Genomic DNA, 72,089 nt, shown 5'->3' with positions numbered 1-72,089 from the left:
CATTGTGTATTAAAAACAGGACCTACATTTTGGGGTAATTCAGTTTTGAAGGGAAAAAATTATCCTGTTTTTGGCATCACCAGTTTTCCATCAGAAATTAGAAAGGCGGGGCGGCTAGGTGGCGCAGTGGATAGAGTACCAGCCTTGGAGTCAGGAGTACCTGGGTTCAAATCTGACCTCAGACACTTAATAATTACCTAGCTGTGTGGCCTTGGGCAAGCCACTTAACCCCATTGCCTTGCAAAAACCTAAAAAAAAAAATTAAAAAAAAAAGAAAAAAGAAATTAGAAAGGCAGTTAAGAATTTAAGTAAACCAAGTATGAGAAGATAAGGGTCTGAATTAGAGTAGTGACTTTGGAAATGTAAAAACTATTCAAGATGGATTCTTCAAAATAACAATAAAACTTAGGTGTATATAAGTTTCAAAAAAATTTTAAAGTATTTATTAACCAAATCAGATGCCATTTATTGACACAGATGAACATTAATTTATCTAATGTAGGAATTTTAAAAGAAAAAAGGAAAACATGCATTTAAGTTCCGACTAAGTGCCAGTCATTTTCTAAGCACTTGGAGCCAATAGGTGTTTCAGTAGATAGAGCACCAACCAGGCTTGGAATCAGAAGACTCATCCTTGTGACTGTAAATCTGGCCTCAGGCATTTAGTAGCTATGTGACCCTTAACTCTGCCTCAGTTTTTCTCATTTCTCAGATGATTTGAAGAAGGAAATGGCAAACCACTCTAGTACCTTTTGCCAAGAAAATCCCAAATGAGGTCACAAAGAATTAGACACGACTAAAAAACGATGGTCTTATGAATATTATCTCATTGAATTTTACCAACAAACATAAGAAATAGGTACTATTATTATTATTATTTCTATTTTCCAGTTGAGAAAACTGAAACAGATAGAGGCTAAATAGCTTATATGAGGTCTGAATTCAGGTCTTCCTGACTCCTCCTACCTTAGCATTCTTAGACACCTACCTGCCTGAAATAATAGATCTTTGTCATTTCTCCAAAAAATCTTTAAATAACAAATGAGGACATTCCTTTAAATTCACTATTGCAATATGAATAGATAAGAGAAGCCAATATCACATCAGGAAATTTTGTTAGCAACATTTAAAAGAAGTTGGTATGAAAACTGGATGACCAGAAATAATTTTAACAGAAACAATTATTGGGTTCACCATGATTGTCAGTTCTAATTTCTTCTTTGATTAAGACTTGAATTAGAGTCACAGAATTACCATCATCAAATTTTATGATAGGATGGGAACTTAAGAGAATTTTGAAGTTAAGTAAACTAAGGTTAAGTTACTTTGTTACACTTTAAGTTACCAACTAAGGTTGGTCAAAGTTACATAGTGAGTATGGCCAAGTTGGAATTTTAGAAAGCAAGGTTTCTGACTCCTTATTCTAATGCTAAAATCTACCTCTACCATGATTAGTATAATAATCCTGTGTATTTAAAGCTAGACATGAGACTTAAAAGTTATCTAGCCCAACATCCTCATTTTCCATATAAGAAAACTGAGACCCAACATGGTTAAGTGACTTGCTCCAGGTCCTCTTACCAGGTGGGTGTCCTTTCCTTTGCAACACACAATAAATAATTCACCATTCTGACACACTTTCAATTTTACCAAATATTCTCTTCCCAACATTTTGAGGTAGAAAGAGTATTATTAGTTCCATTTTTCAGATGTAGAAACTGGGGCAGCTAGGTGATGCAGGGGATAGAGCACCTGCCCTGGAGTCAGGAGTACCTGGGTTCAAATCCAGTCTCAGACACTTAATAATTACCTAGCTGTGTGGCCTTGGGCAAGCCACTTAACCCCATTTGCCTTGCAAAACCTTAAAAAAAAAACAGTGAGATGTAGAAACTAAGTTCACCTGCCCATTGTCATTTTGCTAAAAATTACAGGACCAGGGCTCAATTCCAGATCTCCTGACTCTGAATCCATTGTTCTTTTCAGGTCTAAATTACCTCTTGTTACCTGCTCCTCATGTGTTATCATAGAAAAGTAGGACTGGAAGGAACCCTCAACAATTCATTTGTACATCAAGTCAAATTACCTCACCTAGAGGAAAGCCTAGCCTACTTTTCATGACCCTAAAAAGAATCCATAAACGAACTAGTGTTCAACAAAGACCCTTCTGTCCGAGAGACTTCTTGTTATCGGTCTCTTCCGGAGAGGAAATCTTACCTACTCCTAAACAAAGGATAGGATTGGCCTCATTATAAAATTAGGGACACCTCAGGTTAATTCTCCAGTTCTTTAAACAACCAATTCCAAATTAGAGATGATGACAAAGCAGAAAAGCAGCACTCTGTACAAATCTACACACACACACACACACACACACACACACACACACACAGAGTTTCTTCACACAAAAGAACACTCGCATATTCTTTGCTAGGCATTTGCAACCCATGATTATATAATACAACCTGTAACTGGTATTTGGAACAATAGTCATACCGTTCTTAAATTAACATTTTTGTGGGGTTTTTTAAATATATCGGGAAACATGTTTTTACTATAATTCATCCTTTATTAGCTGTGTGATTCTGGGCAGGTCTCTTAATCTCAGTCTACCTCAGTTTCCTCATCTGTAGAATGAGGATAATAATATCCCCCTTTCAGGGTTTTTGTGAAGATAAAGAGAGACATTTATAAAATGCTTAACACAATACTGGCATACTGTAGACATTTAATAAATACCTGTTTCCCTCCTTTCTAACACAGCAATTAAACAATTGGCAAGCATTTACTAAATGTGTACCAATCATTGTTCTAGGCAACATAGATATAAAGACTACAATGACATATGAGGAGTTGTAGCTATTTATTAAATTCAGACTTCTAGGCTTCTAAATATAGCAACTAATATTGACTTTGCTAATGTTTGTTCTAAATATACATATTTCTTTGTAGAATTGTCTGTCTTCTAAACATTCAGCAAAACAGAAGGGAAGCCTAGTTATAGTTCACACCTGCAATTCCTTGTAACTGGAGAGGCTGACATTGGTGTGTCACTGGAGCTTGGGGTTCTGAGTTGCCATAGGGCTAAAGCTGATTTGGAGTCTGATCTGAGTCCAGAACCAATATAATGGAGGCGATGGGCACCAAGATGCCTAAGGAGGGACATCTGGTCCAGGTCAGAAATGGACATGGAAAGGGTCCAAGGTTCTGTGATGATTGACTAGTCTGAGGCTGCCATGTTTCCAAATCTGATGAGTTAGAGAGACAGCCTCAAAAACAAACAAAACCAAAAGGAAGGCAACAGTCATCAAAAGTATGTTACTCATACATGAAACCCTTATCTATATTTTCCACAATCCAGCTCCCACCATGATATTCTTTAAAAATCTATACTACTGGGCGGCTAGGTGGCACAGTGGATAGAGCACTGGCCCTGGTGTCAGGAGTACCTGAGTTCAAATCCAGCCTCAGACACTTAATAATTGCCTAGCTGTGTGGCCTTGGGCAAGCCACTTAACCCCATTGCCTTGCAAAAACTACAAAAAAAAAAAATCTATACTACTGACATATCAGTTTCTTGCAAATGGCATTCTGCTTCTCAGAAGAATTTTGGAAAAACTAAAATCTCACCTTCTTCTGGAAACCTTCCACAACGCCTTGTAATTCTAGTGCCTTCCCTCTGTTAATTATCTTTTTTTTTAAATCCTGTACAGAGTACAGTAGTGGTTATACATTCATTTCCTTACTCCCTATCACTTGAACACTTAGTAGAGGCTAAGTAAATACTTATTGATCAACTAATTATTTTCTGCCTGCTTTATCCATGTACAATTGCCATAACAGCAATTTTAGAGGTTCCAGAATGAGGTGGTATAGGAATTATGATAATTGAATATATCTAGTGGGCTATGCCCTACAGAAGGAAAATGAAATAACTTGAGAAAACTTTCTTGCTTCCCTTAGATGAAGAAAAATCATACTGCTAATTTTATCTAGTGCTGGATTTATCAACATCATTAATGATAAAATATAACAAATATTATCTCACTTATTTCCTCAAATTTAGATTTTTCTGCAACTTATGTTTTCTTTTAGTTTTCATTATTTTTGAAAAGGTAGAAGAGGACAACTTCCTGTATGTTTATATAAAATTCTGGGCCTCTGTAGATGAAATGGGGAGTCACAGTCAATTTGGACTTGAGACTATAGTAAATCTTGGACTGTTCTGGGGGGCAGAGGAGAAGGAAGAGCAGGAGAGTGATGCCTCAGAAACATCACTGGAGAGAAGGCCAGTTTAAGAGGGGAGGCAGAGGAGGGTATATATCAGTCAGGTTAGGGTCTAGGGCATGTCTAAATTATGTCTCCAAAAAAGTGATTAATTTAGTAATAACTTAGAAGGCACAAAATTCATTTAACCAGATTGGATAGAAATATATAGAAAGCCCATATTCCTTCATAGAAAGTCTCCGCACCAACTCAGGTACCATATTATCTTTGTGGTTCCTTTTCACCTTTAACTACTATTTGAGAAAATAGTTGACATATTAGTATGGGGGTCAGTGGGATCCAGAACAGTGAACTTTTTGTCATCTTTATCAGCTGTGCTCTATTGAAATATAAGCTAGAGGGCAGCTAGGTTGCACAGTGGTTGGAGCACCATCCCTAAAGTCAGGAGGATCTGAGTTCAAATGCAGTCTCAGACACATAATAATTACCTAGCTGTGTGAGCTCGGGCAAGTCACTTAACCCCACTGTCTTTCAAAAACTAAAAAAAAAAGAAAAATTAAAACAAAAGAAATATAAACTAGAGGTTTCTAGTTTACTTCAATCATATGATACTACCTTTTACTTGAAAAAATGTGGATCAGTTTGTTAGAAAAGCAAAAGGAAAATGGAACTATGAACCAGCCTTACCTTCCTCACTGGAAGAAATAAAAAACTCACTCTTTTTCTCTTCTCCCATTCTTTCTTCACTGGAGTTTTTGATGAAGAGCAAGCATTCTATATGCAAGCAATCCCATCTCCTTCTGAAGATTGTTCCCACTATTATTCTTTTTCTTATCTTTCTTATTTATTGGTTCCTCGCTGCAAACATGTCCTTGTCTCATCTATCCTTAACCTCCATCCTACATCTTATCACCACCAATAATTTTCATCTTATCTTTCATCTTTTATCTCTATGCTAAACTCATAAAAAAAAGTTATCTATTCCTTAGTGCCTCTACTTCTTTTACTCACTTCTAAATTCTCTGCAATCTGACTTCCAATTTTATTATTCATTTAAAATATTTTCTGCAAAGTTACTATTGGTCTCTTGTGAAATCCAATGACCTTTTCTCAAACTTCATCCTTCTTGAACTTTATGCTGAATTTGACGTTGCTGGAGATCTCCTTTGGGAGATTCTCTTCTCTCTAGGTTTTATGATATAGCTCTTTTAGTTCTCTTCCTCTCTGATTATTTCTCAGTTACCCCCTCATCCAGGGGTAACAATGTTTTCTTCTCTCTCTCTCTCTCTCTATGCACCAGCATTTGGGGATTTTATCAGCTCCCTTGAATTCAATTGCCTTCTATTCTCAAATCTCTACATCTAGCCCTAATTTTTTTTCCTAAGCTCTAACCCTGCATCAAAATTAGACTGGGTACTCCAAGGGCATTTCAAATTTAATATATCCAAAAAAGATTACCCTGGGGAAAAAAAAGGAACGACCTTTACCTTATCACTTATCCATGTCCCTATTGTATATATGGATTTTTTTTTTTAGATTTTTCAAGGCAATGGGGTTAAGTGGCTTGCCCAAGGCCACACAGCTAGGTAATTATTAAGTATCTGAGGCTGGATTTGAACTCAGGTACTCCTGACTCCAAGGCCAGTGCTCTATCCACTGCGCCACCTAGCCACCCCTATATGGATTTTTTTTAAAGTGGCACTGTGTGATAGAAAGGCTGGACCTGGAGTCGGGAAGGCTCATCTTTGTGAGTTCAAATCTGACCTCAGACATTTACTAGCTGTATAATCTTGGGTTAAATTCCTTAACCCTGTTTGCCTCAGTTCTGTCGCCTAGAAAATGAGCTGCAGAAGGAAATGATAAACCAAGAATGAAAATGACTCAAAAAACAAAAAATCTATTTTTATTCATTATTAAATTTTAAAATTAATTTTAATTACATTTTTATTTGCTTAGGAGTACTAGGGCATGTGCTAGGGTATATTGCAGAATACTCCATTTTATAAATGGCTCATAATTATAAAAACAAGTCTGGAGTGATTAAAATGGCTTTTATTACTTTTCTGCAGAAAAGGCTATCTGCCCTAGGGGGGAAAAGCCCCAAATTGTGACAACATCCAGGTTTATATACAGTTTGAAAGGCTTTCTCCTCCTTTCTGAGTCACCCATTGGACTTTATTGTCAGGGTTACAATCTAATCGATATGATGAGCCTCACTCATCACAGATGGAAGTGTATTGTAATATGTAGGGAACTCATTGAGTCAGGAACCCTTAGCCAACCTAGGACTAATTGGAGCAGGCCTGGTCTAATCTCAGATCTGATCAGGTTGGGAGATCTCTTCCAGGTCTGTGATTGGATGGGGTGAATTCCTTTGTCTCACACTCATATACCTGCACATAGGCACAATGTGTGTGTGTGTGTGTGTGTGTTTGTGTGTGTTTGTGTGTGTGTGTGTGTGTGTGTGTGTGTGTGTATACTAAGTCTCTTCTTACATTCTGTGCAAGTCAAATGTCCTACATTCCTCACACCCCATGTACTTGGCCGCTTCTCATCTAAAGCTCTTTATCATCCTAGATTGAGCATATTTCCTGCAAAATAGGGTATTAACACACTTTTCAATCCAACATGAAGTCCTAGTAATTGAATGCAATCCATCAAAGGACATAGCATTTTGCTTTTACTGCCATGTCTTGCCTCTACTGATGCAGCAACATTTTTTGATAAATTCAAAAGCTATCTATTGATAACTGGAAATAAGAGGGGGGAAAATGTTGCTATAACTGAAATATAATGGAACAACTGATTGATTCATGTTCTGATTCACTTCACTGATTCACAGTCTCAGACACATAATAATTACCTAGCTGTGTGAGCTTGGGCAAGTCACTTAACCCTACTGCCTTGCAGAAACTAAAAAAAAGAAAAATTAAAACAAAAGAAATATAAATTAGAGGTTTCTAGTTTACTTCAATCATATGATACTACCTTTTCAGACCATTTCAGAATCACACATTTTGAGAGAGGCTTATTTCAAAATTATTGATATTTTCTAAATATATGAACTCATATTAGAAAACGTACAAGTTTCCTTCGAACATTGAATAATCATATCCAAACTGATTTAATTTTCATCTTAAACGATGTTGCTTAGCAAAAATAAGTCTTCCTTTAATGGAAATATGGTCTCTATAATTACTGAAGATATAGCCATGGATATTATGAACAAATTCCACTCCAATACAGTGTTTTGATAAAACACAGTACAGTTGAATATTTTCTCTCAGAGACTACTAATTTATTATTATTATTTTTATTTTTCCAAGTCAATGGGGTTAAGTGACTTGCTTAAGGTCACACAGCTAATTATTATGTGAGGCTGAATTTGAACTCAGGTCCTCTTGACTCCAGGGCTGGTGCTCTATTCTCTGCACTACCTAACTGGCCCTATTATTATTAATTTTGACCAGTTAGCTGGTATTTTTAAAATTGGTCATTAATGACATTTTGATGGTGCATCTACTAGGTCTGAAGGTACTATTTTATATATATATATATATATATATATATATATATATATATGAATTAAGTGAAATTGAAAAAGTAAATACTCTGTAATACAAACTGTTTGAATTTCATTGTAGCCCACACTTCATTTTGTAAAAGTGTTTATGTGTGTGTATGTCTTTGTGTGTGTGTGTGTGTGTGTGTGTGTGTGTGTGTGTGATAGACACCTTCATGGAGGGGAGTAAAGTGTTATAAAACTCAGAATATTTCACCGAAAAAAAATATATTCCAATTGAAAATGAGGTGATTATCAAACCAAGATTATCATGCAAAACTAGAGTGGTAGATGCCATAAAACCACATTACATTATTTTGTGAACTTTTTAAGAGATTGCCATAAGAACTAGCTTTGTGGATAAAATCCAGGCATGCAATAAGTAAATGTATTCATGCTCATCTCTGCTTCTTTATATCACCAGCTAATTTTGAATTGGTGATAAAAATTAGGTAGGACTTTTTAAACTTCAGATCTCAACCTGCAATAACCCCCTACAATAACAGGGGTGAAAAGCTCATATGATTCTTTGGTTGGGATGAGAAGTGGCCTATAATATTTTCAATTATAGTGTGAAAATATGTGTAGAGAAGTCTTTATTGATTCTGTCAGTTAAGAGGAAAAGAATCACTTGTAGTAGTGATGCATTTGAGTATCTGTACTGCTTTGAAAACAGAGAGAGAAGAGAGACTAACTTCATTTTACCTACTCCTAGGCTCAGGGATTACAAGAATAAAGCCACTGTGATTATTTAAGAGATTTGTAAAATTGGAAAGACAATGGAAAAACTGCTGATTTTACACATTGGTAGGCATGATGGAAGAATCAATGCTAATAAATTTAAAGTATCTTTAGATGAGTTGAAAAGCTGGGGGGAAATTGCTTCCAGATTATAACTGTTCTTAATGAAAGTCGACAAAAATTAGCAGAATTCCATAATTGGCTGAAGTCATCAGATAAAAGGCCTTTTAACAAATATACTCAGTCTTACCTGTTGGAAGTTATTCATGTGAGAGAACTTTTTGGAAACTAGCAATATGTAAAAAAGTGACAAAAATGTTCTAGAAGCATTGATTTTATACATTGAACATGAGCATTTTGTCAGATGTGACTGAGTTACTTCACATCTGCTGACATCTCATTCTCTAGGACAGAAAGATGAATAAACCTACTGCTTTGATCAGTTTAATTTATTTGATTAAAAAATATCAACTATCATATGGTTAGTGTAAAATGATAAAAATTTGTCATGTATCTCCTTTTTTAGTTTGTGTTTTTTTGGTAAAGTTTAGTTTAAAAAGTTTTTTTTAAATTCAAGTATATTTTGACTTTAGTTTAATAAATAAGTGTCCTTTATGATTGAGTAATCATTATTCATATTTCTTAAAAAATGCAATTCTTAATTTCACAAAAGATGTCTTGGGGTTAGGTTCTCTAAAAAAAAAAAACCTATGGATTAAAGTTCTTTAAATAAGCCTTAAATTTTTTTCCCAAGGAATCATTGAGAGGGAATTTCATGGCCCCTTCTCCTTTCACACCATTCAGGCTATCTTGCCTTATTGCAATTCTTTTTCTCTTCAAGAATGCCCTTGATTTCATGTTAAGCAGGACAAATTTGAATGAGAAAGTGCAAGACTATGTAATTTATTCAAGCCCATTGCCATCTAGGGACATTTCCAAGGTACTGTATTTAAGTTGTTTTTTTTTTTATCAGAGAGAATAGCTCTGTATATAAGAACAGAATAACTAACCATATTAGGCAGCTAGGGGGCACAGTGGATAGAGTATGGGCCCTGGAGTCAGGAGTACCTGAGTTCAATTCTCACCCCAGACACTTAATGATTGTCCAGCTGTGTGACCTTGAGCAAGTCACTTAACCCCATTGCCTTGCCCCCCCCAAAAAGAATTACTAACCATATCAATGAATAATTTAAGAATTCTGAAATACCTACCTTCAGGTTTTTGAGTACCATAAATATTTTTATTCTCAAGTAATTAGTCCTATCCTCTCAATACCATGGAGAAAGGCCATGGGCTCCAACTGCAGCTAAGTTGCACAGTAGATAGAGCACTGGCCTTGGAGTCAAAAGGACGGTAGTTCAAATCCAGTCTCACTTGATATTTGATACTCATTTGAAATTCATTAACTATGTGACTTTGGGCAAATCACTTAACCCTGACTGCCTTGCATTCAGGGCCATCTCCAGTTGTCCTGATTCATATCTGACCACTGGTCCCAGGTGGCTCAGGAGAAAGTGAGGCTATGACTTAGTATAGCCCCACTCACTCAAATCCAATTCACGTGTTTTTCATGGTGTCACTTCCTTGATGTCATGGTCTTTCTTGAGAACAAAGAACAAACATCATTAAATTCAAGTGATTCAAAGTCACTGTTCCTTTCCCCCTAGTAATGCCAAAGTCTTTAGATATAGTGCCAAATTCTATTTTTTAATGTAAATAATTTATGCAATAGAATTAAATTGAAAATTTATTAAGCACATTCTAGGTATAAGGTATTTTGACTATATAAAGGTGAGAAAAAAATGACATGGACCCTATGAGTATCTTCTTGGTCACTGTAAGAAGGCAAGTACTCACACACATAAACCAGATATAAGGTAAAATGTGATGGAGAAAAGGAAAGAACTAGACAAAAGTGCTGTGAGGAAATTTTAGAAGGGGGAGGACATTGTCAGCAAGGCACATTCTAGAGGAGATGGCACTTGAGTCGTGAATGAAGCTTTTACAAGGCTGCAATGAGAATGAAGTGAATTCTAAGCCTCCTGAGGCTACAGTGAGATGAGCCGAATCAGATAAAGACTTGACTGAAATATAGAGTACCTGAAGAACGGTTGGAAAAGTAGGCTAGAGTCATACTGATGAGAACCATCAAATTCCAGGGCAAGGAATTTGAATTTTGTTGTAGAGCAATTAGACACCGCAAGAAATGACATAGTGAGTCCTGTACCTTAAAAGATGATTTTGGTAGATAAGGAACTGAAGCCACAGTTTATATATATGTGTGTGTGTGTGTGTGTGTGTGTGTGTGTGGAGTCCCTTTCCAGACTCACTTAACCTTTCCCCAGGCGAATGTTGAAGGGGCAGGAGACAAGAGAGACAAGTTCTAGATCTCCATTTATTTACCAAAATACAAGTGCTTAAATATCCTTTCCAGTCACTGGTCCACTCTCACTTAGTAAAACCATGCTCTGGTGCTCAAGGACACCAGGTGATGAAGGTTCACAACACACACAGACACACACACACACACATGAATTGAGAAAAGAACACAAGTATGAAATATGAAAGGAGAAACAAGAGGACATTTTGCCAAACTGAATGGGAGTACCATGCATTTAGAGCTGGAAGGGACCTTAGGCACCATCTAGTCCAATTCCTTCCCTTTTTTTACAGATAATGAAACTGAGGCACAGGGAAGCTAAGTGACTTATCCAGGTTCACAGGTACATCAGAGAAAAATTCTCTTGACTCGAGTCAGTGTTCTTTCCATAGTCCCCAGTACTGTTCTCAAGTTTTAGTCTGGTAGACACACACGACTTGAGAGGAAAATATTACTAACAACGTAGAGTTAGGAGAGGCATGTTCTTTCAGGATAAAGATAATGAATTAAAAAATGTATTATTTACATCTATTTGGGAGGGGAGGGGGAAGACTGTGGAAGAGAAGATATGTGCACACTAACAAAAATAATATTGTCATATGCTAAGATTCATTGACTATGCCATTACTGCTTGAACTTCAACATTTCTCTATTTCATAGGTACCTGGGTACATAAATCTTTGAATTATTTTTCCAAAAGCAATCCATGAGAATTAACATTGGAATCTCAAAATCTCCTTAAAGCATGGCTGAGGGGCAGCTAGGTGATGCAGTAGATAGAGCACCAGCCTTGAAGTCAAGAGGGCCTGAGTTCAATTCTGGTCTCAAATACTTAATAATTGCCTAGCTGTATGAACTTGAACAAATCACTCTCTTAACTCACTGCCTTAAATAAAAAAAAAATTTAAAAAGCATGGCTGATAAATTTTCCAGCTTTGCCTTAAACAATATGGAGATGAAGAACCTAGTAAATTCACAGAGCTTTCTGGAAATGAAATCAGCTAATAAGAAGAAGTTCCTGGTTGTACTGAAGTGAAATCTCCAACTCCATAACATATACATTTGTATCATGGATAAAAAGTGAAAGCGATGTGGACCCTGGCCAAAGGAAGTAGGCACCATCAATATTAGGTGTTGTTCACTCTGAAAGTGTAAAGGACCTGCTTTATTTCAGGTTATTCTTATGGTATTCTGAAATTGGTCCTTCCATCTAAACACCTGAAACTCAGGTAGAAGCCTGGGGGGGAATGAGTGGATTAAGTGATCCTTCCTTGTTTTTCCTGGGGCATGCTTTCCAAACTGATGTAAAGTTTCCATGCAAATTTTGAGAGAGAAAAACAAGATGTTTTTGATCAGCAAATAAATATGTAAGTCAGCTGTAGCATTGGTTCCTCCTAAAATCCCAAAATCTGGACCCGAGTCAAATGCTATATCTCTGACATACACTAACTGTCATTCACAATGTTTCTGAGGTTCGATTTCTTTATCTTCTAAAATGTGAGGATCATACTACAAACAAGCTATCTCCAAGGGCTATTTTGAGATGTTTTGGAGATAACGCATGTAAACTTTGTACATCTTAAAAGTGCTAAAACAATCTAAGGTGTTACTCATTTAAAAACTGATGTGAATTCTGTCTCTCTTTGAATCAATTCGACTCCTATAAAACATGTGACATTGCTAACATTGAAAAAACAACATTAGCCTTTCTGGAACAGAGTACTTCAGGAATTTATTAGTTTGAAAGGAATATCTTCTTCAACGAATGCAAAGGATTAATTCTCAAACAATGAAGGACAACGTTAGAGCTGATCTAGAAAAGATACCATACAGTATTTTGAAATATCAGAACAGTAATGATACATGAGTGATATATTTCGAAGCAAACTCTGATGGTCTAAGTAAATTTTAGGAGATAAAATTAAGTATTTAAAGTTATTTTATTTTTTGTGAAAGGACTAACAGAAGCAAATATTTGTTTTTATACACCCATTAAGAGATTATTAAACTAATATGTAAAAATGTACTAGAATAGATTCTTTGGAAAAATTTTGATTTTCCATTAAAAAACAACCAAACGCAACACAATGTTCAAATAAATTCAACATGATTATGATACCTAAAAGCAAAATTAGAGTTCTAGTAACTTCCAGTGTCATTTGGCACAAATATAATACATCTCAAAACTTCACAAAAACAAAAATACTGTGTTTACTAAAACCAAGGAGTTAAGTCCCTAAAGTTCCTATAATTATTAACATCATAAAAACCTAATTCCAATATAAATTCTGTACCAAACACCCTGAACTGTTCATGCTGGTCTGGGAAGCTTTTTTTTCCAGCATATTCTATAACTAATAATTATCTTAAAGTTAATTTGTATGCCTATATGCACCAATTTGTCACAGAACTGGGGTAGCTCTTTTAGAATTGATTTCATATTTCTTAGGATGGTGCATGCAAATTTTTTTTTCACAATTTAGATATAAATGGAAGACCTTCATACATATCTGATTTTAATTTTAGCCAATCATTAATTTTCTGCAGAGTTGTTTTTTCTTGGGTTAATATTTTTGCAAGCTTTTTCATTTTTTCTTCATTTCGCTCCAAATATTGAATCCCTTCCAACTGTAAGATGTCAAGCTTCTCATTTCGATTTTCATCCAGAGGAATGTTTTCACGCATTACAGGGTTGATTCTAAAATAAGTGTCAGGAGGTAAAAACCCATCCAGCATTATATGGACTTCTGTTTAAAAACAAAAAGAAATACAAGTTAAAAATGAAACTTTCTATATGATTATCTACTAACTTTACCTTTACTTTTTAATCTACAATGTTCAGTTACTTTATCACTCATATTTTAATCAGTAATGCAGGAAAAAATCCAATTACAATAAATATCATGAGAAAGGACTCTTCATATTTTCTTTTTCTAAAGGGTAACTATTTTGAATTATGTAGAAGATGAATTTAGGAGGACAAAGAGAAGGATGACAAAATGAGTGGAGCTACAAATTGGAAATATGACATTTTAATGGCAGTTTTGCTCCGTCATTAAATGACCAGGTGTCATTTGTCCAATCCAACCCTCCTACCCAGAATGTCCCTCCCTCACAGCACCCACCGTTGCTTCAGCTCCCAGCTCTGCTGTCAGTCCTCACAGCCCCTGTGCTCTCCCTTCCCCGCCATGCTAGAGGACCAGAGACCCGGTTACAAGACATGAACCAAGTTCTTCATCTCCAGGAGCTTATACTGATCAGCCCTCTATGGGCACACCTTTTATTTCCTTGTGGCCTTCTCTCTGCTTTTCCTGTCCTCTAGAATACTTTTACTGAGGGTTTACTGAATATATTTTTATTTTTTTTAGGTTTTTTTTTTTGCAAGGCAAATGGGGTTAAGTGGCTTGCCCAAGGCCACACAGCTAGGTAATTTGAATATATTTTTATTAAAGAGAGTGAATCAACCCTCTGGCTCAGAGTGGTATATCATACCAGATGTAGGACTGAAGTATACACAGAATACAAAATAGGCAAATGATATTTCAATAAAAGTGGTGAAGGATGGCATCAGCAGCAAGGGACATCTGGAAAGACTGGATGAATTCTATGAGGTCGCAAGGATCTTCCAGACAAGGGCCAGGACTAAGCAGAGCTGGGCCATCAACAGTGCAAAGATCAGATGGGCTGGATGAAGCATGCCAGAGGGAGCTGATGTGTAGTGAAAGGCTGTCAAGGGCTTTAAAAGTGGAATAGAGATGGTTACATTTGATCCCAGAGATAAAAAGAGTCACCAGAATTTCCTGGGAATTGGAGGGATGAGGTCTAAGCTTAGGTGGCAGTTGTGTAAACAGAGAATGTAAAACTATGCAGATATGAGAAGTTGGGGTAATGCTTATGAACCTGGGGACAGAAGAATGCAGGTGAATTTGACAGAAATAGAAAAGTCTGGAAGGGGGAATTTGGTAGGGAGGGGTATAATGAATTGTTTTGTGTATAAAGAGTTTGAAATGCCTTTAAGACTCAGTTTGTGATGTCCATTAGGCAGCTGGTAATGTGGGACTGAAGTACAGGAGAAAGATTGGTGCTAGACATAGAGATGAATGGGCAAACCCACAGGAGGGTATTAGGTCATGGGGGAAAAAAAAAGTAGAAGGATCCAGGAAAGAGTGACTTCTCTTATGTCCCCTCTTTCCTTTCCATTCTGCATTTTACTCAGGGTTTTTTTTGGGTGAGGCTTCTGCTATATCATTCAGCATGGGAAATTCTCCATACAGAAATTCCTTCCACTGGATGCAGATGAACAACTTGTTTGTAAATTATAGTCTAGAGAATGATCTGAGAGACTGACTTACTTATGATCATACAGCTAGTGCAAGTTAGAGTCAGGACAGGAACAAAATAAGCACAGAAAACCATGAGCACTAACCTTCTGTATCAGTAGCACTGTTGATCACAGTTGACAGTTTACTTCTTAGGCTTGTTGATGTTAAATTATTCCTTACATCATCTTCATAACGCCCAGTGCCCAAGGATACTATACATTGCAATGGGGTATCTGGCCAAAGACACTTACACTCATGCATTGCTAAAGCTGTAGGATTATTCAGAAGCAAGCCTCCATCCTGAAAGTTAATAATTTAAAACAAAATGTTAGGAAAATAAAATTTATTTACAAGTGAAGTAATTAAAATACATGACAACAAAAATACCTTCTAAATGAAATAAAATTAAAAGTAGCCTACTAAACCACAAATGGAATCTAAAAAATATAGTGTTTTTAAGGAAAAATTATTTAATATAATTATATCTAAAGAGAATTTCTCTGTTGGCCCCTCTTCACTACATCTGTGAAAAGATAAGTGATGTGAAAATTTCCGGGTCTGATGAGTATTTTATTTAGCTTTCATTTCTATTTACAAAAGGCTTTTGACCTCATCCTGGAATACTCCCAAAATTTTGTTCAAACTAATGAAATGAAAAGAATTAATTTTTAGTTTCTACACAAGATGAACAGAAAAGTTCAGTTATCCTAACAAGTAACGTAAACTTTCCCTTATAAAACTGCCTTGAAATGGGTGTAAATTTTATTAATTGCATATTTTCATTTTATCATATTGCATGTTGCTTAGCAGGGAAAATTTTAAATTGAAATTTGAGGAGTAAAAATGCACAAAGTTAAATACATGTTTATGCTGGGTTTTTTTGATTGGATCTGTGATTTCACTGGTCTAGAGAGGTTCCTGGTGAATAAACTACCAACAAAGACTTTTTCAATCTCTTGAATGAGCACCTTCCCTGTATTTCAATATAAAGTGTTCATCTCAGTGTTGTGGTGAAAAAAATTCATAATCTGAATCCCACTAAGTTGGTCTGTGAACATCATTTGTTAAGCACCTATCATGTGTCAAGTCCTGTGGGAATAAATATAAGGGAAAAAGCAACACAAAACAAAACCCCACAGAAGTCTTTGCTCTCAGGGTTCTCAGCCTAATTGGGGGGGGGGGGGGGACGGACGGACAGGTAAACAGCTGTACAAACAACCTGTCAACAGAGGGAAGGTACTACAACTAAGGGAGAACAGAAAGTGGGAATTAGAAAGTCAAGGAGGGGAAGAGATGGAGAATACTTCAGGTATGGAGGATAGCAAATAAAATGTCTAAACAAGGAAACTGGGAAGATCTCATTCTAGGTTCAGTTGATGGATCAAGAATATGGAAGGACACTGGTAAGGGCCAGGTTAGGAAGGGTTTTAGAAACCAAACTGAGAATTTCATCTCTACTCATGGGGGATAGCGACTCACTGGAGTGGATACAGTTCTGCAACTTATAGTTGTAGACGACTGCCTGGGTGGTCTCAATTTTGAAGCCAGATCTTGGTCCATTATACCATGCTGACATGATGGAAGGGATATCGTGCAAAGAAAGAATGCTGTAGTACTACTTAATTTTATTTTTGTGGTCTTATGTCTAATATGTGAACATTTACAGACTGACTAATTCATAAGATTTTTAGAGCAAATCAATCATCTAGCCAAATCTTGCTCCTTTTACCAATGAGGAAGCTGAAGACAAAAAGCAAAGGGAAATATGATTGATGTCACACAGCTAGCGGATGGCATAGCCAGGATCCAAACCAAGTTCTCTTAATTATAGACAGGATACAGCAATGAGCCAAATCTAATAAAATCAATTAAATGTCAAATCCTACTCTTAGGTCAAAAAAAAATTAACTTTAGGTGACAGAAGAGGGGTGCTAGAAAATGATTCCTCTGAAAAAGAGTTCAAGGGTTGAATGGACCACAAGTTAAATAAGAATCACCACTAGGCTGACAGACAGCTAATAAACTACTGTGATTTTAAGTTATCAAAAGAGAGGCAAGGTACTAGGAACTGTGTTGAGATTAGATTATTGAATCTTTATGTATTTATTTTAAAAACAGCTAATCCTAATATAATGTTTTAAAGTTTGCAAAGTACTATACATGTTATCTCATATTATCCTTAAAAAAAATCACCCCATGAGACAATGTCATTATTCCCCTTTTACAGACTGAGGCACAGAAATCCCCTTGCAGTCACACCTTTCAAGGAGTTGTCTAGCTTGTGCTCATAAATAGATACTTCTATTTCTCTCAAGGAAATCTGTTCCCCTTTAGAAAGTTTTATATGGTTTCCTTCCATCTAGATGAACTTCTAACCTTTACCTCTCATTATATCCCATGGGGCCAGAAATACCAAGTCTAGTCTAAGATTCCCAGTTTCTTCATCTTTATACACTATGCATCCAAGATCCTTTACCATCTGAGACATTTTTTTCTTAGGCACTTCCTGTCAATGTCTTTCTTTAAAATGCTATCTCCAGAACTCAACAGTTATCCAGATGTGTTCTTACCAGAGCAGTATATAGTAAAATAATCATCTCTCACATTCTGGTCACTTCCTTTATCATTCAAATAAATCTAGTGTGTTGTCTTTCACATGTATCCATCTCCTTGTAAACTTGATCCATCTTTCTATAAGATTTCTGCTGTTTGAGGAATGAGAACTCATACTTTTAAGAATATCTGCTAAACTGTCTGATATCTGTATTGCTGCCTCTTTTTACCACATTATTTTACATCTTTCCTTGTGAAATTGTAACCATTCTTCTGTTTTCCTTTCAGATATTTCCTTATGCTTTTTTATCTTCCTTCAAATTGCCTCATTTTATTAAGATTTTTTTTCTTTGTCCTACTTCCCCTGGGTAAGTTCTCTTCCATTACTTTCTACATTGGAGTGATTTGTTTTGTGTGTGTGTGTATAATATTTGTCTACTTTCTGCTCCACATTACATTGTTTAATGGGTCATTTTGCTGGAAATGCTAATTTTTTGAGTTTTTAATTTTAAAAAACAGAATTCCATGAACTTCAGTAAACTCTACTTTCTTGAAATCAACAAAGTGACACATTATGGAAAACACTCAGGTAAAAGTCAAGCTCCTGAAGAAGGATTTTCTCAATAAGCAAGTTTCTTCAAAAGTGTTCCTTTTCTTTTCTTATTTCTAATCTCAAAGCTGACAATGTTAGAAAAATTTTAAATGAAAATATTCCGTTATTTATTAACTGCTATTAGAGAAAACATGATTATTGAAATCATGCTACTCTGGTTGTCTATAATGTCTCCCCCCCCCCAAAAAAAACATAAATGCTTTTTCATTTAGCTCATGTATCCTCACATTATCTAAACATCATTTCACTAGTTAAAAAAGACCAAAAGAGTTTGAATGTGATATATCTAAGATAAAGACAAATAATTTTAGTGGTTAAAAAATGCATCTAAAACAGGTAATTAAAAGATAATGTGCCTCAGGGGGACAGGCCCATGACCTAAGCTTTAGTTCCAGTTCTGTCCCTAACTAGCTATATATGACAATCAGGAAGTCGCTTAAAACCACCTAGACTCATCTCTAAAAAGGTCCTTGGAGGTCTACTTTGGAAGCAGCATAGAGGGATGAAGATAGTACTAGAAATCACGAGCACTAGTTTTAACTTGGAAAGTAACTCATTATATAGACTTGAGGAAGTCACTTTATCTCTTGAGGTCTTAAATCTTCTTATCTATAAAATGTTGGGATTGTAAGAGATAAGCTCAAATATACCTCCAAGATTCTGTAGTTTCATGTTCCTTCTATCAGATTATGCTTCTTTCTCAAAGTTATTCTTTTCTGCCATCCTTCTTTTACCCTCTAAATCAATTCTGTACTTTAACATTGAAGTGCAGAACAACTTGAGCATGAAGTCAGAAGACAAAAACTGTCTAAATAGGGGCAATATAAAAATCAATGAAATATAACTATCCTAGGTTAGCTGCTGACAGTTAAAATTCTAGCAGTTTGTGTCAGGGTTTCTCAGTATACGCCTTATAGTTCTACCCAAAGGTTGAAGCAGTGGTTCAAAACCCTCACATTTGAATGGATAGCAAAAAGCCTAGATAGCTTTCTATTTATTCTTTTGATACAAAAAAGAAAAGGCCTGCATACTGGTAACTGACGGGGGAAATCCTTCAGGGAAACCCAAGGGAGATAACAGTTTTGTTGAGGGAAAACCTTTAGTTTATACCCCTTTTGGATTTTCTATTTCCTTTGATTTGTCTTTTCTACATCTCATGATTTTGTGATCAATTCAGAACAATTTTTTTTTTTTGTATTGGTGGCTAGGCTTATCTTTTTATGCTCAAAATAAGGAGAACAGGAAATAATTCCTAGTTGAAAAGTAAGCCAAGTGAATATGCATCTCCTGAAATAACAGTATTATTTTACAAAAAAAAGGGAAAAAATCAAAGGATACATATCTACTTAAGAACACCAGAACAAAAATAACATTTATCTATAAAGGAATTCAATGTTTTCTTTTAGTCTGGGGTTCTGATTTCATTGGTGTGGTGATTTTCCCAAGAGGAAAACACCCTCAATACTAATTAACAGGTTTTAAAAATTTCAAGTAAAAATAATTTCAAGTAAAAACTTGCTTTCAGAACCCAACTTTAATGCATAACAAAAAGGGCAATGAATACACCTCACAGATTAAGAATCACTGCTAATTAAAACTAGATAAAATGTTTATTTTTTTAAAGGTTATCTTGTTTCTATTAGGTTTTCTAGCTCCTAACACAGTAAAATGTTAGTAATTCAGATAAATCAAAGTATATAATTAAGTGTAATAAATAATTTTATTAGTTACCCTGGACTATCTAAAAGTGATCCAGGTTTAAAAAGTGTTTCCTAGGCCAGAGGAGACCTTTTGAGAAAAATAAGACTGAGTTGCTTATTTTTAAAGTGCTTGAGGGAATTTATTTTATTTGGCAAAAATACTTTATTACTACCTCCATTTTGTTTATTTGTTCAATATGCTTATAATACAAACTAAGGCTCTTTCCAAATTATAAGAAATTCTAAATTACTGGAATAGGTATCAATGAGATTTTCTTACACTTTAGTATTTTTTCTAATTAATATAATCAAATTATAATATTAAACAACATGTCCTTATAACTAAGGAAGCTGAACCATAGAATCAGTTTCTTATCCAAGATGTTTTTGAAATAACATTAAAAATGGATAAATTTTAAAAAATGAATAAATTTTAAATTTAAAAGATTGCTTCAGGTGAAACAAAATAGAAATCATTTCCTAACATTCATGTGATAACCTATTTTAGCAAGCTATGTTTTTTTTTTTTTAGTTTTTTTGAAAGGCAAATGGTCTGCCTAAGGCCACACAGCTAGGCAATTATTATGTGTCTGAAGCCGGATTTGAACTCAGGTACTCTTGACTCCAGGGCTGGTGCTCTATCCACTGCACCACCCAGCCACTCCATAAGCTATTCTTTTAAAAATATAACTAACACAAACATGTATTAAATATTAGCAAGTCTCAGAAAAAAACAAATTCAATTAAAATAATCTTTTAAAAATAGACTAGTTTATTATAAAAGAATGAAAATATGAAATTAACTTGAAAAATTGACCAAAGATTCACCATTTTTTCTTAAAATAGTAGCATGTCATATAATGCTACAATAGATAACTGATGTACATCATTAACCTCAGGCACATAATTTTTGCTACAAATTCACAGGAAAGATTTCCTTGAAATATAAGCTATTGTTATTAATAATTACTCTTAATATGTAATTGGATGATTAGAGTAATAATTATCAGAGCACTTTGTAAAGATTAGTAGTCACACAGGGTTAATAGATCTTGACTTTCTTAGACTATCACCTCTTTCCAGATGGTCATTAATCTAAAAAAATAAAGCTTGGATTCATTCATTCATCTTCAGTTAGAGATTGGGATGACACTGAAAGCTAAATTTTCCAGAAGCATTATACTAAAACATTAAAGTCATATACTTCCCAGACCATACTACTATTTTAAAAAAGCAAATTACTGTTAAAAGTTTTATTGTAAAGTATTAAATGTGTCAAATGTAAACATTTTAAAAGACAGTTCATTCCCTTATAAGAATGAAAAAAAAAACTTAACAAAGGTCACCTCTGCATAGTCGAAATGAATCAGAAGGAGGGAGGGTAGAAAATCAATGATTTGCTGACCAAATACAACATAAAACACTGAAAGGTATAATTTGTATTCCCAAGTCATAGACCTTTGTCTTATGGCAGAAAAGGATTATTTGGTCCAATTCTTATTTTACATTTGATAAAACTGAGACCTGAAAGAATTCAATGAAAAAGTCTCATAGTTAGCAGGAGACTCAGGTCTCCTAAGTTCTAGAAAAGGGCTCTTTCCATTACATCATAGCTGTCTCTCCTAGTCATCAATACTGTTTGGTATGATCATATACATAGATATTTATTAGAAGCTTTTTAGGCCTCAAAAAATATAACTGCAAAATAATTTAAATACAATCGCTACTAAAAACAACAAAAAAAAACCATTTCAAAAAAAAGCACCCCCCAAAACCTGCCTTTAAAATGAAATACTATCAAAAGCAATATCTTTATGATACATGTGAAGTGCTACTCTTCTGAAAAGATCAATCATTGAGGATATCTAAATTATATAATCAATTAGAGTATTATTCTATTTTTCTAGAACTCTCTCAATTTTAATTAGTTTAATCATTATGCTGCACTGATCATAGAACTAGAGATAAGATATGAACAACCTGAAAGCTGCAGAAATATTAAAAAAGAGGAGAAAGTACTTCAGGGCATGGGGGTACAACTTCTATGGAGAATTTATTTTAAAGAAAGGAGAATTTATGGGAGGAAATGTACAAAAATCAAGCAGGAAAAAAAAGCATTGTATGGACTTTAACTACTAGCAATGAAGGCAGCTTATCTATGCATCAAAAGGGGTTCACTTTCTGAAGCCACAAATTCTGAGTATCCCAATTTAGCATTCATAGTTATCTATATTTCATTTAGTCACCTTGGCCCAATTATCAATGTCGTTCCTAAAGTGTAGCAGCCAGAACTAAACACAGAATCCAGATGTGGTCTGACTGGCAGGACAAAATACATCATGAACTATCAAGGTGGACACTATGCCTCACCAATACAGCTTAAGATATCACTGTTTTTGAATTATATTTCATTGCAGAAATAGATCTTGATTTTCTTAGTCTATCACCTCTTTCCACATGGTCATTAATGTTGTGCTTTGTTGTCCCTTAAAACATCACAATTTTTTTCAAAAGATTCTTTTCTAGCTACACTTCTGTTTTTTTAAATGTTGATTTTTTTTAACCCAAGTGTAAACTTTGCATTTATACTTATTAAGTTTTATTTTTATTAAATTTGGTTTCTAGACCATTGAGCCTATTTTTGATTCTTGCTTCTGTCATTTGTTAGCCCCTCCTACCTGTGTATCATCTAAGAATATAAAAAATATCATTTGAATTTAAATCAATCCCTGAGGAAATATACTCCATTAGAGATCACAATAAAAGCTGACATTAATCAACTACTACTCTCGGGATTTAATCATTAAACTTGTTCCAAATTGACCTAACTTTATTACTGTCTATTCCATATCTCTTTACTTTTCCATAGGAATAATAAGAGAGATTTTGTCAAATGTTTTGCTAAAATCAAGCTAAGCCATAGCTATGGATATCTAAAGTCTATTGGGACTAGTAACCTATGAAAAAGGAAATTAATTTAATCTGCCACAGCCTACATTTAATAAAGCTATATTGGTTCTTCGGAATTACTTCTTTAGTTTTTAGACAGACATTGAGCTCCCTTTTGATATGTGATCTTAGAATTTTCCAAGGTAAATGTGGACATTCTATTCTCTTCCTTTTTCCTAGGATTTTTTTCTAAGTATGTGGATGTTTCTCCTATTCTGGTACTATGGCATATGCTTAATAGTCATTGAAAGATCAACAATTACATTCATTAATTTATTTAGTACTGTAGGACCAGTTTGAGTGACCTGGCTTTCTGAATATAAGGAGGACACCCAAGCATTCTCTTACTGTCTCCATAGCTATCTTGGGTTTCAGCTGTCTAGTAATCATTTTTAACCTTTTTTTTAGCCAAAAGCTAGCTTTCCTAGGTCGAGTAAAAAAGAAAAAAAAAAAGAACAAAGAAGCTCTTATCTCCTCTCTTTTGTCTATTGTCCCATCTACCCTCTACAATGGTCCCAATCTTATTCTCTGATACCTCAACCCTTTTTCTTGATTCATCTATTCTTCCCCATTTTAAAGAATAAAATAATAACTGCTCTTATTACTTTGTCTTAATTCCACATTTTGCAACAGAGATATTCTAGTGGCTCTCTAGTTAACTGAAATTTACCAGCATTGCTATGTAATATACTTCAGTCCTAGGTTTGTTATCTATTTTAATATTCAAATCTATTTCTTTCTCCTGTCCAGATAATCCGTATTTTCTGATGATTATATTCCTTCTGTTTATCTATCAATCTTTATCCAGAATATTCTCTACTTAAAAGCACTGTCTTCATAATATACAATATTGCATACCCACTCCTTTAAAATCTATTTTTTTCCTTCTGAATAAGATATGATCTGTTACAGTTCTACTCTAATCATAGATCTCATACCATAAAACTCTGAAGTACCAAGATCAAATTTGCTTTCTTATATTAGGATTTCTCATTCGTGTTATTTCTTGTCTTTATTTCATGCATTTGTATATCAACATTTACAGACATCAGTTTTATTATTAACAATGAATTTTATTTCTGGTGAATTTCTGTAGCTTTTACTGTTAGTCTTCGCTTACATTACAGTTATTCTCTAACTTGGGAGTCAGAAAAAGAGAGAGTTTTCACTTCCCTTCATTTTTAGTTTAAAGCCCTTTTGATTAGCTTTTTTGCAAAACTGATATCTATACTGTTTTTTTTTAAACAAGGCAATAGGGTTAAGTGACTTGCCCAAGGCCATACAGCTAGGTAATTATTAAGTGTCTGAGGTGGGAATTGAATTCCACTCCTCCTGACTCCAGGGCCAGTGCTCTATCCACTGTGCAACCTAGAGGCCCCTATCTATCCTCTTAATATTTGTTTTACTAACATGCCCTAGAGCAGATATTTGTAAAAAGCCTCACTGCTTGGGGGGAACTAGGGGACAGGTAGCAATGCCAAAAGTAGCAGATGTTGCCCAGCACAATTCCATATAAAATATCTATTTGTATCAAATAAGAACAAAGTTCAAATCAAAGTCAACAAAAACAACACTAGCACTGAGAATTTACTCTGACAGTGCATGTAACATGGGCAAATGAGATCAAATTTGAGTTGATTTATGTCATATGTCAACTGCAGTATGAAGTGCCACCATTACTGTCAGTTACATGACATAAAAATTTTGCCATCTAACTGCTTGTAGCCTTTGAATGGCAAGTATATAAACTTAAAGTTAAATGATCTTTCTTTGGAAGTTAAAAGTACCCTTAATAATTGTTAAAATTCTTAGCACTATTAATTTTAGTAGTAAGTCCAATATAAAAAGTTAGTTTCCGAAAAAAAGTCCATGGCTACTAAAATTTTGAAATAACTAGAAAATTATTGTAGTTTCAAATTTATTAAAAATTAATGGCTTGGTGGGGCAGCACAGTGGATAGAACACCAGCCCTAGAGTCAGGAGGACCAGAGTTCAAATTTGACCTCAGACATTTACTAATTACCTAGCTGTGTGACCTTGGGCAAGTTACTAAACCCTACTATCTTGCCATAAAAACAAAATAATGGCTTGAAATTTTATTGTTTAATTTTTGATAGTGATATCATGACAAACACATGAATTGGATCTGAGGGAGGGGGTTGCTGTGCTAAGTCACCAGTCTAACTTTCTCCTCCAGAGCCATCTGAATCAGGTGGCCAGATATGACTGGAGATGGCCCTGAATGCAAGGCAACCAGGATTAAGTGATTTGCCCAAGGTCTTACAGTTATAAGTGTCAAGTGTGAGGTTGAATTTGAACTCTTGTCCTCCTGACTCTTAAGGCCAGGGCTCTATTTACTGCACCACCTAAGCTGTCCCTGTGTTCATGGTATTACAAGAAGTAAAAAGGGGTCCTCGGGTTTTACAACTCTTGAAAGGTTCTTTGTTATGTCCTGAATATATGCAAAAAGAATCAAAATAAAGGAAATTAAACTATTTTCCATAAAGAAAAATGTTTCATGTAATAATTATTTTTATGTATAAAATTTTACATTTAATCACCAACAAAGAATCTTTTCCCCAGAATCCAAAGCATTTTCCCGCTAATATTTGAAAAGTGAGCTGACAATCATATTACTTGTATAATTTATTCCATTTCGGTAGCTAAATTTTGGGCTTCAGGTAGAATTTTATGCAAGAAAATTACTTCTATTTGAAGTTCCTACCTAGGAGAACCAAGAAAACTACTCAAGATTCAGCTTTTGACAATAGCCATAAGCACAATATTTATTCTGGTGGAGCTTCTTGTTAAGAATAGCAATAGAAATATGCAAATCTTAAATACTTTTCTTTTTAGTTTTAGAAATCAAGATGCTCTAGATTTCAAAATGTACTGAAGTATAATTACCAAGGTTTCACATTGAATTTGGAGACAAATTACATCAAACAACAAAATTCTTAGATAATGTCTCCTCAAACTATAGGAGGGGAAAAGTATATACAAAGAGGGAAAACATCCAAATAACAATTGTAAGATTTCTCATATATTTTACCAATCTTTCCCTATCATAATATATAAATTCCACATACTAATAAAGAATACATTCCAACCAAGTACTTAAATTTTTAAGTCACTTATCCCAAACTATATGTGATATGAACATATAAAGGTCATACTTTATTTTCACTTATCAACCTCCGAATATACTTTCGAATTCCAGGATGACTAAATTCACAAAAACAGTTAACTGTGAAATGAAACCCTAAAAAAAATACTTTGTGTATTAAAGAAACTAGTGATAATGAGATAGGCTTAATTGAAAATCACTAGATATTTTCTAAGGGGATAGATAAACTAGAATGTGAAACTGGACTGATAGGTAGATTTGAGTTCCAGTCCCTATTCTCCCACTAATTTATTATGCATTTTTAAAGAATGATAAAATTGGACAAAATGATTTGTAAGGTTTGTTTCAGCTCTACAAATGCAATGATTCTATGATACAGTGAAATTAAAGATAAATTCGTAACAAAGTAATTAAACTCAGACATAGATTATCAAAAGAGACTTCCAAGATGTACACTGCAATGTATCCCAATCATCTCTTAGTGCACTGACTAGGTCAGGTCAGTGATGAGATAATAGAGTGGAATAAATTTAGTTCTTAGATACAAATTCTCTCACTTCTATTTTCATTCATTTATTTTGATATTAAGTAAACTGTATTTCATTTTAAGGTTAATAGCTGCATTATCCCATCTCATAAAATACAAAACTATTAAAAATTTTAAAAGTTATTCCAAATAAAATTCTTCTTCTGGTATTTGAGAATATTTGAGAAATGCAGTCCACAAAGAATGCCAAAATAAATGATTTAATTTTGAAGACCATAACAAGACTCTTCCCAATTCCATCACCCACCAAGTTGAGGCAGTCTAAAAAAATGAAAATAAAGATTTGGTGGCATATATTTTTATAATCAAAACAATCTAATATATTAAATCCTAATCAATCTTATACATTTATATTCTTTTTAAACTCATGTTGATAAAAGATATTAATTATAAAGGATTGTCCCAAAGAAATTTGCAACTTTTAAAAAAAGTGTTATTAACCCTTTGCATGTTTTAGTTAGCATACTTTCAAGATTATATGAGCATTATATGTAATAAATGTTACAGGACCTTGTCTCTTAAGTCAAAGACTTTACATTAAAATTATTAAGCATGTAACAGACTGATAAATTTTTGTTTTAGGTTTTTGCAAGGCAAATGGGGTTAAGTGGCTTGCCCAAGGCCACACGGCTAGGTAATTATTAAGTGTCTGAGACCGGATTTGAACTCAGGTACTCCTGACTCCAGGGCCAGTGCTCTTTCCACTGTGCCACCTAGCTGCCCCACTGCACCACCTAGCCACCCCTAGACTGATAAATTTTAAGGAATATTTCTTAACGATATGCTTCTATCCAAAAAATGAGATATGCAACATTTTCTGACATTCCACAAATACTATGCTTCTATCCAAAAAATGAGTTATACAACTCTTTCTGACATTCCACAAACAACTATGAACTACTAATTCCTATTTATTTAACTGAAAGGCAATTTTAAGTAATCTTAACCAAAGATTCCTTGCTAGAATAAATGCTTTGTAGATCTAATGATCCCAATGGAAGAGGAAGAGAAGAGGAAGAGAAAAGGAAGAGTGAACTCAACAATGCAGTTTGATTCATTACACTAAGTAATGAGTGAGGTAAACTCCCAGAGAGAATGGAAATCTATCTAGTTTTCTAACTAAAAGGAGCCTCTCAGTGTCAAGAAGTCAAAGATATGAAATAAAGAAAAGTCATTCTTTTTTAAATGTTGGGAATGAATCAGGTCTAAATAAAACAGTGTATGAAACTCATAGTCTTATTAAAACACCTGAATGTTTTAGTTATTTGGCCATTACATATCCTTATAAAACTCTTAATATAAAGCCCCAAGAAAGCTATAGTGACTATCCTCTACTCACCTCTTCCCCAATGTCAATAATTCCTGTTAGGTTTTTAAATTAGCAAGTACAATTATTCAAGTTAAAACTTACTTGATGAAGGTCATTTCCTAATACATATTCTGCAAAGTAACCAGGTGCAGCAGATGATGCTCGAATAGCTTGCCATATTTTGTGATGACATCCTCCCAAATAGTGTGAAGTGACTCCAGGAAAATGACCATAGTTTCTGAACACAAATGCTTTTGGTGTTACTCCTCTATTAACAAGAGTACTTATTGCTGCCACCTATTAAAAATCAAAAAAGAAAAATATTTATTACAAGACCTAGCTAAAGGCTCTCTATGACTAGGACCGGAAAAAAACATGTTTCTTTTTTCGAATTAATTTTATAAGACAGAAAACTTTTTTTTGAGTTCTAGCTAATATATGCTTTTATAGAGAAATAACACAATACTTCTCAGAGGCTATAAGAAACATAACTCAGTTATTAGTAGCAATAATATCTTTTAGAAATCAATGCATAGCTGCTTTTTAAAAGGGAACATGGGGGCAGCTAGGTGGAGTAGTGGATAAAGTACCGGACATGGAGTCAGGAGTACCTGGGTTCAAATGCAGTCTCAGACACTTAATAATTACCTAGCCGTGTGGCCTTGGGCAAGCCACTTAACCCCAATGCCTTGCAAAAAATAAAAAAATAAAAGGGAACATAACTACTCAGCAGTATTTTATATAGTCTTTATTCTTGATCTCTGACACATTATATTATAAAACTCATTTCTTTATGACTACATTCATTAGGAATATAGTGAATCAAAAAGGAATAAATAAATAAAAAGGAATATAGTGAATCAACAGTAATTTTAAAAGAAAAATTGTGTGATTGCTAACACTAGGTTTTAGAAATGTGGAATTATGATAAAAAAGTTGCAAACTAAGCTGGTAGAACATTTAAAAACTACTAAAGATATGCTGATTATCTGCAATATGGTAATAGATTTCTTTTGCAAATGCTAATATGCTTTGCTGTATTTGAATTCTTACTTGCTTTTAAAAGACTATTATTTCATTGCAAGATGAATCCTGAAAAAGACTTGATGGGGGCAGCTAGGCAGTGCAATGAATATCAAATTTAAACCAATATTCATTCCAAAAGAATATTTCAAAGTGATATTCATATGATAGTGAGTTCAAAGTCATTTTTTATAAGAGGGAATCTACTGTAAAAAATTATGTATATAGCTTGCCTCTTATCAAATGTCTATAAAAAACAAAAGTTTTGATTGGCTAACTGAAATCATTTAATGAGATCTCCCTCTAAATCTCAACTTTTGTCATAAACTTTACTAATTAAGCAAGCACAAGGTATTATTTCTTAACATTCCTTTCCTTTACTGCTCCTAGTTTTGTTTTTTTTTTTTAGCTCAGATTCTGGCCTGAGCATCTCCATTTTCAGAATGACAAAGTACCAGTATCTCAGAGTTGGAAGGGAACTCAGAAGTCATTTAATCTAACATATACCTAAACAAAAATCCCCCTGTACAACATAACTGACAAGATCATTTAGCTTTGCCTTTAGAGCAAGAATAAGGAAAATTCCCTTTTTGGGACAGATCTTATTAAAAGTTTTGACTTCAACAAAGTCTGTTTGTCTTTCTCTCTCTCTCTTCCATCTTCTCTCTATTCAAGTTTGTTCCTCTTCCAAAAAGAAACTTTCAACTATCAGCTCCTACAAAAAAGCTCCCAAAAATACTATAATCAAATTCCAGAGCTTGTGGGTCAAGGAGAAAATATTGCAAGCATCAAGAAAAAAAATCATTTGAATATTGTGGAGCCATAGGATAACAAAAATAGCGTCTACACCGATCAGAGGGCTTGGAATAGAATATACTCTAGAAGGCAAAGGAGCTAAGATTACAATGAAGAATCACTGACTGAGCAAAACTGAATATAATTCTTCAGGGGTAAAAGAGGTTATTTAATGAAAATATCCTGATGAAAAGATCATAGTTGAAAAGAAAATCTGACTTTCAATATAAAACTCAAGAGTACACAAAAAGGTAAACAGGAAATAAAATCCTAAGAGATTCAATAAGATTAAATTAAAAACATTGCTACTTGGAAAGATAATACTTATTTGGGTAGTTGGAGGTAGAACACATGGATAGATGGGAGAGCTCAAAAAAATTAAGAGATGAGAAAAAGGGATGTACTGGAAGAAGGGGGAAGGGGTAAATTATATAACATATTAAAAAAGGAACTAAAGAATTTTTACAGTTAGAAGAGTAGAGGGTAAATAGTGACAGACAAGTAGTGGCTGATTCATTTGAATCTTAATCTCATAGGAACTGGCTCAAAGAGAGAATAACATATGCAATTAGTTTGTTTCAGAAATAAATCTTATACTACAGAGAATTAGGATAGGAAGGGGAGAAGTGGAGGGGATGAGAAAGGACCCAATGGAAGGGAGGACAAATTGGGAGAGGCAATAGTCAAAAGCAAAATATTCTGGAGGGAGGATACGGTGAAAAGGGAGAGAAGGTTAAATGGAGAAAACAGAATGAAAGAAAACACAATCATAACTGTGAAAATATTTTTTTTCATTTCTGCAAGGCAATAGGGTTGTGACATGCCCAAGGTCACACAGCTAATTACTTTTAAGTGTCTGAAACTGAATTTGAACTCAGATCCTCCTAATTCCATGGCTGGTGCTCTATCCACTGTGCCTCCTAGCCACCTCCATGTGAAAAAAACTTTTACATCAACTTTCTTTGATAAAGGCCTCATTTCTCAAATATATTGACATTGTACTCGATTGTACTTATAAAACTATAAGACATTCCCCAATTGATAAATGATCAAAGGATATGAATAGGCAGTTTTCAGTTGAAGAAATCAAAGCTCACTATAAGTCATGAAAAAATTGCTCCAAATCACTGAATAGAGAAATCAAAACTAAAACAATTCTGGGGTACAACTTCACACCTAATATGACAGAAAAGGAAAATGACAAATGTTGGAAGGGGATATGGGAAAATTGAAACATTAATGCACTGCTGTTGAAGTTGTGAACTGATCTAACCTTTTTGAAGAGCAATTTGGAATTATCTACGTACAAAGAACAATAAAATTGTGCATACCCTTTGATCCAGCAATACCACTACTGAGTCTATATTACAAAAGAGCATGATCATAAAAAAAGGGGGAAAAGAACAAATGAACAAAAAATATTTAGAGCAGCTCTTTTTGGAGTGGCTAAGAACTGGAAATTGGGGGGGTGCTCATCAATTGAGGAATGGTTGAATTTGTTGTGGTATATGATTGTGATGGAAATTCTATTATGCTTTAAAAAAATGATAAGCAGAACGCTCTCAGAAATAAAAAGATTTACATGAATTGATGCAAAGTGAAATAAGCAGAATCAGAACACTGTACATATTAACAGCAATATTATATGATGATCAACTATGACATATTTTCATCAATACAATGATCTAAGATAATTCCAAAGGTCCTATGAAACATGCTCATAGTTTGAATGAAGAGTGAAGCAAACTTTCCTTATTTTTCTTGTTTTGTTTTGTTTTCTAGTTTGTGATTTATGATTAATATGGAAATATTTTTCATGACTGCACACACACACACACACACACACACACACACACACACACATAAATGCTGTCTTGTCTTACTAAGGTAGAGTTTAATAGCATATTCACACCACTCTCATTTTTGATGCAACAGAGATTGAGATAGGAACCACACCTATAATTTTGTTACTATGTTATAATATGTTACCTTATACTCCTCAAATCAAGAAACTCCCTTTACCAATGCAGGTAAAACATCTTTTTAAGCTTCTACTTTAAACTGGCTCAAGCACTGAGAGTTTGCCCAGAGTCATAGTCAAATGTAATACATGTAGGACTTAAACCCAGGTCTTCCTGGTTGAGACCAGTGTCCTCTCCATTATGTCAAGATGACTTTCTTATATGATCAGAGATCAAATTAGTTTTTCTGATCACCATATCACTATCGAATCATATGAAGCTTATAGTCCACAAAAACCCTAAGATTTTTTGGCTCAACTATTTAGCCTCTTCTTTCCTCTACAACTTAACATCTGTGATTTTTTAAATTGAAGACTAAGGCTTTAAATTTATTTTTTTAATACATTTTACCTTATTAGGTTTGGTTCAGCATTCTAATTTCTCAAGATCTTTCTAGATATTAACTTTACTTTGTATTAGCTGTCCTTCACAGTTCTTTGTCATCTTCTAATTTAGTAAATATGATATCTAAATCTTTATTCAAGACATTAATAAAAATATTAGCATAGGGTCATAGTTATATTCCCAATATACTTTTCCTGGAGTTATCTTTCCAAAAGGAAATTTCAGTTATCAACCAGCTCCAACATCACCTACCTGTAACCACATCACATATCATCTCAAAGTCAACAATCATTTATTTAAGCATCTATTCTATGCCAAGAACTGTGCTAAAGGTTGGGGAAATAAAGGTAAAGAATTGTCCTGCTCTTAAGGACTTTATAGTCTAGTGGGGGAAATAATACAAAACAAGCTATGTATAAACAAAATAGTGACACAATCAAATGGAACTAAACTCAAAAGGAAGGCATTAAGATTGGGCAGAAATGGGAAAGGCTTTCAGAAACCAAGAGCTTTACCTGAAACTTGAATGAAGCCAGGAAAGTAAGGAATCAAGATGAGGAAGAAGAGAGTTTCAAAAAATTGAATAAATAGTCAAAATGCTGGTGCCAAGAGATGAGAGCATCAAGAAGGAGGCTAATATTGCTGTATTATAGGCTAGATGGGCAGGGTAAGAGGAGGAAATGAAGTGTAACAAGACTGGAGAGACAGAAGGATTTCATATTTGATCCTGAAGGTGGCTAGGCAGCCACTAGAGTTTACTTATTAGGGTGGTGACCTAATTATCAGATCTGTGCGCCTCATGAAGCTCCATTTGTCAGCTGAAAGAAAGACTGGAATAGGGGAGATTACTATTGTAATAGTCCAGATATGAAGTGATGAGAATCTGCCCTAGGGGGTAGTGGCAGTGTAAGAGGAGAAAAGGTATACATCAGAGATGCTATAGCTATAGCATAAGAAACAACATGATTTGGCAAAATATTGTATTTGTGGCAGGAGAATAATAGTGAAGGAGTGGGGGTAACACCTAGGGTGTGAGTTTGGGTGACTGGGAGCATGGCAGTGTCCTTGACAGCAAAATATAAGTTAGGGACAGGAGGGGTTTGGAGGGAAAAATCAATCAAACATCTATAAAGCACCTACTGAATACTGAGTCCAGTTCTGGAACTAATGAATTTAATATATCTAAAAGATGGCTAATTTGAGATATTTAATAAGCAGCAAGAAATGTGAGACAAAGTCAACAGAATGGTTAGGGCTAGATAAATAAAATATAACAGGGAATCAATTTGCATAGAGATGTTCTTTGAAAATATATGGAAATCAGAACAGCTAGGTGGCACAATGGATAGAATCAGGAGGACCTAAGTTCAAATCCAGCTTCAGACAATTAATATTTAGTTGTATGACCTTAGACAAGTCATTTAACCCCACAGTCTTAAAAAAACAAAAAAAAAGAAAGAAAAAATACATGGAAGCTGATGAGATCAATAAAGGAAACAGCATAGAGGGAGAAGAGAAGAGGTTCTAGAGTTAAAGCGCCTTGTAGGGACCCTATAATTAACAGGTATGACCCGGCTGAAGATTTAGCACAAGAGACCAAGATAGATAGGAGACAAACCAGAAGAAAAGCAGTGTCACAAAAACCTAGTGAGAAAAATTATCAAGGAGAAGGTGACAGTGTCAAATGCTGTGGAGAGGTCAGAAGAAAAAAGGTCTTTTCTCAATTTGACAATTATAAAGAGCAGCCTCATGATGATGATGTCAGAAGTCAGACTATAGAGTTAAGAGAATGTGAACAAAGGAAGCTGACACAATGATTATAGATATTTAGCCAAGAAAGGGAAAAAATGTATGAGACATTAACTAGTGGGGATGGCTGAATCAAGTGAGGATTTTCTAAAGACAGAGGAAACATAGGCATATTGGAAGGTAGCAGGAAAGCATCCAGTAGACAGAGAAAGATGAACAATAAATGAAAGAATAGAGATGATAGAAGAAGCAATCTGCTGGAGAAGAAAGGAGGGAACGTGATCAGCTGTGCGTGTAGAAATATTTGTCTTGATAAGAAGAAGGGTTACTTTTTCATGTTAGACAAGTAGAGGAGACAGCAACAAAAAAAATCATTTGTGTCATGTGAGATTTGAAAAGATAGAGTTCTTGGTAAAAGTCCTTAATTTTTTCAGTGAAATATGAAGACAGTTCTCAGCTGAGAGGGTGGGAAGGAGCAACTATGGTAGGTTTGAGGAGGAATGCAAAGGTTTAGAAAAGTTCTTTCAGTGAATGGGCCAGAAAATCAATTAAGAATCAGTCAATTAATAATCAATCATAACCAAAAGTATAAGTATTCAAACATTTTGGTAAATTTTAGGTAAATCATATCTATTGCAACTCCCTAATTTACCAAAACAGGAACTGAGGGTATCCTGAAATGAAATACTTTTTCTATTATACCACTCTAGAACTTCATAAAGTTCACCACTATATTTTTTTTTAAAAAATTAGACATTTACATGGAACACTATTGTTCTATTAGAAACCAGGAGGGACGGGATTTCAGGGAAGCCTGGAGGGATTTGCATGAACTGATGCTGAGTGAGATGAGCAGAACCAGAAAAACACCGTACATCCAAACAGCAACATGGGAGTGATGTTCAACCTTGAAGGACTTGCTCATTCCATCAGTGCAACAATCGGGAACAATATAGGGCTGTCTGCAAAGCAGAGTGCCATCTGTATCCAGATAAGGAGCTGTGGAATTTGAACAAAGTGCAAGGAATATTCCCTTTAATTTAGAAAAAAAAACATATATCTTATTGTCTGATCTTGTTACCTCTGAGACTTCTCTTCTTTAAGGATATGATTTCTCTCTCATCACACCCAATTTGGATCAAGGTACAACATGGAAACAGAGTAAAGACTGACAGAGTGCTTTCTGTGGGGGGGGGGAGTAAGATTGGGGGGAAAATTGTAAAACTCAAATAATATCTTTAATAAAAATAAATTTTAAAAAAATTAGACATTTATAAAACCTGATTAGAACTAGAATTTTGGAATTCAAAACTAAGTATTGATCTGTAGAGCTCTGTTATTTCTTCCTTTTAAAAAGAACTTATAAATAAAATATTTCCCTATATTTTCACAGTCATATGAGTCTACACTTACCTTAGGAGATTTGGGATTTCTTGCAGTCTCAATCATTAGATCAGATCCCATTCTATCCCTTTAAGAAATAAAAAAAAACCCCAGCAAATTATATCCAAATAATATTTTAGAAATAGATGAAATAAAAATATATTGTAAAATGTATTTTAAAAGTGCTTACATTTTAAACTATCAATATATGAACAATCATTTTCTATTTAAAACTTTTCATTACTGCTCAGAATGAGGGGTATGCTCTCTTTCAAGCCTACCACATTACCCAAAAAATATGGGGAGATAACAAAAAAAAAAGAAAGCTTTATTTCTCTTCATGGAGCTTAAAAATGAAAGAAACAAAATTAACATACAGGAACAATTCTTCATGCTCAACTATTTCTATCTAAAGGGAAGATGAATGTTGATTTACTAAAAAAAAAAGTTATTTCATTTAAAGATCCCTTAAGTGAAGTACATAAAATCACAAAGTAATATCTCTTAGTTGAATAATCAAGAGACATTGGTAAACCAATTCAGTTAGTTGAGCTTAGTTTTAAAATTTGCCTTCTATTAAGTTTTGTACTCTCTTACATTATGAAAACAAGAACAATTTGGCTAAATTTCAGGAAAAAAATAAAATAAGTTAATAGGGACTTGGGGGGAAAGAGCAATATCAAGATATCAATGACAAATTTTAGAAGTAATTTTTTTTAAAAAGACCAAGAATTGGACACAAAACTTTGACTATAATATTAATATATATATTTTAGGCCCAGTGTGCATCTAAATAATCCATGTGCCGAAGATTCTTATTAAGAAACTTTATATTAGTTTAAAAATAAAAGAGACCTTGAAAAGAACCTGAGTTCATTAGGTTAGGCCTTTGTGATTAGAAATAAATTGGACTTCTGTTAATAGGGAACTCCCTGTTTCACAGGTATGAAAATTTGAGGTAGTTATGCTTCAGCTAAGCTCATCTCTAATGGAGTTGGAGTAATTGCTAAGAAAAAGATGACTTAATCAGTAAAGAGCTTTGAAAGTATTTGTCTTAGTGCTGTGTAAAGAATTCCACTGAACTAAAACTTCTCATTTGAACAGTATAATAAAGGCAGTAGGGTATAATAAGACTAATAGTTGGATTGAACTCAGCAAAGAACTGGGTTCAGATTCTACTCTTAATACTTTACTAGTTGTGTAACCATTGGCATAATTCTCAGCCTTAGATTCCCCATCTGGAAAAAACAAGAATAATAATCTGTAGCTACTTCACAACTTTGTTATGAGAATCAAATGAGATAATGTATATAAAATGCTTTTCAAAATTTACAACTACTATACTATACAAAATTTATTATATAAATGTCAATCAATTAAGGATCAGGCTTCACTATAAGCTCAAAAATAATTAAATCAATAAACCACTATAATAAGGTAAACATTTTAATATATTTTGCAATGAGATTATAGAAAGTAACCAAAACTTTTATATTTTATTTGCTACTTTATATATAAAGCAGTCGATTACAGGTCTCCAGTATACTTTTTAATACTTATCTTTCCCTATTTTTTCCTGTTTGCTTATTTTTAGTATTTGATTGGGATGAAAAACTGTAGTAGTCAAGATTAATTGTAAATTAATGTGGTAGGCTTGAAAGAGAGCATACCCCTAATTCCAAGTAGTAATGAAATAACAATTAAATTTAAAAGTTTTAAATAGGAAACTTTTAAAGAGGTGTGTTTTTTTTTTCTTTTTAAATTATAGAGTAATGGGCTTGGCTGGAGCTCTAAGTCTGCATGCTGGTTCTGCCGATTATAAATCATACCAGCACAGGTAAATCATTTCATTTCTTTGGATCATAGTATTTATTTATCTACAAAATAGGGACGAAGATCTGTTCAATATATAACTTTACAAGAGTGTTGTGAGGAAAATACTTTTAAATTTTAATGCATTACAACATGTGACCTTACTACTATTTTAAAAGAAACTGATTGAATGCAATGTCAAACTAGGTACATGTAACTAAAAATATTAGCTAATCTTCCAAAGGAAAAAAAAGATTAATTTTTATAGTTATTTCTTCTAGAAACAGTTTTATTATATTTTTTATACTTCATTTATTAGGAAAACTATGTCGACATCATCTATAAAATCATGTAAATTGTCATCTATTAAATAAAAATCGTAATAATCAAATTCTGAAAGTAGTTTCTAATGGTTTTAAATATTACTTAAAAATGAAAAGTCATTACAAATGATTAAAATTATACTCATCAGGAAAACAGTAGTGAGAATTACATTACATTCTGTGGAGATTTATAAATTAAAATTAGCCTATCAAAACTCAATTTTCTCTGAAGATATTATATATCACTAAATTAAAAGCAAATCACAATCACCTTTTCCAAGAGATGACAAACATCAATCCTTTCTGAGCACTTAAAACAAAACTTCACTAAAATGACACATGGAAGTGGCAACTTACTTAAGTATTCTTTCCCAGGTTTCACTGTTATAAAATGCATGGCTCCATCCCATTTTGACTGTTCCAACAATGAGATTCTGGGTAAATACATCAGTTCCTAAGTTTCGATAAAGTTCTTCACATTCATCCAGATGCAAATGAAATAATCCCAACATAAAAGCTAATATGGCACCTAAAACAAAGAATGTCAATGTATAAGATGTGTGAGTTTTCAAGAAAAAAAAAATGAAGTTTTAATTAAAGCAGAAGGAACTATACATATAATAGTTTGTATTTTCCATGAAGTGAAACAGAAAAATCAGTGCAATATACAACTTTACTAGAATGAAGTGACTATGTAGCTTTGATAGATGAATGTCTCATAGAACACAATAATTCATTATTCCTTTTACTCAGTCCAGGGAAATTTTGAAGATACATGGAATATGTTTTTTAAAAAAAGCTAATCTACAATAAATAACAAGCAAATACTGCCACCTAGTGTGTTAAATTAGAATGAGCCTGTTAACAAAATAAAAAAGAAACTATTTTAAAATATCATTGAATGAGAGAAAAAGAGCAAAATACTCAGATATTTTTCTACATACACACACACACACACACACACACACACACACACACACACACACACTGCTAAATCATGTCACCATAATTAACAAAGTTAAGATCAAATTATCTCTGAAATGTCTCACTTTCTTCTCCAGAGCCCATATTTGTCCAGATATGAATCAGAAAGATTGGAGGGGCTCTGGATGTGAGGCAGATTGGGTTAAGTGACTTGCCTAAGGTCATATAGCTAGTGTCTTGAACTCCTGGTCCTCCTGACTTCTGAAGCCAAAGCTCAATCCACTGCACCACCTAGCCTTAAATATATAAATAAAGAAGAAAAATGATCTCAAGAGGCAGAGAATACTGACTTATATCAGAGGACAAGAGGTAGAGAAATGTGAAGAGGAGAAATGAGGAGAAAGACCTAGGGGTTATAGGAAGAAATTCCTAAAATGTAGGAGGCAGGATCCACTGATGATAAAATAGTTGCTTGTGGTACCAAGACTGATGATTCAGATGTTTATGTTACCCTGAAAAAAAAAATCCAAGAAAAGTCAGAGGAAGAGGAGAAAAATAAACATGGTAATGGTACAATGAAAAAGCCATGGATCTGGAGTCATAGGACATGAACTCAGATCTCTATTTCTTACTCCCTGTAGAATTCTGGGCAAGTTCCTTAAATTCCCTGAGCCTGAGCTTCCTCATTTATAAAAGTTTTGCATCAGATGATTTCTGAAATCCTTCCCATGTCTAGATATAGACCAACACTGCATACCATATACCACAAAAAAATTCAAAATGAATGTGACCTGAATATTAAAGATCATATTATAAAAAATTAAGATAACTGGCTTCAGGGTGGCTAGGTGGCATAGTGGATGAAGCACCGGCCCTGGAGTCAGGAGTACCTGGGTTCAAATCCAGCCTCAGACACTTAATAATGACCTAGCTGTGTGGCCTTGGGCAAGCCACTTAACCCCGTTTGCCTTACAAAAAAAAAACCACGATAACTGGCTTCTTTTCAGTTTTGATTAGTGAGTGAATTTTTAACCAAACACTTTGATTACATGAAGCTGAAAAGTTGTGCAAAAACGAAATTAATCCAACTGGGAGAAAAGAATCAGCCAACTTGGAAAAAATTTTTTAAATAAGAGTCTAGGGGTGGCTAGGTGGCGCAGCAGTGGATAAAGCACCAGCCCTGGAGTCAGGAGTACCTGGGTTCAAATCCAGCCTCAGACACTTAATAATGACCTAGCTGTGTGGCCTTGGGCAAGCCACTAAACCCTGTTTGCCTTGCAAAAAAACCTTAAAAATAATAAGAGTCTAATAGTCAAGGTACATATATATACACATATATATGTATTATATATGTATATAACACACATATATATAACATATATATATATATATATATGATCAAAAGTCTTGTCTTAAGGAATAAGTGGTCAATGGAAATGATCAGTTCTCAAAAGTATTTTAAACTATTAATAGCAACAATAGTGAACCAATCTTGTTTCATGACTATAAGCATGCAAATAAAAATCCTGAGATTTAACTTCACATCCAGCAAATTAACCATTCTGTTCTTTGGCCATCTTTGCCAAGATTGGAGAGGTTATGCAAAGGTGGTCATACACTCCATTGTTGATGGACTTTTCAACTGGCCCAACTACTAGAGGGAATAGTTATATCAAATAGAGGCCAAAACATCTATATCCTTTAACTTGAAGCTTCTATTACTAATTATATACTCCAAGATCAATGACAAAAGGAAAGATCCTACACATATAAAAATATTTACAACTACATTTTTTGTGGTAGTAAAGTACTAGAAACAAAATGGATGTTATCAATTATGGTTAAATTATGTTACATGAATTTAACAAAATATTACAATGTTCTATGAGACAACTAAACATAACGAATAAGGGGGTACATGGGAAGATATTAACTGACAGAGTAAAACAGCAAAACCAAAAAAAAAATCCTCAAAGATTATAATAATATAAATGGAAACAATGATAAAGCAATCCATACTGAATGCTTCAAAATTACAATTTCTAAGTTTGGATCCAAAGCAAGGATATTTAGAAGAGGAGGAGTTCATGGGTGTGAAACAATGCATACAGACTTTTTTAATATGTTAATTTTTCTAACTTTTTTCCTTCTTTATTCTGTATTATAAAGGGATGGCTTCTGAAGGGTATGGGGAAATGGAGATGAAAACAAAAGCTGCTAACTTTTTTTAAAAAAAGAGGCGGCTAGGTGGCGCAGTGGATAGAGTGGATAGAGCACTGGCCCTGGAGTCAGTACCTGAGTTCAAATCAGATACTTAGTAATTACCTAGCTGTGTGGCCTTGGGCAAGCTACTTAACCCCATTGCCTTGCAAAAAATTAAAACGAATGCAGAGATGCATGAGAAGATATATGAACTGAAACAGAGTAAAGTACATAGGACCAGGAAAACTATGACTACATAGAAAGAACTAAAAGCATAACATTAAGGAGTGGCTAGGTGGTGCAGTGGATAAAGCACTGGCCCTGGAGTCAGGAGTACCTGGGTTCAAATCCGGTCTCAAACACTTAATAATTACCTAGTTGTATGGCCTTAGGCAAGCCACTTTAGCCCCATTTGCCTTGCAAAAATCTAAAAAAAACAACCCCCCCCATAACATTAAAAGTCATAATGATTTGCAGCTGGGGAGCTAAGGAAATGGGTTTTGTTTCGTTTTTAAGCTGCATTTGGGAAAAATGATGATAAAAAGCACAAGGAAAGGAGGTAAGACAAAACTTATCGATTCATTATTTGCTTCCGTCTTCTCTTTCAAGAAGTATTTTGACACTGATCAAAGGAAACCAAGAAATCCATCAGAGAGCTAATTCCAAAAACAAACTAAAGGAGCACCTGGATGGCTTTGTTGAGAGTAAATTATCACATGTAGATAAACTACATCTTGGGATTCTAAGAACACTGCTGGCTCTGACTACTGAGCCAGGCAATGATCTCTCAAAAACCATATTGTCTAAGAGAGATGCCAAGGTACAAGAAAGAAGAAAAAACATTTCATTTTTCAAAAATGGGAAGAGAGTAGGATTAGTAAATACAGTTAAAAAGAAGCTTTACTTTGAATCCTGGAAAAAATACGAAGAAAATTTATTAAAGAGATGGTTGGTAGACAATTAGTAAAGGAAGCTGTAATCACAAAGAATCAGAATGACGTCATCAATAAACAGATATGTCAAACTAATTTAATTTCCTGGAATTACTAAATTGGAAGATCAGGGAAACTATAGATACAGATGATTTAGATTTTAGCAAAGGCTTATTAACAAAATCTCACACACTATTTTTCTTTAGAAAAGATAGGACCTGGAAAGAAGCCTCTGTCAGAGGGCCCTAGGTATTATGTGATTAGTTTCCTGCTGTTCAACATTTTTATAAATTGCCCAGATAAAAATATAGTGGGTATGCTTATCAAAACCAGAAGAGCCAGTAAACATGTTAAAAGGATACAAAGTTAGAGAATTAAGTTGAACCTAATAAGATATTTGGAAATTTTTCCTTACAAATAAATTTAATTCCTCTTTCATGTGAAAGCCATTCAGATACTAAAAGATATCACATCTACCACCTTCTCCTGTTCTTTCTTCCCTTGCCACAAAATCATTCCTTCTCCAGGCTAAAAAGTCATAATCTTTCAGACTGATCGAAGGCTTCATTAATCCTAATCTCCCTTTTGTGAATGACTTGCCTTTTTTCTGTGATCTTTATTCCTAAAATATCTCACCCAGAACTGAACTCAATAGGTAAGATTTGGTCTGACCAAGAAGGAACATGGTGGAAGTATCAAATCCCAAAATAAGGTACTTAACAAAGGTGATCAATCTATCTAGCTTAACCTATAAAGTTAAGCAATGTCTGTGGGTATCACTGGTAGAGCCAGGGATAAAGAAAAAAGGAAAAGAAAATGGAAAAGAGAGGTCAATAATAACCTTAACAACAATAATAATAAGCGTGTTTATATAATGCCTACCATACGCCAGCTGCTCTGTTTAGGAGTTTATTTCATTTTATCATCACAACAATTCTAGTAGGCAGGGGCTACTATTATCTGTATTTAAAAGATGAGAAACTGAGACAGAGATTTAATGAATTGTCCATAACTATTAAGTGTCTTAAGTCAAATTTAAACTCAGGGTTTCCTATCCACTGTGCTAATTATCTGTATAGTAAAGAATAGTAGGAAATCCTAAAGTTATTCAACATCCAACTGCAATTTAAAAATTGTAAGCAAGACAGATAGCTTAAGGCTGACTACTGAAAAATGCATTCCCCAGAACCCCAAGCCTTCCATTTCTCAATCTGGATCTTAACTGTAAATTCTCTCCTCATTGTATGAGGGAAAATTCCTAACAGAAAACACAAAATAATTTTGAATAGACAATACTACCTCTAATTTCCTGTTAATGTAATGTTGATATGTTGATATTTGCAAATATACTTAAATATTTTAGAAGGTATCAGATATAGATGGGTCTTTTTTCAAAAAAAAAAAAGAGAAAGAAAGAAATCTGAACACTTGCCAATGTAAGTTAAGGAAAGTAAAGAACCTTGAAAAATATACTAGGCTGAGGGGAGAGAATCCAAGTTGTAATTTCATATAAGAAAGAATGGGTCATAAAATTTTATTCTGTTCTGTAATTAGTATTTTTTGCACCATTACTCAACTTTGCATTTAAACATTTTTTACATTTCTTATTAAAAAAAATCAAAAAAGTAAACTGACTATCAAGTGAATTATGTAATCCAAATCAAAGATAAAGATGCTTTTGGATTACCTGCTCTTTTTCAGTTATTCACCATTTTTTAATACTACTTCAATATGCATCACTTTGATTTGAACCATACTGCACTGCAACCAAATAAATGGTTTATGCTTTAATCACTGTGCTTTTCTCTTTTTTTTTCAGAAAATGAATATAGCACAATATAGAAACTGATATTTTATACCAAAAAATACATATAAAATAAAAAGAATTTCTAAAGTATTACAAAAGATCCAAATACCATCTTAATTCATATTTAATAACATTCAATATTTGACTGAAAGATGTATTATATGCAAAATGAAAGGATTTAAATTTTAAATATAAAAGTTGAGAAAATAGCAACTATCAAACAAATTCCCCTTCAAAAAAAATTCACTATTTTCTTTAAATGGGTTAATGGCACATATCACTTGCAAAAGCAATTACCTGTGCTTACACCACAAATATAATCAAAAAGTTGATGAACTGGCTGTTGAGTAAGTTCAACTATTTTTCGAAGCGCCTGAATGGCAATCACACCTCTGTAACAAAGTTCGGAGAAAGATATGATTAAAATGCTTGCTTTGTGAAAAAAAACTTAAATTGAATAAAAAGTCAATTATGTATTCCAGTTCAAGTTTCTCAAAACTAGTTTATTCTATAATTGTGATCATGACATATTAATATGTAAAACTAGCAGATGTACATTTTCCAAAAATGTCAATTTAGCATTTAACAAATTATTCCTTTTTAAATCTCATAAAAGCTATTAAAATAATTCAATTTTTAATAATTAAATTTGTAGGAAAACCTACTACACAGCATTTAGTGGCTGGGTTCACCTTATGCTTGGATTATTGAAATAATTTCCTGTTTTGAGTCTCCTCATAATTTCAATTTATCCTTCATTATATTATCATATCAAGATAGTATTATAAGAGGCCAGATCTAGAAATTCAACCAGACAGGAGACATTACCAAGTACCATAAATCAGGAGAGTAGAAAGGGAATTTAACCAAGTATAAAGAAAAGAAAGTTAAGGTAGAAAAGAATAAGTGGTTACTGAAGATATAGAAAGACAAGTAATTAAATTCAAGAACACAAAAGCAGCAAGAATTAAGAATCTAGAACAGGAGACAAAATAATAAAGGTTCTCCAAACAGGTTTGTGTAGAAAAGATCATGGACCCAGAATGAAGAGTCTGAGTAATAAAAGGTTAGGATCTAAAAAAGTAAAATAACAGGCACAGAGTACCTGAAGTAATAATCAGACTTATTAAGTCAATTATCTTCTAATGAAAGAAATACTTATATTAATTCAGGGCCAGAACCATTCTCTGATAATGGACAGGCCTAAACTGTAAGTGATCAGGAATATCTATCTAGAAGAGAAGAAGGCTGAGAGCACAAGAAAAGAGGGAGTTTATGAAATCTAAATTTTTTAAATACATTTTCCAAAATGTCATTCCTTTTTAAAAAAAAAACCCTTCAATGATTCTTTATCAAAATCTTCTATTTCATAAGTCGTATCCTACTTAAGCAACTTTATTTCCTAAGGGTTTACAATATGTACTTCTGTTCTCCAATCAGGCCGATGTCCTTACTTATTCCAAAAATTTATGTACACTAAAAACTCCAACATTCAAACATCTATGCATTTACTCATATTGTTCTCCTCTACTGTAATATTCTCTATCCTTTCTCCTTTCTATATAAAGCTTATTCATCACTTAAGATTCATAGTCTTCTCTGACAAGTTCAGCCTTTACTGATCTCCCTCTCCAATATGCTCCTACAACAATAACAAATAAGGAGATGAGCAGAACCAGAAAAACACTGTACACCCCAACAGCAACACAGGGTCGATGGTCAACCTTGATGGACTCACTCATTCCATCAGTGCAACAATCAAGAACAATTTGGGGCTGTCTGCAATGGAGAATACCATTTGTATCCAGAGAAAGAATTGTGGAGTCTGAACAAAGACCAAGGACTATTACCTTTAATTTAAGGAAAAAAACCCATTATTTTATTTTCTGATCTTGCTTATCTCTTATACTTTATGTTTCTTCCTTAAGGATATGATTTCTCTCTCATCACATTCAATTTGGCTCAATGTATACCATGGAAACAACGTAAAGACTGAAAAATTGCCTTCTGGGGGGGGAGAAGTAAGATTAGGGGAAAAACTGTAAAACTCAAAATAAATAAAATATTTAAGTACAAATAACCCCCCAATAACTAATAAGTAATTACTCTGTACTACCCAATTCCGAACTTTAAATGTCCTGATTGTTTATCATTGTTACCCATGTGTTAGTATCAAATCAGAAAAATCTTCAAGAAGCTTCTATATCTTCCATAGTAACTAATATAGTGCTCTCCACATAGATTAAATACTCATTACTTGATTGACTGGTATGATTAAAAAAGAACAAATATGTTAAAAGTTGTTACAATGTTAAAAGATTTTCAGAAATTTCAAGATTCTTGTATTTGACAGTTTCATATATTATTAAATATTACAAAGAACATAAACTCCATTAAAATCTGAATATTAAGAGCTAATGAATAAATTTAAGTTCTTTAAGAAACTTTTCATATGGAAAAGTTTTTGTTCTGGAAAGGAAAGAAAAAGTACTTTTATTAAAGTGTGTGTAAGATATCGCTCCTTTTATAAATGAACAATATGATATCTAAAATAAGCAAGGACTTAATTAAAATTGCTATAAATAAGTGAAGAAAAAGTTTTCATGAGGGATATGAAAGGTTTTAAACAAATAAACGGTTAAATAAAGACAAGTCACTTTATGAAATATTATCAGATGATGCCTTGCTTGTATGTAAATAGTTCAAAGACTTGAAGAGACAAAAAAAACACTTTTATGTATGGAAAACTGGATATATCAAAGTGTGAAGAAATGGGTCAAGAATATAAAATGTATTGAACAAAATGTGTTCTTTTGACTTGCAGAGCATTATGATAGTTTGGCTCAGGTGCATATAATTACATTACTACTGATGAAGGTAAAATTTTAAAAGTGAGGAATCCAAGATTTGAAGACTGTGGTATGATTTTAAATGGGTTATTTAAAGGAGAATCAATAAGAGTCAGGAGAGTCAATGATTAGAATTATAGAGTATAATTAAAATATAGAAGAGTCTAAGACTGAAGAATCTGATAGAATAGGAGATATCAGTTGGGAGTTTGAAAAGCAGTTCAATCAAATCTGCTTTTGAAGAGATAACCAATGAAAGCAGAAAGTAGTCTGCTGAAAGAAAGCTTCAATTTCATAATTTCTGATTGGCTAAAAGAAGCCAGACATTTCAGTATTGACCTTCAAGGACCACTCTATAACCCTGAGTAGTGAAGCTCCTCAGAATTACATATTGTCCTTTTCTGCCCTATCTGGCTTAAGTAAATAGTTTCTGTATAGAAACATGCTGAAGGGGAGATGAGGAAAAATAATCATCATCATATTAATAAAATCAGTATATTAATAAAAATAAGTATCATTTATATACCATTTTAATGTTTACAAAGCACTTTACATATTATCCTATTTGATCCTCACAGCTACCTTAAAATAAGTATTATTATTTTTTAATGTCATTTTATTTTTTCCAATTACATACAAAATAGTTGAAATAGGTATTATTATACGCATTTTATAGAGGAGAAAACTGAGACTGAAAGATGAAGTGATTTGCCCAAAGTTATGAAGACAGAAAGGTGGGATTGAAATTTAAGTTCTCCTGAATCCAAGTCCAACATTTTACCTACTACTTCAACTATCTAATAAGATAGCATGGTGAGCCAGGGGAATATATTTCCCTAAGAGTTATACATATTAGAATTTGAAGATAACTATGTGGTTATCTACAAGAACCTAGATTTGCTAAAGTAAATGCAGGATGGAATGGATAAGACAACTCAAAGAGTAAATAAGCAGCACAAGGGAGAGGCATGAAGTTCCAACAGAGAGAATTATGGATGATTCATCTAACCTGTGTCACAAAATAAACTTTAGTTTGTGCCAAAGTAACTTTTAAATAAGAAACAAAGAATTTAAGCAAAAATAAGTTTCTTTCATGGAAAACTATTTTAGTAAAAATCACAAACTTAAGTTTGAGTTTACAACCCTATAATGCAATCACAAATAAAACCAAAACAACCAAGATAAGAAGGAATGCAGAAAGCTAGAAAACAATTTTCACAGCTAACATTTCTGAAAAAAGGATCATTTCTAAAATTTATGAAGAACTGAATAAAATATATGTCATTCCCCAGGATATGAATAGACAGTTTTCAGATGAAGAAATTAAAGCTATCTATAGTCATATGAAAAAATGCTTTAAAACAAAATAATGCAATTATGTCTGATTTTCTAACTAAAAATCATGTAAAGTTTCATGAAGTTGAGTTCTTAAGTAATATATCAAACCTACCCCAGTCCTACCTTATTCCTCCACCATCAATTGTGAGAATACGAATTCCTCTTCCTTTCACTGGATCTGTATAGCCAATTAAAGCCAAATTTTCCCTAATAGTAGCTTGAAGAGCTTCATTCTTAGTCTGTCTTAGTCGTAGTAAGTATGGAACAAGTTTTTCCTGCAGAGGAGAAATATTCAATGAATTTTAAAATGCAAGAATGAAAAGTTTATCTCATGTTTTCAAGAATCTAGTGTTAACTTTTTTTAGAAATTACATCACTCATTTTATCTTTATAAAACTGTCATCAACATCAAGTAAAAACTTTTCTTTGTAAACTAGAGAAAATATAGTCAACTACAATAGATTATATAAAATCTTCCCATAAGAATCACAACAAAAGTTTAAGAAACCATTATCTGTTCAATTTAATAAGCCTGTATATAAAGTCCCTAAAATGTGCACTTCAAAGTTAAAAAAATAGTAAAAAAAATAGTCCTTGTCTATTTAACTAGTTTTTTCAATATTCAATGAGAGGAAAAACTGACAAATATGGCATCATACTGATATATAGGAATAAAATTATATTGCTTTTAAAAGTTGAACAAAACTAAAAGCTCTATATTTGTAAGAGTATAGGATACCTAATAAAATTTCTGATAGATCAGACCAAATTAAAAAAAATTGTTAAATCTGAAGTCTAAGAAAAGCATAATGTAAGAAGCAAAATGGTTTGGAAGTTTAAACTCATGTTGGGATAATAAGATTCAGAAATCTTTTTTTTCACTTCTATTCAGTAACCTAAGCACATGGCAGAGATTTCAAAAATCAAGAGAGGACTACAATGGTTCTAGGTAAGGCCCATACCAGATTAAAATATAATTATGAAATATTTAATAAAATAAGTAAAAATGCAGCAAAACAGATAATGTGAAGACATTTTGTAAGTCAATATGCACCTGTAGGAATCTTTATGAACAGTTTAGTGAACTCCATTTCTATTTTAATTTGATACCACTAGTCAGGAAGACTCATCTTCATGAATTCAAATCTTGCCTTAGATAACTTTTGGTTCTGTGTCCCTGGGCAAGTCACTTAATTGTGTATGCCCCAGTTTTTTCATCTGTAAAATGAGCTGGAGAAGGAAATGACGAAATCATGCCAAAAATAAATTCAAAGGGTCATGAGCTATCAAGAGCCAATAGCTTCCAGAATTCTAATAGGTGAACTAGGCTTTATTAAGTGGCTACAATCAGTCATTCAATCCATAAATATTTCTTAAACACCTCCTAAGTACTAGGTACTGTAACATACTGGGAGAATATAAAGAAAAGCAAGAGACAGCCCCTGTCCTCAAAGAGCCAACAGCCTAATGGAAAAAAATATACAAACTACTGTGAAAAAATATTAGAGATAACCAACAGAGGGAAGGCTGTACAATTAAAGGGAGAAAAGCTTCATGCAGAAGATCAGCCTTTTGAGGTCATTCAATAGAAGTCTTTTTATATCTTCATAACAGGACTTGAAGGTATCTACTACTAACATTTTTAATAGACTTATAAACAAATATTATCATTGGATGTTGTAAAATTATCATAATTAGTCTTGATCCCAACGAAGAATGATGAAAAGGCTACTACCTTCATCAGTTTGTGGAGGCAGGGGTAAAGGGCATAAAAATATAGAAATGACTTTTTTCATATTTTGAAACTGCTCTTTTATTTTTTTTTTGTTTTAAGAGATGGAGCCCTTGGAGAAAGAAGAATAAAAGGTATAAGACGAAATAAAATGTAAATAACCAATTTATTTTTTAAAAGTGCATCTTTTGGTTTAAGAGTTAAAATTACTTTAGAAATAAGAAATGTTGGGGCGGCTATGTTGGCACAGTGGATCAGGAGTGCCTGAGTTCAAATCTGGCCTCAGACACTTAATAATAACCTAGTTGTGTGGCCTTGGGCAAGCCACTTAACCTCATTGCCTTGCCAAAAAAAAAAAAACCTTAAGAAAAAAAGAAATAAGAAATGTTAGCAATCAGCCCCCTATTTCAACAGAATTGGGTATCAGAATATCACAGTTTATAAAGTGGATAAGTCATTTAATTACATTTGCTATATTGTTTTACTTTTTTGGAACAACAATTTTTCTCTCTCAAAGAGAGAGTAGTTTTTATGGTAACAAAGTATTAAAACTTGATGAAAGATAAGCTTCTTTTAATAATGAGAATTTGATTACGTGCATAAAAGCCTGTGGGGTGGAGGACTAGTTCGTAATTTTTAGAGGATGAATAAGCATAAACAGACTATATAATCTAAATTCTGGTAACATTATGTAAGACTGAAAAATGTTCAAGTCATTGTTCATATTCATTTTCATTTTAACAATTTCACAAACTGATGAAAATATTAACCAGTTCTGAAAAATCTAGTTTTGCAAATTCATGACATGTTACACAATATTGTTATAATAATAAAAAGATTCAATTATAATATTCTGTATATATGTATAATATTTTATGCAGAAAGCCAATTCATTTAGATTTATTATTCCCATTTTATAACTGAGAATACCAAAGCAAAGAAAAAACACTTCAAGATCACAAAATGAATCACTAATTAAAAGACAAAATCATGTTCTATCAGTATACAATATAAACTTTGACTCAAATAAAAAAAGTGGGCATTGGAAGAAAACTATAGTAACATCCACGTCAAACTCAACAAACATTTACTAATGTTTATTACATTTACATTTACAAACATTTTAATGTTGAGAGCCCTGAGTAAGGCCATTTTTTTTTGTGAGTTTACCAGAATTCAAAACAATAGGTTTTTAATATAAACAATGGACTTTTCTTACTGGGGGAACAAAACTGAAAGTACATCTATAGCCTAATAATTTAACACCCTATGTCCCACCTCCTGTAAGGGAGCAATGATCAAAAAACACAATCTGTGAGGGAGGAAATGTAAATTATCACTAATTACATGAAAAGATAAATTCCTTTATACCCATAAGAACTTTTTAAAAAATTAAAAATTCAATGCTGATAGGGCTGTAGGAGACAGCTACTCTAAAACAATGTGGGAGGGACTGCAGACCACTTAAAACATTTTGACTTTGTGATTTTATTGCTAGGTCTCTATTTCAAAAATATCTGGTTCTAGAACAATATTCACAGCTGCTCTACTTGTAACAGAAAAAGAACTGGAAACAACTTATGTTCAAACAATAGACAAATACCTAAGTAAATTATCGTATGTTACTGGAAGAATATTATACTACTGCAAAACGTGTGTGTGTGTGTGTGTGTGTAAGGAAATATGGAAGATTTGTATGAAGGTGATAAAAAGTAAATCTGAAGATATAGAACTGAACACACACTGAGAACAAAAGAAAGAAGGAAGGTATTTAAAGCCAAAGGTGGCAGTTTTCTGGACAGGCGAGGAAAAGGAGAGAAAACAAAACATTTTATCTATTTGTTAATTCTTTTGGTCTTGCTTTGTTAAAAGCATTGGAAGAGGATGAGGGTCTAATTCAGCCTCTTATTTTGCATGCATATTTGAAAATTTTTGTTTATAAGTTTATAACTTTTTTTTATGTTCTAAAGAAATAATGATAGGTACCAAGTGAGCCAACCAATACATGTTCCGGTTTTTATTTGTAAAGCTTAGTATTAATGGGGTAACATTTATCAGCAGGATGGATAGCAAAACTTTGCAATTAATTAGTAGTAGTTAAAGCACATAAAAACCAAAGCTAAAAAAAAAAATCCAAAAAATGAGAACCTCTCTCTCTATGAGAGCTTATAAGTAAAAAACAAAACAAACAAAAACCCAACTCACCTTGACAGCTAGTGCTTTTGCTTCAGGAAATGCTAGAAGATGAAAAGTTATTTCTTCAACCCTGGTAAGACAGAGTCTATGATCAGTTGTTCTTCTTAATGCTTGAACTAAAGCTCGGGTTCGGTTATCTATACTCACCCTTTCAATAATCTATAAAATATATAGAAAGAAAAATAAGTAACTGACAGGATGGAAAAAACTATTAATTCATAAGAAAAACCAGGAAAACAAAAAAAAATCCTATATTTGACAAATAAAAAAACAAAGCTAATTATAAGGAAAGCTTGCCTTTTCTCGCTGAAGAGACAGGCGTTTTTTCTCTTCATCTTCTTTTTCTTTCCTGCTAACCTCCTCAGTTGAGTTACCCCCTTGAAATTCTTCTGAATTTTGTTTTGAATCAGCTTTTAGTTTGGGTACAAGTCCACCAATGTAGCCACCCACAAAGGCTTGCACACTGTCAGTAGGCCGTGCAAGAAAGTTAGCAAGGCTCTGTTTAACAGAAACTGGAAGAGCACCAGAAGTCTCAGTGAGCTCCTCTGGCTGAGCTGCAGGAGCTGAAAGAAACTGTGAATCTGTCCCCTTCTCTTTAAGTTGAACTACTTCTGTAGAACTCTGTCTAATTTTAGTGTCTTCTTTTCCCTCTTTAATCTCTGTATCCTTCTGTACACGTTTATTTTCATTTCTTTCAGTCATACTTGCAAAATATGAATTTATATGACTTGATAAAAAGTATAATGATTCTTCAAATTTTGTGATTATATAGTTTGTGAAATAAATGTTTTGTTTGTTGTCTTCTAGACTTTTCTCTAAAACTGGGTGAATCTTGGCTGGGCTTTCCAAAGAAGGGTCTGAGATTTTGCTTTCTGGAAAAGGACTCTTTTCTGTTGTATTACCACCTGAATCATTTAGAGTATTGGTGCCAGAAGCTTGTTTCACACTTTTCTGGTTTAATATGTCATCTTCTGATTTTTTCTTCGATGTTCCTGGTTTGAATTTAGAGAAACGTGAAAACATTTCATTCTGATTTCCAAAAACAGCTTTTGAAACAGAGTCCAAGGTGTTTTTAATACGGGACATATGAATGTTTACTTTTGTTAGTCCCTTGGGTGCTGAAGTGCTAAGTTTTAAAACTCCAATGTGTAAATCATGGTTGAATGGATTGTAATAGTGTTTACTACAAACAAATGTGTGACTCTTGGTACATTTATATTTTATTTTGCTTGTATGAAAACTTCTTTGCTGATTGATATAGTTTATCTTCCAATGATACTTGGGTATGCACAAGAGATAGAGTTGTTTGCCTCTTTTTCCAACAAAGGCTTCTTGCATTACTAAGGATATAAATATATATATCTAAAATCAAATGAATGGACATTACTTAAGACGTTACTTATGACATTCTTTCACTCCATTGCTGAATGCTTCATTCAAAAAACTTCACATTCATAGTTTTATCTGAAATGTTAAGAAAAGAAAAAAGTTAAAATTTTAAAAATGGAAACAAAAAATATATTCTTTGAATTTAATTCAATCTGCCTCAAGTAAGTGGGACAAGGAATTTTTATTTTAACTCATGTAGCCTTTTATTTTTAGATAATGGGAATGAAGTCACCAATCAATACAGTAGCCAATGGAAATAAAAGGGTCAGTAGAAATTTCTCTAGACAGAAAAAATTTAGGGAGTTTTTTAATAGATTAGTTCTTCTAGTCCACATAACACCATATAAGTAGAAGCTATTGTCTCACACAGGATAGTTTTACCCCTTTAACTACATAGCAAACTTTTTAATAGAACTTTCATCTTACATTTATATTCAACGCTTAATACAGAGTAGGAACTAAGTAAAGTACGGAGACAATTGAGGGAAAAGTCTTTCTAGGTCTTTGTTTTTTAAAAAGGAGATTATTGTCATTTTATTAAGTAATTAAAAAGTACTGTTATAGTGCTTATACATCATTTAGATCTGTTCAACAATGCCCTCTCCCCATGGTTTGTAAAAATGAAATAAGAGAAAGGAAGAAGGAAAGATAATTTGAATCCAGGACTGTAAAACTTGAGTCATCTTAGCTCTCTATCTGAATGTGGTAATGAAAATCAGTATTTATTGAGTCTCTGTCTCTGTAAAACAGCATTGTGGGTTTTACAGAGGAAGTAAGACAGGAGCTCTTGTTTAGAATCTTGTTAGGTGGACAACACTAACACACATGAAATACCTGAAGAATGCTTAAGTACTAAATTGTGTAAGGAAAGTTTAGTAAATAGATTGGTATGACCTACATGAGTTAAGTTTCTTAAGTGTTTTGAAGCTAGATCATGAAGAATAGGTAGCGTTTATATAGGCAGAATGGAGGGTATTTTGTGCACGGTCAAGCAACCAATTCTAAATCAATGGATTATATATGATTTTGAACTGGAAACTTCAGAGACTTCAGAGGTGGAAAGTGAGGCATAGGAAAATTTAAAAGAACGGTTACACTGTTTCAGAGATAAGACTTGAACCCAGGTCCTCTGATTTCAGAGTACTCTTTCCATTCCACTATTGTTGCTATCTCTATCCAGTCAATAATGATACCATTGCCAAATGCTTTGCAGTAAGGTCAATGCCCTTTAATCTAGCAATTCAACTACAGGGTATGTATATCCCAACAATGTCTAATACAGGAAGATCCAGTCCATATCAAAATATCACTTTTGTAGTAGCAAAAAGCTGGGTGAAAATGGTGTTCATTGATGTTAATGAGAATAGCTGTAAGACAGGGTAATAGAATATTACTGTGCTATAAGAAATGATGAATATGAGTAATCCAAGCTACAAGATAAGAAACACTATATATCTTATCAAAGCAGTCACTGTGCTAACTGGTTCTATATTAACAATCTTATTTGTAAAAATTAGGATGGAGAAGTGGATAGTTGGAGTTAATACATTAGGAGATGATATAAATTAAACAGTATCCATTTAATAAAAAGCATTGATTATACCCTTTAAAAATAAAAAAAATATAGGATACTATATCCTCAAAATTACCCTAGTCAAGCTAGCTTTCAAAAAAAAAAGTAGGGTGGGGTAGGGGGCCCCAGGATCATAAATTTGGTTCTGGTCAGGACTTCAGAAATGAGCTGTAACTTTTATTTTACAAGTAAGGAAGTCAGGGTCAAAGAAATTAACGTTCCCAAATTTACAGAAGTAGTAAGAGGCAAAATGTTACCTGGCTCACTTGCTACCTTTATGACTCTTTTGATAACTCAATTTTTTTCATCTACAAAAGGAGGAGATTGGACAAGAAATCTTTTCTCATTCTCAGTCTGTGATCTGATTGAACTAATGACCTCTGACTTTGCCCTAAAATATACAATCTCTTAAGAAAAGAACTCAGTGCATCATAACGGATTCTTTTTTGTTGTTGTTGATTTTACTTTTGGCATTTTTTTTATTTGTAAGGCAATGGAATTAAGTGACTTGCCCAAGGTCACACAACTAAGTAAGTATTAAGTGTCTGAGGCCGCCTTTGAACTCAGGTCCTCCTGACTCTGGGGCTGGCGCTCTATCCACTGGGCCACCTAGCTGCCCCAGATCATAACCAATTCTTAATGAAGTCAAGCTGTCTTCAAGTGGCCATTACTTCTTTTCTTAAATGGAATGGAAAAGAAAGGGCTAATCCAGAGTTATTGTGACTGTATACAGAGGATAAAGAGTATGATATTGAGATAAAGAGAATTCTAAGATCTCTAGTCAGCCATAATGAAAAACTGCTGGAGATGATATGGTTAGAAAGTCAGTTTGAGGAACAGCAAGAAAAATGATGTTTAATTTTGGACGCCCTGATTAAAATGAAAGTATCTTTCAATCCACTAATTCATAAAGATATTATAAAGAATATACTATGTATAATATAAACTTCCTTATAAATGTGAAAGAAAAAGAAGTAGGGCTATTTTTTAAAGTCAGTACCATATAAAACAGAGAATGGGAGATAAGGGCTGGGACTTATCCACAAAGAAGTAATGGCTTAATGTCATTACCTTAACAAAGGAATAAATGTAGACATAAGGAAGAAGATCAGAGAGCAATGCAGCCACAGGAGGAGGAATGCAAAGGAAGAAAAAGGAAAATTCAAGAAATGAGTGTTATTGTTCAGTTGTATCTGACTCTCCATGACACCATTTTTGCATTATCTTGGCAGAAATGCTGGAATGTTTTGCTGTTTCCTTCTCTAGATCATTATACAGAGGAAACTGAAACAAAGAGGGTTAAATGACTTATCCAGGGTTACACAGCTAAATAAATATCTGAGGTTGGCTTTGTGCTCAGGAGGATGAGTCTTCCCAACTACAGGCCCCTCCAGCTACCAGCTGCTCTTCAAGCAATGAGTAAATGAACTCAATTAAAATAGAGGACTTTCAATGAGGACTAAGAAAAGGGCCTGAACAGGAAAACCATGGAATTCTCTACTTTATATCCATGATTTACCCTTATGTGCATCGATTTACCCTTATGTACATCCTGACCTCCACTACCAGCCCCACTGAATTATGCTGTCATAAATTGAAGTAGAGAAGGATCAGCATAAATTTTCTTACAATTCCAGAAAAGGAGCTCAAATATATGCAATATCAATTGTATCATATCTATGGAAAGCATTTGTCATTAGGCTGTTGCTTCTGCTGAAGTTCACAATTCCATTTAACCTTAAAGGAGAAAAAGCAATATCTACAGAAATTTTAACCTGACATTTCATACAACCATAAAGATATTTAAAGTATTTAGGGTAAGAGGCAGTAGGGCTCAGTAGAAAGTGTGTTGTATCTGGAATAAAAGAACTTAAATCCAAACTGAGTGTTGTTTACTACTTTTATGTCTTGGGTTTAATTAAGAGAGTTTTCTCTGTAATCCAGAGAAGTTTCTACATGTATGAAATGAAGAGATTAGACCAGATGAGTAAACCCTGAGGTCCCTTCCAGTTTTAAATATTAAATTTATGATTTCCTTGCAGTTCTAAATCTTATTCTTTTTTGCTTGTTTGTTTGGGGTTTTTTTGTTTTTTGCAAGGCATTGGGGTTAAGTGTCTGAGGCCAAATTTGAACTCAAGTACTCCTGACTCCAGGGCTGGTGCTCTATCCACTGCGCTACCTAGCCACCCCCTACATCTTATATTCTTAAAACAAACAAAAAAAATCACATTCCCTTCCAGTTCTCTTATATTCTTTTTTTTTTTCAGCCAGGTTTTCATTTTTATTATTCTATGCTTTGCAGAGATACACTGGAAAAACCTATAGGTTGTCCTCTGTTTTATGGGCATCTACTGCTAAACTTTTTTTATCACATTTTGTACAGTTTGTTTTTTCACATGAAAATGAGGGAATAACTTCTAGTTACCACTAGGTCCTAAATCCCTAGTACCTTAAATGCTCACCTAGGGTTAGACTTTCCTTCTAAGGAGAGAATGCATGAAGATCTTTCCCTCTTTGCCTCTCTATGACTTTGTTACTATTATTTTTTTAATTAAAGATGTGAGTTTTACAATTTTCCCCCCCCAATCTTACTTCCCTCTCCCCACACCCCCATGGAAAGCAATCTGTCAATCTTTACTTTGTTTCCATCTTGTACACTGATCCAAATTGAGTGTGATGAGAGAGAAATCACATCCTTAAGGAAGAAACAAAAAGTATGTGAGATAACAAGATCAGACAATATGTTTTTTTTCTAAATTAAAGGGAATAGTCCTTGAACCTTGTTCAAACTTCATGGCTCTTTATCTGGATACAGATGGCACTCTCCTTTGCAGACAGCCCAGAATTGTCCCTGGTTGTCGCACTGATGGGATGAGCGAGTCCTTCAAGGTTGAACATCACCCTCATGTTGCTGTTAGGGTATACAGTGTTTTTCTGGTTCTGCTCATCTTACTCAGCATCAGTTCATGCAAATCCTTCCTGGCTTCCCTGAATTCCCATCCCTCCTGATTTCTAATAGAACAATAGTGTTCCGTGACATACATATATCACAGTTTGCTAAGCCATTCCCCAATTGAAGGACATTTACTGGATTTCTAATTCTTTGCCACCACAAGCAGGGCTGCTATGAATATTTTTGTACAAGTGATGTTTTTACCCTTTTTTCATCACCTCTTCAGGGTACAGACCCAGTAGTGGTATTGCTGGATCAAAGGGTATGCTCATTTTTGTTGACCTTTGGGTGTAGTTACAAATTTCTCTCCAGAAAGGATGGATGAGTTTACAGCTCCACCAACAGTGTAATCATGTCCCAGTAAATCTTATACTTTTTTTTAGGTGTTTTTGCAAGGCAAATGGGGTTAAGTGGCTTGCCCAAGGCCACACAGCTAGGTAATTATTAAGTGTTTGAGACCAGATTTGAACCCAGGTACTCCAAGGCTGGTGCTTTATCCACTACGCCTAGTCACCCCAAATCTTATATTCTTAAAACAAAAAAATTATCACATTCCCTTCCAGTTCTAAATCTTATATTCTTAAAACAAAAAATTATCACATTCCCTTCTAATTCTAAATCTTATGGTAGTCTTAAAAAAACATCACATATATAAATATACATATAAAGACACATATAGCAAGTATAAGTTGTTTTCAATTAAAAAAACTACATGATCAGAAAAGATGTAACTCAAGTGTCATGGGGAAATAAAAGATTTCATTATCTGAGTTATTATTTTTTTTTGCAAGGCAAATGAGGTTAAGTGGCTTGCCCAAGGCCACACAGCTAGGTAATTATTAAGTGTCTGAGGTCATATTTGAACTCAGGTACTCCTGACTCCAGGGCCAGTGCTCTATCCAGTGCACCACCTAGCAGCCCCTATCTGAGTTATTTTTAAAGAATTTCTGGTATTAGCAGTATGGACCAAAAATAACAAACTTCCATATGATCCCATATTTACCTGTGGCAAGATCCTTAAGTGTGACCACTTCCTTTCAAAAAGAGAGAGATCAATCAGCTTACAGTCCTCATCCAGATGGCATAGTTTTAATATCTTTTGTTTCTATATTCAATTCTCTTTCTTCTAGAGAGCACCCACTAGAAAACAACTGATACACTATTTTAAGAACCACTGGGTAATAATGAGCTCATGTTCTACCCTTTGCCCTTCTGCAAACCTATTCTCTTCGTGTTTTTTTTTTCCTGGAAGTCCCTTCTTTCTTTGAGTTAGTGCCAGCATCCTATTTCGAAACTAGGTTAGTTGTCGCAACAGCTGATTGCATTCTCTGGCCTTCTCGGCCCGCCCCCCATGCCCTTCGATCTCTAGAAATCGCTTCGGTTTTCCATATAGAGAAATCTATCGAGATACAGGGTGTCATGATAATTTTGGGGGGATTTTAAGCACCTATATATAAAACGTAGAGAAAGCCTACAACTAGCACAATTTACACAAAAAAGGAAATACAGCTTACTTAAACAACCCATTACCCTTCGATCTCTAGAAATCGCTTCATCTTTGTATGGAGAAATCTATCGGGGTGTCACGATAATTTTGGGGGGATTTTGAGCACCTATATATTAAAGGTCAAGAAACCCTACAACTAGAACAATTTACACAAAAAAGGAAATAAAGCTTACTTAAACAACCCATTACCCTTCGATTTCTAGAAATCGCTTCATCTTTGTATGGAGAAATCTATCGGGGTGTCACGATAATTTTGGGGGGATTTTGAGCACCTATATATTAAACGTAGAGAAACCCTACAACTAGAACAATTTACACAAAAAAGGAAATACAGCTTACTTAACCCATTACCCTTCGATCTCTAGAAATCGCTTCATCTTTGTATGGAGAAATCTATCGGGGTGTCACGATAATTTGGGGGGAATTTTGAGCACCTATATATTCAACGTCGAGAAACCCTCAACTAGCACAATTTACACACAAAAAAGAAAATAAAGCTTACTCAAACAACCCATGCCCTTCGATCTCTAGAAATCGCTGCATCTTTGTATGGAGCAATCTATCGGGGTGTCACGATAATTTTGGGGGGATTTTGAGCACCTATATATTAAACGTAGAGAACCCTACAACCAGCACAATTTGCCCAAAAAAGCAAGTAAAGCTTACTCAAACAATGGAGTGCTGGAGAAGGAAGGGCCCTGCGGACGGAAACACGTCGCTCGCCCCACACACCCCAGAAGCCCATCCGCCGCCAGACTAAGGGCCCAACCCGGGGAGGAGCGGGCACTGGGGCCGCCGCGTCCGGAGCGGAGAGGGTCGGAGGAGGCGAGGGAGTGGGTGGAGACTGCCAAACCCAAACACAACACATGGCGCGGAGGGGGGAGGGGGCCCGGACCGCGCCAAAGCTTCAGGAGGACGGGGGTCCGCGGGGGGCCCCGCGCGCCGGAGGCGCTATCGCGACACCTCGGAGCCGGCGGATAAATCAGGGGGAAGCGAGGGAAGGGGAAGGCGGCCGCGGCGGGGGGCCGGGGCCCACTTACCGGGCCGCGGGCCGACCGCAGCTCAGCGCCGCATCTCGCCCTCCACCCGGCGGAGATCAGTGACGTCAGCCCGGGCCCAGGCCCCGCCCCCTATCGCACCACCCAGATCAGCTGAGGGACCAACACAAACGAGCTGGCCAATCCGGAGCCGCTCGGCACGCCCCATCGCCCCGCCCCCGCACGGCACGAAGGAAGTGACGTCACGCGGGGGAAGCCCGGATCAGCCAATCAGCGGGCCGTGACGTGGACGGGACCCTCGGCGTCGGGCTACGGCTTCCTTCCGGTCCCAGCCCCGAGCCCTGGGGCTGCGGTGCGTGTGGCGGGAGGTGGTTGGGGCGGACGGGCGCGGGGGCCGCGCCCCTCCCCCCTTCTGGACCTCCGCCCTTCTCGCCTGGGCCATAATAATAATAATAATAATAATAATAATAATGATGATGATGATCGGACCTTTCCTGTGTTGTCCCAGGCTGGCCAGGCCCAAAGGAACTCAGGCTCATAGTTCCAGGCGCCAGAAACGGAGGCACAAGGGGATCAGCATTTCTGACCAGACAGATTGAATATATAAAATAGCCCCCCAAAATGCACCCAGTATAAAAAGGAAAGAAGCAAACTGGGGGGGGGGTTCTAAGGAATAGGCACAAATGTCTAACAATAAGATGCTAGAATGCTCTCCCTCCTCCACCTTCACCCAACTAAAATCCCATCTTCTACAGCAAGCCTTCCCCAGCCCTTTTTAATTCAAGCTCCTTCCCTCTGCTTATTGAGTCCCATTTATGCTATATACAGCATGTTTTGTATATTCATTTATATATTCCCCTCCCCCATCAAACTGCCATCTAATTATTGCAAGCTGCTTTAAGGGAAAGGACTGTCTTGAGCCCCCCTCCGGCTTTGTACAGAGCCTGGCCTTTAAAAGATGAGGATTGATCTCAAGAATTAGAAATAATCAAATTATCATTTCCCAATGATAATTTGTTTTCAAAGAATAATCAGGGTTTCTGTTCTTCCATGAAAAGTCAGGCACCTAACTTCTCAGGAAGTGAACTGCTACTGTCTTGGATTTGGAGATAGATATATAACAGAATTTAGAAGAAGCAATATCCACTGAGGTCCTGTTTTATTATTATTATTATTATTATTATTATTATTCACAAGGCAAAGAAAATAGACGAAGGGTGAATATTTGTAAAGTCAAAGTAAAATTATAATATTTTTGTGTGTCAATTGACACAGCTAGGTTCCTGACATACAGCAGATTCCAAAAACCAGGTCAAAGTGTACTTAAGTCTTAGTGAGTTTACTTAGATCCGTTTGTTGTCTCTATCAACAATGCATTAGGGGCATCTAGGTGGCATAGTGGATAAAGCACTGGCCTTGGAGTCAGGAGTACCTGGGTTTAAATCCGGTCTCAGATACTTAATAATTACCTAGCTGTGTGGCCTTGGGCAAGCCACTTAACCCCGTTTGCCTTGCAAAAACTAAAACAAAAAACAAAAAAACCCAATGCATTAGTGTGGGGTGGCTAGGTGATGGTAGTGGATAAGGTGGCATAGTGGATAAGGCACTGGCTCTGGAGTTAGAAGTACCTGGGTTCAATTCCAGTCTCAAGTTCAAATCTGATCTCAGACACTTAATAATTACCTAGCTGTGTGGCCTTGGGCAAGCCACTTAACCCCATTTGCCTTGCAAAAACCTAAAAAACAATGCATTAGTGTTTCCGTCTATTCATATCCTTTGCCCATTTATCTTTTTTGGAGAATGGCTCTTGTTCTCAGAGATATGTATATATATATATATATATATATATATATATATAGAGAGAGAGAGAGAGAGAGAGAGAGAGAGAGAGAGAGAGTTATAGATATAGCTATATATGTTGCATATCTAACTTTTATCAGATAAATTTGGGGCAAAGATTATTTCCAATCAAATATTTTCCTCTAGTCTTACTGCATGAATTTTTGTAATGCAAAACCTTTTCAGATTTATCTAATCAAAATTGTCCATTTTATCTTCCACAATCATTTCTACTTCTTTTTGTTTTGTTTTTAGTTTTTGCAAGTCCATGGGGTTAAGTGGCTTGCCCAAGGCCATACAGCTAGGTAATTATTAAGTGACTGAGGTCAAATTTGAACTCAGGTATTCCTGATTCCAGGGCTGGTGCTCTATCCACTGCACCACCAACCACCCCTACTTCTTGTTTTAATAGAATTTCTCTATTTATATTTATGAAAAGTATGTTTTATTTCTCTAATTTGTTTTATCCAATAGCTCATCATTTTCTGGGGAATCATCATTCTAACTTCCATACTAATGAGTCAGAACCTCCATAGCAAAACAGTATCTCCTCTTCAGGGTAATAGGGATATTCCTAAGGAATGGAAAGGTGTGTTCTCTAATGCTTTAGTCTCAAGCCTCCTTTCTGGTATGTTCTTCCCAATGTTAACCAGCCTAGGTGATCAGTATCCTAGATCAGGACTGTCCCAAAAAAGCAACCCTCAGACACTGGGCCCATGGGCCACATGCAACCTGCATTGAGATTTTATGTGGCACCCTCTGAGGTTTAATAAATGCTTTAGTAAACAAAGCCAAGCTACTGTAGAGCTTTCACTAAAATGACAAATCAAAATATATTTATCGTTTCAATAAAAACTTTTAAAAGTAAGCTTGGACAGCCCTGTCCTAGATCAATTAATACCAGTCATCCCCCAATTGAATTAATAACTAAATCTTTTTTTAAAACACTCTGATTTTTGAAAAAAACCCTAATAAATAGCTAAACTGATTTTTTTGAAAAGGAGAGGAATACCAAATTATTCAGATTTGTAACAAATGAAGACGAAATAGAATGTTATCAGAAATTCATTCAAAACATAACTTAGAGGAAATAGATGAATACTCAACAGAATTATAAAATATCAGAGTAACAAAAGAATAGACTATTTCCATAATGTACTATCAGAAAAAAATTTTAATAAACTATAAGTGAGCTCCCCTCGCCCCAAAAAACCTCCAAGATGAGATTGATTTAAAAATAAATTCTATCAAACATTCAAAAAACCCTGTTCGCAATAAGAAAAGAAAGCAACCTCCCAGTCTTTCTATGTTCCAAATATAGTCTTGCTGAACCAGGAAGAGACAAAGCAGGGAAAAGAGAATGATAGATCAATAACCCTAATCAACATCACAAAAATTTTAGCTGAAGTATTAGCAAATAGGTTTCAATAACACATTAGGAATATTATTTAGCACTCTATAGTTAGTTTCATAGCAGGAATGCAGGGTTGGTTCAACATTAGAAAGGCTATAAAATTATGATATAAATATCACATGATTGCATCAATTGATGCTGAAAGGACAGAAAGGGATTTGCCAAAATCCAACATTCATTCATGTTAAAAAAAAATTCTGGAAATCACAGGAATGTGCCTGGAATGCTCTTCACATCTTATTTTAAGTCTCACCTAAAATGCATCTTACAGGAAGTTTTTTTAATTCTAGTGTCATCTCTTAATTATTCCTTATTTGTCCTAAATTGTTTTATTTGTATATTAGTTGTCTCCCCATTATATTGTGAGTTCCTTGAGAGCAGGTACTGTCTTTTATCTCTTTTTGTATTCCCCCCATACTTAACAAAGTACCTGTTACATAATAAGCATTTAATAAATGTACATTAATTCATTGAATAAATGGACCTTTCCTTAATATAGTGAATGGTATTTTTCTAAATTCAAGAGCAAACATGGTAAAGGAGAAAAATTAGAAGCATTTCCAATAATATCAGAGGAAAAGCAGGAGCATTTGTTATTACCACTAGAATTTAACAAAATGATAGAAATGCTAGCTATAGTAATAAGACAAGGGGAAAAATGAAAGAATAAGCACAGATAAAACTAACTTTTTTGAAGACAACATTAAGGCATATTTAAGAAACCTTCAGTCATCTAAAAAATTAATTGCAATACTAAGTTTAGCAAAGTTGAAAGAAGACATAATCAGCATTCCTATATGTAACCAATGAAGAAGACAAGGTAGAAATAAATAATGATAAAAAAAAACAACTGCTAGAAAATATTTGTATGTGTATTTACCAAGATTCACCCAAGGACTGACTATATAACTTTAACAGTACAATTCTTGTTTCCAAAATCAAGATAGACCTAAATAATTGGAAATGAATTGTTCATGGGTGAATAAAGTCAATACAATCAAAACGATAGTACTATCTAAATTAATTATTCAGTGTTATACTAAACTCCCAAAAGAATTATTTTGTAGGACTAGAAAAAATAAAAATGAAGGATGGCTAGGTTGCATAATGGATAGAGCACCAGTCCTGGAGTCAGTAGTACCTGAGTTCAAATCTGACCTCAGACACTTAATAATTACCTAGCTGTGTGACCTTGTAAAGCCACTTAACCCCATTTGCCTTGCAAAAAAACCTAAAAAATAAAATAAAATAAAAATAATAATGATGATAATAATAATTAGTGAAATTCATTTGGAGGAAAAGAGGATCAAGACTTTCAAGGATAATAATGGAAAGTAATTTTTGTCAACATTCATCTCTACAAGAATGATATTCTATCCTTATAATGAGAACAGTTCTGTTATAAAATACAGTGTCACTACTTGTCAAGGTAAAGAAGAGTTCTAAAAAACTTGGCTACTTTCCACAAGGTCCTTGGATCAAGTACATGTACAACCTGGACAAAATAATAAATATCATTCATGTAGCCTCCTTGGTGATGTCATGAATTATATCCATGTTGCTTGCCACAATTGGTAGAAACAAAACCACTCATTTAACCTTTCTAAAAGTAATGTCCAGGAAAGTTCAGGGATTTGCTAAAGAATAATCCTTTGGTTAAAAATTCTCCAGAACCCTTGTTGCTAGAAAGGTTCTTCTCTGATTAAAGCAGGGGTAAGGGGAAAGAAAGAACTAAACAGTCTGAAGCCAAAGCTGAGGTCACTCATTCTTCTCCCAAACAGTTTCTCTTTAGGGGCTTTACTGGAAGTCAAATCTCTAGAATTATTCTAGAACTAAACTAGCTTGATTTTTTTTCACGTTAATAATATTTTTCTTTTATTTTTCTCCCCAATGACATTTAAAAACAATTATTATCATTTGTTGTTATTAGTTTTTTTTAAATTTTGAATTTCAAATTCTCTTCCTACTTTCCCTTCCCCCCTCTCTCTGAGATAGCAAACAATCTCATTTGGTTTATATGAGTGCAATCATGTAAAACATATTCAAATTAGTCATTTTGTGCAAGAGGACTCAAATAAACAAACAAGGAAAGTGAAAAATACTATTTTTCAGTTCACTCAAATAATCTTTTTCTCTTTCTTTCTCTCCAAGTGAATATCATTTTTCATCATGAGTCCTTTGGTAATATCTTGGATCACTACATTTCTGAGAATAGCTAAGTCATTCATAGTTCTTCACACAGTATTGCTGTTACTGTGTCCAATTTTCCCCTGGTTCTGCTCATTTCACTTATTGTCAGTTCATATAAGCCTTTCCTGGTTTTTCAGAAATTATCCTATTTGGGGGCGGTTAGGTGGCACAGTGGATAGAGCACCGGACCTGGAGTCAGGAGTACCTGAGTTCAAATCTGACCTCAGACACTTAATAATTGCCTAGCTGTGTGGCCTTGGGCAAGCCACTTAACCCCATTTGCCTTGCAAAAACCTAAAAGAAAAAATTATCCTATCCTATTTGTCATTTCTTATAGCACAATAACATTCTATTACAATCATATATGGCGACTTGTTCAGCCATTTCTCAGTTGATGGGTATCCTGTCAATTTCTAACAAAAAAGAGCTGCTATAATTATTTTTGTACAATAGATTCTTTTCTTCCTCTATTTTTAAAAAAAACTTTTGGATATACACCTAGAAGTGGTATTGCTGGATCAAAGAACGTAAAGTGTTATAGCCCTTTGCACATAGTTCCAAATTACTCTCCAGAATGGTTAGATCAATTCACAACTCTACCACTTACTCCATTAGTATCCTAGTTTGCCCAAATCCCCTCCCATATCATTTCCCTTTTCTGTCATATTAGTCCATCTGAGGTGGAACCTCAGAGGTGTTTTAATTTGTATTTCTCTATTCAATAGTCATTTGGAGCATTTTTTATATGATTATAGATAGTTTTGATTTCTTTGCCAGAAAACATCCTGTTCATGTCCTTTGACTATTTATCAAATAGGGAATGACTTGTATTCTTATAAATTTAACTGAGTTCTCTATAAAATTTAAGAAATAAGACATTTATCAGAGATATTTGCTATAAAATTTCCTATCAATTTTCTACTTTCCTTTTAATTTTGGTTATATTGGTTTTGTTAGTGCAAAAACTTTTTTGACATACAATCAAAATTATCCATTTTACGTTTTATAAGGCTCTCTATCTTGTTTCATCCTAAATTCTTCCATTATCCACAGATCTGACAGGTACAATATTTAATGCTCTCTCAATTTGCTTATTTTATCACTCTTTATCTGAAAATAATACGCATTTTGATCTTATCTTATAATTGTTTAGACTTTTACCTAGTTTCTGTCATACTGTTTTCCAATTTTTCCCAGCAGTTTTTGTCAAATACTGAGTTTTTGTCTTTTGTCAAAGCTTAGATCTTTGAACTATCAAACACTAGATTACTATGGTTATTCACTACAATTTATTATGTATCTACTCCATTCCACTAATCCACTTTGTTTCTTAGTCAGCCACAAATTGTTTTGATAACTACCACTTTGGAAAACAGAATGAGATCTGGTATGGCTAATCCACCTTCCTTCATATTTTTTTCATCAGTTATCATCAAATATCAATCTTTGATATTTTGTTCTTCCAGATTAATTTTGTTATGATTTTTTTCTAGCTGTATAAAATAATTTGTGGTAGTATGACTGGTATGGTGCTGAATAAATTTATTTAGCTAGAATTGTCCTCTTTATTATATTGGCTTGGCCTTTCCATTAGCAATTAATATTTTTCTACTTGTTTAGATCTAATTTTATTTGTGTGAAAAATGTTTTGAAATTGTGTTTATATTATTACTAAGTTTGTCTTGAGAGGTAGATTCCCAAGTATTTTATATTGTCCACAGTTATTCAGAATTTCTCTTTCTATTTCTTGCTGCTGGATTCTGTTGGTAATATATAGAAAAGCTGATGCTTTATGTGGGTTTATTTTGTATCCTGCAACTTTTGTTAATCATTTCAACTGGGTTTTTAGTTGATTCTCTAGGATTCTCTAAGTATATATCAGCTGCAAAAAGTGAGTTATGTTTCCTGGTTGCAATTCTAATTCTTTCAATTTCTTTTTTTTTCCTCTTTTTGCTATAACTAGTATTTCTAGTACAATAGTGAATAATAGAGGTGATAATGGACATCCTTGCTTGACATCTGATTTTATTGGGAAAGTTTCTAGCTTATCCTCACTACAAATAATGCTTGCTGATTTGTAAATACTTTACAAATAATTACTTGACATGTGAAGGTAAACTCCATTTATTCCTAGGCTCTCTGGTGTTTTTAATAAGAATGGTTGCTATATTTTGTCAAAGACTTTTACTGTATCTATTGGGATAATGTATAATTTCTCTTGGTTTTCTTATTGATATGATCAATTATGCTGATAGTTGTCCTAATATTGAATCAGCCCTCCTTCCTGGTATAAATTCCATTTGGTTATAGTATATTTTCTTATGTTATAAAGCTGTAATTTCATTGCTAGCATTTTATTTAAGATTTTTGCATCAATATTCATTAAGAAAATTGGTCTATAGTTTTTTTTTATCTGTTTTGGCTATTCCTGGTTCAATTATCAGCACATACTTGTTATTATTAAAGAATTATTTCTTTGCTTATTTTTCTAAATAGTTTACATAGCATTTTTTTATCCAAGAATTAGTTATTTAAAAACTGTAACAAATAAAATAACAAAACAATTTTTTTAAATGGCAGCTCTGACTTTTGGACTAGGCTCTACTAAAAATATTTTTTTCAGTTAACAGTATTTTAGTTTTCCTAATTAAATGTAAAGATAGTTTTCAAATTAAATTTTTGTAAGATGGGATAAATTGTTCTTAAATGTTTGTTTAATAGAATTCACCTGGCCCTGGAGATTTTTTTTTTTCCTTAGGGGAAAATCTGTTAATAAAATCTGCTTACTGCCAAGGGGACACTGATAATTTCTTCAAGATCTTTTTTCTAAGATTTAGTCATTTAAGTATTCTATTTCCTCATCAGTTAACTCGGGCAATTTGTATTTTTGTAAATTATCATTCATTTCAGTTAGACTGTCAGATTTATTGGCATATAATTGGGCAAAACAATTCCTGATAATTGTTTTAAATTCTTTTCCTTTGGTGGTGAATTCATTGCTTTAATTTTTCATACGGATAATTTGGTTTTCTTCTATTTTTTTAAAATCAAATTAATCAATGGTCTATCTATTTTATTGACTCCAGCTTGATAGTTGTGAGAAATAATTCATTTAGAACGCCATTGTATTCCAATCATTATTAATCAGTTTGATATTTTACATAAATTGTATAGGGATAATTAGATGATAGATTCTTATAGTAGGTTTTAATAATGAGTCTAAAACTTTAATGTAATGTTCATTATGTGTTTACCAATTATGAAGCTCATTTGTACAACCACTAGAAAGATGATAAAGATATCTTCATTCATGTCCAAACTCAGCATAGTTGGGATGCCTTGATTCTTTGAAAAGTTTCTCAGTTTATTTTTGTACTTCCAGACCACTCAGCTAGTACATTATTTCTGGCCCTCAAGAGCAAGGTATGTTAACCAATGAGATTCTGTATTTTACCATACCTTTCTTCTATATTTGGGTATCAAACCCTATTAAAATCAAGGTCCTAGGGATCAGGGGCATCTCAGATAATGAGGAAGAACTGAGGTTCACTTCATTAGAGTGAATCATGGACCCTTTAATAAAGTACCATTGGCTCAGAGCTCTGCCTCAGTGGGTTTTTCTTGTGGATTGGACAATTATAATCCCCACACATTTTATAGACAACCCCTAAGGTACTAACAAGTCTCTTCAGGTGATTACAGCATGATTCCTATACAATATCATTCCAGGTCCCAGCACTTTTCACACTTAGTTTAGCCTATGAATGATTTACTGAGTGATGGACTGAAATAATGCCTGAGATCATTGCAATTTGTTCAGATCATGTTCAGATATCAGAGCATCTGATCACTTTGAGATTAATTGACTTGATTGGATTAATTTATCATCATCCCTCAATCCTGCAAATAATTTCTTATATCTCCTCAGAGTGTATATAGTATATAGTAGAATTTTCTCAATAAATTTTTTTCTCTATTTCTTTTACTGGATGGTATACTCAAAACCAGATATCCATGATGAGGCTCAAATTTTTCCACTATGTCAATTCTTTAACAACTGAGTATCCATTGTGACTGAGATTATAGTGGTCAATGACAGTTTCATAATGATACTTCAACAATGAGCAATATAACAAGTGATTTATTGTAAAATAACAATATAATCATTATGTTAAATAACTATTCTGGCCTGTGGAAATCACATTAGAAAAAAAAGCTTTGCCAGATGATAAGCTGAGGAAAAAAGATAAAACTTAAAAAGAACAACCTTCACTATATTACTGCGATATATAACTTGGTGAATATGGTACTGGATTTAGGGTCAGGAAGACTATGATTCAAATCCTGATACTTATTAACTGTGCAACCCTGGTCAAGTCACTTCCTATCTTTTGATCCCAGTTCTTGATCTTTAAAATGAGCAAGTTGAACTAAATGCCTCTACATATTGGGAACTAGAGCCTATGGCATGGTTATTCTAAACACTAAACCATCTCCTATGGGAAAATTTACATGTCCCCACCCATGCGACTCTGCTCCATCTCTTGTTATTAAGTATTCTTTGTTCTGCTTCTATATAATATCTGACCTGGCCTAAGTGTAGTGGGGAGATCTACCAATGTCCTGCTGCCTTTGGCTTGGTCTCATGTCTAAGTTCCTCACAATAAAATCTGCTTACTGCCAAGGGGGCATGTTTCTCTCTTTCTTTGGTACCTCAGTAATCTTTCTCTCATGATGGTGGGACCATCTCAGATGATCTTCATTGATACAATTGACATAGTGAGTAGGATGGTCTGCCAATACATAACCTCTAAGTTTGTTCTAGCCCTAAATCTATGATCTTCTGTACCCTTGAAAGCAAGAAAATTCAACAAAGTGAAATCCTGGATGAAGCACAACAAGGTAGTTTAAATCCTACCTTGATAATGGACTCTTCTTAAAGCTACCCATTTCAAGTATTGTTCTCATACAGCATCTACTGAAAACTATAGTCACAATCCTCTAATGGAACCAACTAACCAGAGAAGTTCAAAGCAAAATGCATTTGCTAGAAATAAAAAGAAAGACAAATAGAAGATATATCTCAGGAATAGTCTTGACCAGCACCTCCACATACAGTAGGAGCAGAGTACAAGAAATCTCTAAGAATTCTACTTTAGATTGATGTCTGCTGCAGCAGCTTTAGGAATAATTCCTTTTTCTGGGAGAAATCACAGGGTTTTCCAGTGACAGGGTAGGATGTTGAAGGGTGGGAAGAGAAAGGAGAACCGAAAGGAGGAGAAGTAGAGATGAGAGAGGAGAAGGAAAAAAAAAGAGAGATAGAATGATGCTATCACAGCAATTAATTTTCAATCACTCATCCTACCTTGGTTCTTATGGATAAGGATGGCAGAATCTACAGTGTAGGAAGTTGGGAATACATTCAAGTAGCACAGTTATTCTTGTTTGACTGACTGCTTCTTCGCCTTCAATTGTTTTGTGTTTTCAGTCATGTCTAAATTCTCCTATCATTCTTTCTCTGCTCTCCACACCTCTCCCTTCGTTGTCTGCTAGCTTTCTCCCATTCTTTTTTAAACCTTTCAAGTTCAGACATCCTTGTGCTCCACATCATATAGCTTTGCTTTTTCTTCATTTTCCATATTTTTCATAACTTACAGGATAAGATTTCATTATTATCTTCCTATTTTTGTAGTTTAACCATTTGCAGTCTTGTCTGACTCTTTGTGACCCCTTTGTGAGATTATCTTGGCAAAGATACCAGAGTGACTTGCCATTCCTCTGTTTCTTTGGTTTATAGTAGATAAAGAAAAGACTCCAATGAGTTGGAATTCACTTACAATTTTTGCCTCTTTCCTTCCTTTTTCTTTCTTCCCCCTTTCTCTCCCTTCTTTGCTTCCTTCCTTTTTTTTTCCCAATAAAATTAAATAACTGAATAGAGTAACCAAATGTTCTATTTCTTACATTTATCAGTATAATGAGAAAGATTGGGAAACCTCTCCATCAGGATGTTGATTCCTCCACTCAACATGATGTGATCAAGGATTTTGGGCCTTTAATGCATGCAGGTATTTGCCAGTGAACTACATGAGCTCTCTTGTTAAACATGCTCCCTTCTTAAAAGGATACAGGTAACTCCTTTAATTGTTCCATAGGTGGGGGACAATTGAGTCAGGGAGACTCATCTTCCTGAGTTCAAATTTGTCCTCAGAAACTTACTAGCTGTGTCACCCTAGGTAAGGCACTTAACCCTGTTTTGCCTCAGTTACCTTATCTGTAAAATGAGTGAGAGAAGGAAATGTCAAACTTTTTTGATGTCTTTGCCAAGAAATTCCTCAATGAAGTCACAAAGGGTCACACATGACTGAAAAAATGACTCAACAACAATAGCAGCCACCTTCTGATGATTGGTTGACTGAGCCTGGAGTCTCAGACCTTTTGTGGTCAATAAAAATGAAAGGGGGGAAACAATCTTTTATCCTCTCCCCTTTTTCTTTTTCACCAATTTTCCTGCGGACAGAGCACCAACCCTGGAATCAGGAAGACCTGAATTCAAATCTAGTCCCAGATATTTGACACTTACTAGCTGTATGACCCTAGGAAAGTCACTTAATCTTGATTTCCTCACATCCAGTGCCATCTTCAATCATCCTAATTTATATCTGACCACTGGAACCTCCTTTCTGGAGGAGAAAATGAGCCTGGTGAATTTGCACAATACCCCCTCACTCAAATTCAATTCACTTGCTTGTCATGGCATCAGCTCCCTGA

At 34.2% G+C, this 72,089-nt stretch overlaps 1 protein-coding gene across 1 annotated transcript; it reads right to left on the bottom strand.

Annotated features, from left to right (window-relative positions):
* Positions 1 to 12,385: 12,385 nt before the first annotated feature.
* Positions 12,386 to 59,990, bottom strand: PNPLA8 (patatin like domain 8, phospholipase A2). The gene is made up of 10 exons (XM_074193906.1): positions 59,921 to 59,990; positions 51,756 to 52,922; positions 51,468 to 51,617; positions 47,654 to 47,805; positions 43,641 to 43,735; positions 37,836 to 38,007; positions 35,374 to 35,431; positions 28,130 to 28,324; positions 15,334 to 15,529; positions 12,386 to 13,654 (listed from the first exon to the last, which is right to left on the bottom strand). The coding sequence occupies exons 2-10, from the start codon at positions 52,794 to 52,796 to the stop codon at positions 13,380 to 13,382; spliced, it is 2,334 nt and encodes a 777-aa protein (XP_074050007.1). The 5' UTR covers positions 52,797 to 52,922; positions 59,921 to 59,990; the 3' UTR covers positions 12,386 to 13,379.
* Between the last annotated feature and the right edge of the window lie 12,099 nt (positions 59,991 to 72,089).

This window comes from Macrotis lagotis, chromosome 7 (assembly GCF_037893015.1).
Source record: "Macrotis lagotis isolate mMagLag1 chromosome 7, bilby.v1.9.chrom.fasta, whole genome shotgun sequence".
Taxonomy (NCBI): Eukaryota; Metazoa; Chordata; class Mammalia; order Peramelemorphia; family Peramelidae; genus Macrotis; species Macrotis lagotis.
This window is presented reverse-complemented; position numbering and strand designations above follow the sequence as displayed.

What these genes read in the sequence shown, in the direction of transcription:
- PNPLA8 (XM_074193906.1), bottom strand. Translation starts at nt 52,796, where the DNA reads ATGCAAGAAGCCTTTGTTGGAAAAAGAGGCAAACAACTCTATCTCTTG. An exon ending in ACCTGGGAAAGAATACTTAA is followed by an intron (nt 35,432 to 37,835) that starts GTAAGTTGCCAC and finishes TATTTCTTAAAG; the next exon opens with GGATAGAATGGGATCTGATC. An exon ending in TAGGAAATGACCTTCATCAA is followed by an intron (nt 15,530 to 28,129) that starts GTAAGTTTTAAC and finishes ATTAACTTTCAG; the next exon opens with GATGGAGGCTTGCTTCTGAA.